General features: G+C 37.8%; 2 protein-coding genes and 1 pseudogene across 3 annotated transcripts; 2 read left to right on the top strand and 1 right to left on the bottom strand.

The window, feature by feature from the left end:
- Positions 1 to 5,554: 5,554 nt before the first annotated feature.
- Positions 5,555 to 16,136, top strand: FCER1A (Fc epsilon receptor Ia). Its single transcript, XM_082663331.1, has 5 exons — positions 5,555 to 5,657; positions 6,073 to 6,093; positions 12,341 to 12,595; positions 14,095 to 14,352; positions 15,830 to 16,136. The coding sequence occupies exons 1-5, from the start codon at positions 5,603 to 5,605 to the stop codon at positions 16,015 to 16,017; spliced, it is 777 nt and encodes a 258-aa protein (XP_082519457.1). The 5' UTR covers positions 5,555 to 5,602; the 3' UTR covers positions 16,018 to 16,136.
- A 4,859-nt stretch (positions 16,137 to 20,995) lies between these two features.
- LOC309824827 (olfactory receptor 10J3-like) lies at positions 20,996 to 31,809 on the bottom strand (the record flags this gene model as incomplete). The annotated part of the gene is given in 3 exon segments (XM_082658004.1): positions 20,996 to 21,556; positions 21,559 to 21,915; positions 31,711 to 31,809. Coding segments are annotated over 3 exon segments (1,017 nt in total).
- An 8,725-nt stretch (positions 31,810 to 40,534) lies between these two features.
- Positions 40,535 to 67,764, top strand: LOC309828157 (olfactory receptor 10J1-like; annotated as a pseudogene). Its single transcript has 2 exons — positions 40,535 to 41,080; positions 67,390 to 67,764. The product of its transcript is annotated as an olfactory receptor 10J1-like (transcript).
- The last annotated feature ends 4,325 nt before the right edge of the window (positions 67,765 to 72,089 follow it).

The raw sequence follows: 72,089 nt of genomic DNA, 5'->3' as shown, positions 1-72,089 counted from the left end.
CACACCTGGGAATGATCTCAGGACCCCCACAGAGCAGCTCCTCCCCTCCAGCCCCCCAGCCTGTGAGTGCAGATAGGGTCTGCTTGAAGCACAATTGCTCCTGTGTGATCTGGGCTGCACCCTCTGAGGAGGGTTTTTGCCTTCTGGACCGGTAACCTTTCCAAATCTTTTTCCTATGAACAGGAGTCTCTTTCTCTGCTGCTCTCAAGTCCAAAGGCTGCTAACAAAATGATCATAATAACAGTAATAACTATCATATACAGCATTTACTATCTACCAGCCTCTCTTCTAAATCTTTCACTATATTAACTCATTTAATACTCTCAACAAGTGCTGTTACTATCTCCATTTTACCAGAGAGGATGCTGAGTCACAGAAAGACTGAGTAACTTGACAAGAGCCACAAAGCCAATACGTGATCCGAGCTGAGAATCAAACTCCAATGCCTGCTCAGAGCCTGGACGCCTAATCAGTCTTACTCTTAATCTCTTTAAAGTATACCTGGATAATAATTTTTTTCTTTTAATTTTTAAAATTTAATATGATAGTCCAGCATTAAAAAAGCAAATTTTTTTTAAATGCCATCATTCTCCCTAGGAATCTTCCTCAGCAGGCTTATAATTCTCTTCTCTCTACTCTGAAGAAAAGATCAGCTCACTTAACGTCTGTTATCTGTTGGAAGGCAGGAAGGCAAGCCGGAGGCCCTCTGGGTCCCTTGGCTGGAACACAGTATTTATAAGGCAAAGGTCCGGGTCAATCTGCCTGAGTGCACCTTATGGTTCAGACTGTTTCCTAACTGCAAGGCCCTGCAGAGATACCTCAATTGGAAGGTGAATAACTGGTTTCACATCTCAAAGACAGGCAGTTTGATACTCCCGCTGCCCACAATATACTCTATAAAAAAGTAGGAATTAGGCTCAGTTAGTGGTCCAGCCTGGAGGAATTTTAGGAGACCTACTCAAGGATTTTCTCTGTATTTTATAGGTTTAGGGGATACCTCAGAATTGTATCACTAGTTAGGAAATCTTTTCCCAGTGTACTGCGTTTTTATGTTCACTCAGTACATGACCATGAACCTGACCCAGACCCTTTGACCTCTAGGCTTCCACTGATGACCTTTAATTGGCTATCTCGTAGACCTGTCTATAACCAATCTGTAGAATATTGTCTATAAGTAGTCTGTAAGATATTAGCTCTATCAATATCAATTTGTAATACCCAAATAGTATGATCACTTTTGAATTTGAGCTATAGCATATTTTGTTATTAAAATCAGGTGTCAGGGGACTTCCCTAGTGGTCCAGTGGTTAAGAATCCACCTTCCAGTGCAGGGGACACAGGTTCGATCCCTGGTTGGGGAACTGAGATCTCACATACCGCAGGGCAACTAAGGCCGCATGCTGCAACTGGAGAGAAGCCCGCGTGCCACATCGAAAGGTCCTGCATGCCACAACTAAGACCCAAAGCAGCCAAAAATAAATAAATTAATACTTTTTTCGAAATAAAAAGATAAAATAAAATCAGGTGTCAGAAGTATATTTTACAACTAGTCTCCATTCAAATCCTTATTTCTGTGAAAAATTCCACCGATTCTCCCTTCCACGATAGACAGAAGTTAGTCTCTAAAAAATGGAAGGGAAATTATCAACCTTGGGATTATTTCCTGAAGTCTCATTTTTCTTTTTCCGGGGGAAGAATCTCTGTCCACACCTGAAGTTTTAGCTTGCATAACCCCTGTCTCCATCTCTTCCTGAGTGCATTTACTTTGGGAGTCCTAGGAGCTTCTATTTATTTCTTGATGATCCACCCAAAGCAGGTAACCATTCAAATCAAGACATTTTAAAAGTATTAAAGCCACTGATGTTATTGTGAAAATTCACCGGGCAGTCAGCACCAGCTATTCAGAGCTCTTTGCTGAGCAGACTCCTATTCAAGGTGGCAGGAGCTGGTGTCCTCCTTGCCCTAAGAATCCAGAGTAAAAAGGCAAGAATCTCTCTCTCTTCTCTCTTCTTTTTTAGGTACATCAATGAAATATACATAACTAGTATGTCCACAGTGCTCATAGCATTGTGGCTGTGGATTGAAATGCCATTTCCAAAAACAAGAAAAAATCGTAGGACTGCATTTTCTACAATTTCTAGAGGTAGGATTAGATCAATGATTCTCCATTTGTGGGTGGGTTATGGATCCTTGGAATCCATGAAATTTTTGAATGGAGACTATGAACCCATGTCGACTTTAAGGACAATGTGTAGATTGGATGAATAAGGATACATATTATATAGAAGTGGTCATGAGTGTAGACTCTTCAGCCAGATTCCCATTGTAACTTTTCGACTTAGCAGTTGCATGTTCTTGGACAAGTCACTTAACCTCTCTGTGCTTTAGTTTCCTCATTCTTTAACCACATAACGTTGGTAGGAGGAGCCAAGTAGATAAGGCATGTTGCATACTTAGCCTTGTTCCCACCAGTCCTCAGAAAGAAATCAGTATTTATCGGGTACATACACACAGAGAGCTGTTTTGCTGTTTCATCATTTCATATCCAATTTTATATCGACCTTGCTTGATACTGGAAAACAGAGAGGAAAAAGCCAGTAGATTAGCTTTTCTTCTGCTTCCCAGTTTTGGAAGGAACAAAGGCTCAGACACACTATGGACTGATCCCTCCCTTGCCATCATGTCCCAAATCATCAAAGTTCCTGGCAAAAGCCTTTTACTCTGGACACGTCACAGTGGATAGGCCCTATAGTTCATGCATGGCCAACTGAGTTTCATTTCCCCACTGCTGCAAAGTGAAGAATAGATTAAGGTTTCTGAGAACCAGTAACAGGTCAAAATTTGGGGATAGAGATGCTGTTTATGAGTGTTGAACACATGAGTACCCGGGTTCAAAGCTTGTAGTAAGAAGTGAGGTTAAGACACAAACTATTGATCCCAGTGAACACATGTTCCTGACATTGACAAGCAGGATACAAGAATCAACAGCACATTCCACCCAGACAGTGGATATAAAATTTGGAGAACTTTTTCTTTTTTTTTTTTAATAAGATAAAGGATGTGTGGAATTCAACTGGCACATCAACCAGTTATGGCAGCGTGGAGTAGTACTATGGTTTAATCTTAAGTGTTGTCCTTTCTGAATACTCATTTTATTCCTTTGGGTACTATGGCATTTAGGGTATAGTTTATTCTTTCTGAGGTTGATATTGTTGATTTTGTTGTTGTTGTAGAGGTTGATGAATGCATGGTTTGTTTTGCTTTTTGAGCTTTAGTGAACTACTTTTTTTTTTTTTTTTTTTTTTTTTTAGTGAACTACTTTTGTTGAATCTGCTGATGTTTGCCATTACTGCTACCAAAATACTACCTTCATTTCACTACTGGACACTGAAGCAAAAAAGTCTTTAGGATGGTGGAGGAAATGAAAGTAGTGTCTCAACTCCAAAGCTTATACTCTCTGAGCTAGGAAATAGTATGTCTTGATGAATTTCAGTCTACCTCCCATTCAAGCAGGGAATAACTGAAAGAGGAAGCTGTAAAATAGATTATTTGAGTCGCAGGAAAGTGATTGTCTCTGAAGGACAATTTTATTGTAGAATCGCTGTCCTAGGGAAAAAGAATATCTGATAACTCCCCTGGACAAACTCAGCAAAGTGGTGAAATAGCTTCTGTCTGTCTCTTCCAGGATCTTGATATATTCAAATACGTACTGCCTTCTGACAGTGCCTCAAAAATTGCATATTCCCCATTTCTTTCTCCTCCCCACCCCACCCACCCCCACCGGCAAACAACTTTTTCCATTCTCTTCTCTCTTATCATGCTCCCTTCTTCGTGACTATGGAGAGGAGTGACATTGCTTACATAAATTATACTGGCGTTAAGATACTGGTTATCAAAGCAAGCATCCTGTGTATTTGCTGATTGCCTTAACCCTGTTGAAATGCATGTTTCTCCTGAGTCTTTAATAAATAATGATAATAAAAGAGGGCAAAGGTCGATTTACTGAGCAGCTTTTACATACCAGATGCTGTGTAATGCACTTTACACATTTATTATCTTATTAAACCTCATAATAAAGACATGACCTGGATACCATTATTGTCCCTACTTTACAGGTAAACCTTAATCACATAAATACTAGGAGTATTTGAATTCAGATCTCTAAATACTTACGCTTTCCAAAATAAATGGCTTCTTTCTTTAAAGATCTGTCACTAAAACGTCGCATGACCTGGGACCAGTCACAATCTTTCTTATATGAAACTTTCTATTTATGAATCCGTAGCCCCATATTCTCTAATTTCATAGAAGCTGGAAGCTTTGGTTAGATCTTTACGTGCAGTGACTTTATGTTTAATTCATTAGACCTAACTCAAGAGTCTGTGAGGAAAAGCATAGCATGATAGAATGGGGCCTTGCTTACTTTGTACTGCCTCTGCCTACTTCAGAGTTCTGCCAAGGACCAAACAATAACACTGCATATGAAAAAGCTTTGTAAAGGGCAAACCATTGTAGCTATTTATGGGGTTATTATCTCCAGTATCACTATCAATACCAAATCCTGGAAGAAGGTGACCAACTCTGACCTAGATTTAAAAAACAGAAGAATTAGGCAAAGGGGTCCTGGAGGGAGGAGAACAGATGCGGATTTAGAGGAGAAAGGGTGATCGTGCTGGAGATTAGAAAGATAAAAAGGGAAAAATGGTGGGAAAGAAAATAAAATAAATTATATGACCGAGATCCCTGTAAGTTAAGGCTTAATGTCTGCCTTCCTGTGTTGTGAGCCCCATCAGGACCCCATGGGAGAGAAGGAGTCTCTGAAAATATCTCTAATTTGGCTGGTTGGATAGTGGATCATCAGGGAAGCAGATGAAAATTTGTGACTTTGTGAACTAATGTATCAGCAGGAAATTAGGTAATAAGAGGATTGGTAGCTCTGCAGAACCACAACAGAATTTCAGCAATTGCTGGCCATACTTGTAGACATGCATAAACAATATATCATCATGATTAAGAGTTTTACTCTGGGATTAGATTTTTTAAATATTTTGAGTCCCAAATTAGCCATTTACTAGGGAATACCCTAAGACAAGCTACTTCACCTCTCTAAGTTCCAATTTTCTTATCTATAAAATGTCAATAACAATGGTACCTCCTTCATAGGTTTATTGTGAGAAATGAATGAAATACCAGATGTATTTATCATAGTGCCTGGCATATATTAGGTGTTGAATAATTAACTGTTGTTGTTTTATTCTGCTCTCCCTGGCACCCCACTTTTCTAAGTTGCAAATGACATAGCTATACATTGACAGTTTAAGAAAGCTCTGTGCCCGTGTGCCTAGCTCTATGCCTCTTTACCACTAGATTCCACATGTGTACACGGAAGTGGGATGGAGAGTGCAGTATGCGGGTAAATACAAAATTGTCCTATTAGGCACCACCCTGAATATTATCTCCAGAGAAGGAAGCAAACCTAGGTGCAGCTGATGAGTTAATGAGATATGAAACAGAGAACATTTCCTTCTCCTTTTTAGTTTCAAGCTTACTCTAAGGCCCTAGGTCTCTCCAGGCCAGTTGGCACCTGGCAGCCACAGAGGAAATGCCTACTGCCATGGGAACCCCTGCCCTGCTGTGGATAGCTCTGCTGCTCTTCTGTAAGTAGAGATCAGTTACTGACCCCTGAAGGGGCCAAAATGGATTGGGAGAGCAGCTGGAGTGGGAAAGTTGATCATTTTACTGGTGACTTTTTCTAGTCTATGTGCAAACCGTGGGGAATTTCCCAGGGATTCTGTAGGGAAGGCAAGCTGGATAGCAGAGGAAGTGGGGCTGAACACCATCTAAGGGGGAAGCTGGACTGAAAGTCTGGTCCTTGCTATCATGCTGGCATCTTCCAGAGGGCAAGGGAGGAAAGACAGAAGCTCCTTCCTTCCCTGAGTCAGATTCCTGGAAAGATGGTTGGCCCTTAAAACTTCATGGATGTAAACCTCATCACCACTTCCAGATCCCAGTCTTTAGGTGTCCAGAAGGCTGGGGATAGACACTAACGTATCCTCTCTGGACTTTTTGCAGCTCCAGATGGCATATCAGCAGGTGAGACCTCTGTCCTTGTTCCCTCAGCATTTCAATGTGTCTGGGACTTGCCCTCCCTTCACTCTTTCCCTTCATCCCATCATCTATTTTCTAATGATTATTAATCTGCTCTTCCCTGTCCAACCCACTTCCACCTTGCATAATCTTCCTTTATCCCCCCATTTAAAAGTTTCCCACATGCCACTTCATTCTCTCAAGTCACCCTTTCCTCTTTAATGCCAACAATCATGTCTGTTGAGCATCTAAGTGTCTCAGCCACTCCTCCAGCCACTATCATGTAAACTTGTTCTTTTTTAAATTTTTTTATACAGCGGTTTCTTATTAGTTATTTATTTTATACATATTAGTGTATATATGTCAATCCCAATCTCTCAATTCATCCTACAACACCCGATCCCTGCTTTCTCCCCTTTGTGTCCATACATTTGTTCTCTACATCTGTGTCTCTATTTCTGCCTTGCAAACCAGTTCATCTGTACCATTTTTCTAGATTCCATATATATGTGTTAATATACGATATTTGTTTTTCTCTTTCTGACTTACTCACTCTGTATGACAGTCTCTAGATCCATCCACATCTCTACAAATGGCCCAACTTCACTCCTTTTTATGGCTGAGTAATATTCCATTGTATATATGTACCACATCTTCTTTATCCATTCGTCGGTTGATGGGCATTTAGGTTGCTTCCATGACCTGGCTATTGTAAATAGTGCTTCAATGAACACTGGGGCGCATGTGTCTTTTTGAATTATGGTTTTCTCTGGGTATATGCCCAGTAGTGGGATTGCTGGGTCATATGGTAATTCTATTTTTAGTTTATTAGGGGACCTCCATACAGTTCCCCATAGTGGCTGTATCAATTTACATTCCCACCAAGAGTGCAAGAGGGTTCCCTTTTCTCCACACCCTCTCCAGCATTTGTTGTTTGTAGATTTTCTGATGATGCCCATTTTAACTGGTGTGAGGTGATACCTCACTGTAGTTTTGATTTGCATTTCTCTAATAATTAGTGATGTTGAGCAGCTTTTCATGTGCTTCTTGGCCATCTGTATGTCTTCTTTGGAGAAATGTCTATTTAGGTCTTCTGCCCATTTTTGGATTGGGTTGTTTATTTAATATTGAGTTGCATGAGCTGTTTATATATTTTGGAGATTAATCCTTTGTCTGTTGATTCATTTGCAAATATTTTCTCCCATTCTGAGGGTTGACTTTTAGTCTTGTTTATAGTTTCCTTTGCTGTGCAAAAGCTTTGAAGTTTCATTAGGTCCCATTTGTTTATTTTTGTTTTTATTTCCATTACTCTAGGATGTGAATCAAAAAAGATCTTGCTATGATTTATGTCGAAGAGTGTCCTTCCTATGTTTTCCTCTAAGAGTTTTATAGTGTCTGGTCTTACATGTAGTTCTTTAATCCATTTTGAATTTATTTTGTGTATGGTGTTAGGGAGTGTTCTAATTTCATTCTTTTACATGTAGCTGTCCAATTCTCCCAGCACAAATTATTGAAGAGACTGTCTTTTCACCATTGTATATCCTTGCCTCCTTTGTCATAGAGTAGTTGACCATAGGTGCGTGGGTTTGTCTCAGGGCTTTCTATCCTGTTCCATTGATCTATATTTCTGTTTTGTGCCTGTACCATATTTTCTCGATTACTGTAGCTTTGTAGTATAGTCTGAAGTCAGAGAGTCTGATTCCTCCAGCTCCGTTTTTATTTCTCAAGATTGCTTTGGCTATTCAGGGTCTTTTGTGTCTCCATACAAATTTTAAGATTTTTTTGTTTTAGTACTGTAAAAAATGCCATTGGTAATTTGATAGGGATTGTATTGGATCTGTAGATTGCTTTGAGTAGTATAGTCATTTTCACAATATTTATTCTTCCAATCCAAGAACATAGTATATCTCTCCATCTGTTTGTATCATCTATGATTTCTTTCATTAGTGTCTTATAGTTTTATGCATACAGGTCGTTCTGACCTGATCTTTCATTGTTAGTGTATAGGACTGCAAGAGACTTCTGCTCATTAATTTTGTATCCTGAAACTTTACCAAATTCATTGATTAGCTCTAGTTATTTTCTAGATCTTTAGGGTTATCTATGTAGGGTATCGTGTTATCCACAAACAATGACAGTTTTACTTCTTTTCCAATTTGGATTCCTTTTACTTCTTCTTCTTCTCTGATTGCCATGGCTAGGACTTCCAAAACTATGTTGAATAAGAGTGGTGAGAGTGGATATCCTTGTCTCGTTCCTGAACTTAGAGGAAATGCTGTCACTTTTTTCAACATTGAGAATGATGTTTGCTGTGGGTTTGTTGTATATGGCCTTTATTATGTTGAGGTTGGTTCCCCCTATGCCCACTTTATGGAGAGTTTTTATCATAAATCGGTGTTGAATTATGTCAAAAGCTTTTTCTGCATCTATTGAGGTGATCATATGTTTTTTATTATTTAATTTGTTAATATGGTGTATCACATTGATTGATTTGCATATACTTTAGAATCCTTGCATCCCTGGGATAAGTCCCACTTGATCATGGTGTATGATCTTTTTTACTGTGTTGTTGGATTCTGTTTGCTAGTATATTGTTGAGGATTTTTGCATCTATATTCATCAGTGATATTCGTCTGTAATTTTCTTTTTTTGTAGTATCTTTGTCTGGTTTTGGCATCAGGGTGATGGTGGCCTTGTTGAATGAGTTTGGGAGTGTTACTTCCTCTGCAATTTTTTGGAAGAGTTTGAGGAGGATGGGTGTTAGCTTTTCTCTAAATATTTGATAGAATTCACCTGTGAATCCATCTGGTCCTGAACTTTTGTTTGTTGGAAGATTTTAAATCACAGTTTCAATTTCATTACTTGTGATTGGTCTGTTCATATTTTCTATTTCTTCCTGGTTCCATCTTGGAAGGTTTTACCTTTCTAATAATTTGTCCATTTCTTTTAGGTTGTCCATTGTTTTGGCATAGAGTTGCTTGTAGTAGTATCTTATGATGCTTTGTATTTCTGCAGTGTCTGTTGTAACTTCTCCTTTTCATTTCTAATTTTATTGATTTGAGTCCTCTCCCTCTTTTACTTGATGAGTCTGGCTAAAGGTTTATCAATTTTGTTTGTCTTCTCAAAGAATCAGCCTTTAGTTTTATTGATCTTTGCAATTGTTTTCTTTCCATTCCATTTATTTCTGCTCTGACGTTATGATTTCTTTCCTTCTGCTAACTTTGGGGTTTTGTTTTTTCTTTCCTTAGATCCTTTAGGTGTAAGGTAGATTGTTCATTTGAGATTTTTCTTGTTTCTTGAGGTAGGATTGTATTGCTATAAACTTCCCTCTTAGAACTGCTTTGCTGCATCCCATAGGTTTTGGATCATCATGTTTTCATTGTCATTTCTCTCTAGGTATTTTTTGATTTCCTCTTTGATTTATTCAGTGATCTCTTGGTTATTTAGTAATGTATTGTTTAGCCTCCATGTGTTTGTGTTTTTTACATTTCTTCCCCTGTAATTCATTTCTAATCTCACAGCATTGTGGTTGGAAAAGATGCTTGATATGATTTCAATTTTCTTAAGTTTACCAAGGCTTGATTGTGACCCAAGAGGTGATCTATCCTGGAGAATGTGCTGTGTGCACTTGAGAAGAAACTGTAATCTGCTCTTTTAGGATGGAGTGTCCTATAAATGTCAGTTAAATCTATCTGGCCTATTGTGTCATTTTAAGCTTGTGTTTCCTTATTAATTTTCTGTTTGGATAATCTGTTCATTGGTGTGAGGTGTTAAAGTCCTCCACTATTTGTGTTACTGTTGATTTCCTCTTTTATAGCTGTTAGCATTTGTCTTATTTATTGAGGTGCTCCTATGTTGTGTGCATATATAATTGTTATATCTTCTTCTTGGGTTGATCCCTTGATCATTATGTAGTGTCCTTCCTTGTCTCTTATAATATTCTTTATTTTAAAGTCTATTTTATCTGATATAAGTATTGCTACTCCAGCTTTCTTATGACTTCCATTTGCTTGGAGTATCTTTTTCCATCTCCTCACTTTCAGTCTGTAAGTGTCCCTAGGTCTGAAGTGGGTCTCCTGTAGACAGCATATATATTGGTCTCATTTTTGTATCCATTTAGCAAGCCTGTGTCTTTTGGTTGGAGCATTTAATCCATTCATGTTTAAAGTAATTATCAATATGTATGTTCCTATGACCACGTTCTTATTTGTTTTGGGTTTGTTTTTGTAGGTCCTTTTCTTCTCTTGTGTTTCCCACTTAGAGAATTTCCTTTAGCATTTGTTTTAGAGCTCGTTTGGTGATTATGAATTCTCTTAGCTTTTGCTTGTCTGTAAAGCTTTTGATTTCTCCATTGGATCTGAATGAGATCCTTGCGGGGTAGAGTAATCTTGGTTATAGATTCTTCTCTTTCATCACTTTAAATATATCATGGCACTCACTTCTGGCTTGTAGAGATTCTGTTGAGAAATCAGCTGTTAACCTTATGGGAGTTCTCTTGTATGTTATTTGTCATTTTTCCCTTGTTGCTTTTAATAATTTTTCTTCTTCTTTAATTTTTGTCAATTTGATTATTATGTCTTGGTGTGTTTCTTCTTGGATTCATCCTGCCTGGGACTCTCTGTGCTTCCTGGACTTGGGTGGCTATTTCCTTTCCCATGTTAGCAAAGTCTTCAACTATAATCTTTTCAAATATTTTCTTGGGTCCTTTTTCTCCCTGTTCTCCTTTTATAGGGACCTCCCTGTTCTCCATTATAGGGACCCCTATAATGAGGATGTTGGTGCATTTAATGTTGTCCCAGAAGTCTCTTAGGCTGTCTTCACTTATTTTCATTCTTTTTTCTTTATTCTGTTCCACAGCAGTGAATTCCACCATTCTGTCTTCAGGTCACTTATCCGTTCTTCTGCCTCAGTTATTCTGCTATTGATTCCTTCTAGTGTACTTTTCATTTCAGTTATTATATTGTTGATCTCTGTTTGGTTGTTCTTTAATTCTTCTAGGTCTTTGTTAAACATTTCTTGTATGTTCTCGATCTTTGCCTCCATTCTTTTTCTGAGGTCCTGGATCATCTTCATCATCATTATTCTGAATTCTTTTTCTGGAAGGTTGCCTATTTCCACTTCATTTAGTTGTTTTTCTGGGGTTTTATATTGTTCCTTCATCTGGTAAATAGTCTTCTGCCTTTTCATTTTGTCTATCTTTCTGTAAATGTGGTTTTTGTTCCACAGGCTGCAGGATTGTTGTTTTTCTTGTTTCTGCTCTGCTTGTGTTGGAGGGTCTCCTGCAGGGGGCTCAAGGTGGGGTAGATAGTGGCTGTGGCTCACCACAGGGACAAGGCACTGGCAGCAGAAGTTCTCGGATGCATTCCTTGGCATGAGCCCTCCCAGCGTCCACCATTAACCCCACCAAAGAGCCTGTAGTTCTCATTTCAATTCTTACACCATCATCACTGTTATTATTATTGCCATTTTATAATTGAGGATGCTGAAACTCAGATTAAGTCATTTTCTGGAGGTTACACAGCTAACAAAGGACCGGATTGTAACATAAGTCCCTTGAATCCAAGTCTTTCAGCAGCTTCATCTCTTCCTCATCACCACCTGGCTGCTTCCAAAGTTTCCATTCAAATTTGTGCCATATCTCTTTGTCCCTGAAAGACTTTTAAGACTGATCCTCTTGGCACTTCTCACTACCATCCAGAATTGACATATATTTTTAATTCCATATTCACTCACAGTTAAATAGTCATAAAAATTTAGAGCTGGGAGAGATCATGTATTTCATCTAGTCCAATGCCTTAATTCATCCATTATTCACTCATTCATCAACTCAATAAATATTTAATGAACACTTACTGTGTAATAGTCACTGTGCTGAGTTATGGTTGAACATCACAGACATAATCTCTGCCTGAAGAGACTGCAGTCCTCATTTACAGACATTGGAACTGAAATTTAGAGAATTAGAGGGAGTTATCCTACATCACATAGTAAATTTGCTTGTTTGTTTTTGAATATGCTGCATTTGTGTCTTATGTTTCTCCCTAGGTTGGGAGCTCTGTGGAGCCACAACACCCTTGTCTCCTTCCTTTAATCCTAGGAATCAGGACAGCTTCTTATCACCAATGGTATAAGTAAGGGTAGACTGACCATTGATTGTCTGACTATTTGTATGTCTGTACTTTGGAGTCTGTACAGTTTTCAATGATATTTTTCCCCCTTCTATGTCTCTTTCCACAATCTGCTCTTCTGAAAGCCATCTGGAGATCTAAGGTATCCTTGAATCCCCCATGGAACAGAATATTTAGAGGAGAGAATGTGACTCTTACATGTAGAGGGAACAATTCTCATGAAGATGACTCCACTTTGTGGACCCACAACAAAAACTCTTTGGAAGCAAAAACTTCACGTTGGGACATCATAAATGCAAGCATCCAGGACAGTGGGGACTATAGATGCCAAAGCAAAGGATTTATCATGAGTGAACCTGTGTACCTAGATGTCATCAGTGGTAAGTTCCAGGGTTATGGAAATATCAGTTCTCTCATGTGAGGAATGGCCCATCTGAAGATGGGGAGAAAGCAAGTTATTCCAAGGTTTAGGGCACCAAGGTGGGACTCAGCGTCTCTCACCAGACCTGTCCATCTCGCTTCTTCTACCTCTACTCCTTCTGTCAGCCATTCTGCCTTCTTTCAAGATTCTGGCAATCTCCCAGTGTTACTCCTCTACTCTATTTCACTTCTGACTATCTTTTCTACATAGGTGCAGATGCATGTTTTATGGTCAAATGGCATGTTGGATATGTGAACATTGCAAATAGTTGTATATGTTAAATAGGATCAAAAGATTGATTTAAAGATTTGCTCTGCAATTTCCATGTATCACAACCTGAATATTAAGTTGCACTCTTCATTTTGAAACACCTCTCTGTACATTCCTCATGTCCTCTGCTTTTACTTAAGAACAAATCTTATGTTTGCTTCATCTTTATTACTGTCAACAATTAGTGCAGCATGCTCAGGCACATGTGGGTTAGTCCGTAAATGTTTAATGAACAAAGCAATGATTTCATTTGCATGGCTAGCTCATTGTTATATTTTGCTTTATATTTTTAAATAAAAAAATATTTTAGAGCATAAACATACTTTGTATTTTTCTCGAGTAAAAAGAGATGTTTCAACAGCTGTGTACAAATTCCAAATAGAAACTAAAGCAGTGTAAAACATCTTCTTTATTTCTTTGGAGTAGATTCTAGAAAAGTCCTCAAGGATCGTTCCTAAATAAAATATGTTTGTGCAACCTAGCCACATTTCCATTGAAAAGTCTCCTTTGGTGAATGCTTTTCAATTCTTAAAATGACATTAGCCATGAAACCTGACTCTTATATTTTACTGACTCATTATTGACAAACGTTTGTTGAGAACCTACCAACTCCTAGGTATTGTGTTAGGCATTGGAGATATGATGTAAGGAACAGGCATGCCCCAGACCTCTGAAGTATAGAGCCCAATGAGGAAAAGGACATCCAATCAGTACTTACACAAATAACTAATTAAAAGTGTGATACATGTTCTGAAGAAGTCAGGGGCTAACTGTGACTAATAGAACTGGGAAGCACCTATAAGGTTAGAGAGGACAAAACAGACACTCTCCTAGGCTAAGACTCCCCAGGCATAGTGGGTTTATTTCCCCCTTAGTGACTAAATGCAACAATGGAGCTGAGTGTGATAATGGGTTTCAGGCCTTCTATGGGTGGGCTCATTAGAAAGGTCAGCAATGTTGTGGTCCCAGAATTACTTTTCTGGAGAGAGGATTTATCAATAGAGGAGACAGGCTATAAGCATTATTTTTTGTTTCTTTTTATTGACCTTATGAGCCAAGAAATGGGTTAATGATAAAGGTTTCTGACACACACTCTCTGCATGACCTCTTTTATCTACTTTTATTTTATTTTTATTTATTATTAATTTTATCTATCGTTGAATAAATGACATAAAAAATGCTCTTCAGACTGGCTGCTCCTTCAGGCCTCTGCTGAGATAGTGTTGGAGGGCGAGCCCCTCTTCCTCAGGTGCCACGGCTGGAGGAATCTGAATGTCTACAAGGTGACTTACTTCAAGAATGACAAAGCCCTTAAGTACTGGTATGAGAACCACAACATCTCCATTACCAACGTCACAGCAGGGGACAGTGGCACCTATTACTGCATGGGCATAATTCAGCAGATACTCCATACTTCTAATCGCCTCAGCATTAAAATAAAAAAAGGTAAGTTGGTAAAGTAAAAGGAAGGAGTTCATAGCAGGGGAAAGGAGAAAGAGCATTTGAGCCTAAAGTGATAGCAGCTATAGAATGGGGGCAGCTGTGATCCCTTGTAAAGTCTATTAGACTTGCAATGAGGGGACCAGGGGTAGAGTGTATCCCTCAGTCTGTCTTAGATTCCTTACTTGTTCAATGGCAACAGTGATACCTGCTCACATGGAATTTTTATAAATATTAAATGTAATATTTGTGAAATGGATTGTTAAATACTAGCCAAGCAAAGTCATCTGTTGTTCCTGGGGAGAAATTTATATTTAACAAATTGAAAGAGAGTTTCAAAGTTGAAGGAACAAAAGCTATAAAGAGCTTGAAGAGTCTATTCTAGCCTAGGAGGGATGGGAAAGGAAACCAACAAGTCAATAGGCTGTGTGCCTGTGAATTAGGAGATGAGAGAGAGGGCTTGATGAGGAAAGAATAGGCAGGTGGGCTACCTCTCTAGCCAATGAAAAAGGCTGCTCTTTCCAAACTTCATATAAAAAAGTAAGACTTTGAAATATTTGCCTTGCAATGAAGAAATCAGACTTTTGCTTGGTGGACTTTGCTCATGCTAATATCTTAAAAAGCATGAGACCAGAAGCCAGAATTAAGCTCTAATGGTTGCTCTCTGTTCACTAATTTGAGACCTGTTATTTTATTGTTGCTGGGCTTCTAGTACCCTTATCTGTAAAATAAAGGATTTGGACTAGACTCCACTAGAATCACTTGGGAAATTTAAAAAAAAAAAATTGATATCTGTATATCATCCCTTGAGATTCTGATTTAATTGGTTTGGAATGAGGCCTGGGCATCAGTATTTAAAATCTCTTTCAGGTAATGGTAATATGCAGCCAGGGTTGAGAGCCATCAGTCTAAGTGATCTGTAAGTAATTTCTGGCTGTAATATTCTAGGGTTCTATAATTCTAGAGCAATCACAAAAAAATCAGTACTTTGCAAATAGAGTAACGGAATCACAAAACAGTGGAATTGGAAGGCAACTTAAATATGGTCTAGTCTAATATCTTCAATTCACCCAACAGACATGCAATAAATGATGACTGATTGATTGATTGATTGACAAATAAGGCACTGGTGACCCCCTGCCCTCATTCTGTCTCCTTTCCACCTCTGAATCATATGTGGATGTTGGTCTTGTCAGCTCCAAAGACGTGGCCATCTTTCCTATGACCTTTCCCCTTGGGCATAATGGCTAGACAAACCATTAGACAGGGGCTGTGGGGGAAATACTCAGGATTCCCTAGGGCTCCAGGGAGCACAGACTGAGGAACTCAAACTCATGAGTGTTTTCTCTCTGCTTCTGGATGGCATATCATGCTAGAAAATGAAAGACCATGTTGGGTCCTTCTCTGAGGGAGGATGACACCCTTAAACTCATTTTTCAGTTTCTAATATGAGTTATGTTTCTTGTTGTTGATTCCACTCCAGCTTCCCGAAGCAAATATTTCTGGCTACAATTTCTTATCCCATTGTTGGTGAAGATTCTGTTTGTTGTGGACACAGCGTTGTTTATCTCGACCCAGCAGCAGTTCACATTTCTCTTGAAGATTAAGAGAACCAGGAAAGGCAACAAATTTATGGACCCACAGCCCAGACCAGAACCCCCAAAGAACTGATGTTACTGCTCAAGAAACATCTGCAATAGCAATTTCTTTCTGGCATTAGCAATTGCTTCTTAATTGTTAAACACATCTCACAAGGTACCAAGTGCGCAAGGCTTTATAGAACTGCTTCATTAAACCAATCAAAACTGGTCAAGTTGCATGTAATAGTAAGTGCTCAATAAACATCATTTAAATAAGTAAAAGAATGAATAGATTCATTTATTAGTATTAAAAGAGACGTACAACTTGAATAAAAGAAGTATGAAACCACATAACATGACGTTCCTAAGTATTTGAGCCTTGCTAATTTCTTTTCTGCTTCTAGAGGCAAGAACCATGAAGGTCTAGATTAGAAATGTTCTCTCTTCTAATGTTATCTCCATTGTAAGTCTGAGCTAGGAATGAGAAGACATGGTAGAATGCTGATGAAGTTGATCATTTTTATGCTCTCTCTTCAACTTACTATCATATGAACTTCTAGTTCTTGGCAGAACCTGGGGCAGCCTTAAGCCATAGGTCTCTGGGGATGAGGCTCAGTCTAAGATTTCCCTGTGATTGTTTCACTCCTCTAATATCTCCCCAATTTAAATCTTGTATACCCTCTTACAGCACCTGAATTAAGCATCTTAGTGAAATTCTAGCAAATAATAATCATGACTCTCACTCTGAAAACAATCCAGGACTGAATAAGATCTCAGACAAAGACACAGTCTTTGCTCCCCCACCCACACCCCACCTCTGCTTATGGAGACAGTTATAGTGGGGGCCTGGGGAAAGCATTAGGGAGGAGAGGCAACATACTATCAGTGCTGACCAAGAGTTCACAACAGGCAATGGAGGATCAGAGCACCTTTAGTTTACCTGTGTTTTCGAACAATTAATAACGTAACATAAGGATGAAGTGAACTAGGGGAAAATTTGTAAATATCCATGAGACTGACAAGGCCCATTTTCTCCGAAGGATGTTTGGGGCCATAAAGCAGAGAATAATTATTAAAGCTTTTAAAAATATATATAGGTATTTGTTGTTGAGGTGGGGAAAAATTTCCCCTTGACCTCTCTTGAGCTTTTGTGGCTGAACTAATAATAAAATTTACACAAGACAAATTAGCAAGAGAAAAAGAAATACTTTTTAATTCATGTGCACAGAGGTCTCATAGAAATGGGACCTAAAATGTGGTCAAAGCAGGCAGCTTTTATACTTTTTAGACAAAAAAATGATACATTTGAGAGGAATTGACAGGACAAAGAAGCTTAGGATTGGTGTGCTCAATTCGTGAAGAATCTAAACAGAGTTTGGGCTTGAGGTGGTAAATAAAATAAGTAACAAGTTTGTTTATATAGGCTTCTAAGCCCCGAATTCCCTCTCTCTGGCAGTAAGGGTGTCCTTCTACCTCCAGATGCAAGGAGTACACCTCTCATGTGCGAGATTTATTTCCTACTTTCAGGAAGACAGAAATATATATGGAGGGCTTCCCTGGTGGCACAGTGGTTGAGAGTCCATCTGCCGATACAGGGGATGAGGGTTCGTGCCCTGGTCCAGGAGGATCCCACATGCCACGGAGCGGCTGGGCCCGTGAGCCATGGCCGCTGGGCCTGCGCGTCCGGAGCCTGTGCTCCACAACGGGAAAGGCCACAAAAGTGAGAGGCCTGCGTACCGCAAAAAAAAAAAAAAAAAAAAAAAAAAAAAAGAAATATATATGGAAAAGAATATGAAAAAATATGAGGATATATCCTTTTTCATATTCTTTTCCATTACGGTTTATCACAGGATATTGAATATAGTTCCCTGTGCTATACGGCAGGACCTTGTTGTTTATCCATTCTATATATAATAGTTTGTAACTGCTAATCCCAAACTCCCAATCCATCCATCCCTGATTCTTAAGTAACTTTAATTCAAAATAATCAATATGTCATTGTGGCACATTTAGGGGCAGCCCACCCTGGTCCCCAACGCTGGTATGAACCTCCTTAACACTGTCTCTTTTTTTAAAATCACTTCAGAGAGATAGGAAATGACCAGATTCTCAGGGAATGGCCTTGGCACTTGGCTTTGTGTAAAGAAGCCTGGTGAGTGGAGAAGAGATTTTTCCTGCAGCCATAGGCCAGGAAAAGTCCCTACAGCAAGCTCCTTGGTGTTGTTCCTGGACACTTCCCTACCTTTAAGGAAAGACAGGAGGTCTGTTAGAAGTTATAACCTTGAGACCACAGTCTTACAGAACATTCATTAACAACATCTTGTCTCACAGTGTTTAACACACAGCTATGCATCAGGCTAAAGAGCAAGTTACTTCCTCCTTTATTTGGTCTGAGGCCAAGTGACCCGGAGTTAAGAATTGAGAGAGACTGAACATGAATAGAAAGTCGAGGCTTTATAAGCTTCAGATACATCTTCTGAGGGATTTTCTGAGTCTCTGAGTGACTTTTACTTCTATTTTCACTTTACCTCCAATTCACTTTTACCTCCATTTTCATCCTCACTCCCAGCTGGCAAGGGCTATGGACAGAGCATAAACCTGGAAGTTTGAGCTGTTGTTAACCAGCTGTGTGACTGGGGCAAGTTCTTGCCAGTCTCTGAGATTTCATTTCTTCTTTGTAACAAGCGGCATTTGGACTAGGTGGTCTCTAAGCTCCCTTTGAGCCCATTTTGTCCTTCATTACGTGGGAACCCAGTTCTATGAGGTGACTCTCCAGCACAAAGGCTAAGAACACATTCCCAAAAGAGCTCTGGTGTGAATTTCTCCTTCATCCTCTACACACTGGTCTCTCCCTTCATTGTGCTCTCCCATGTATCTAAATTTCAGGTTCATACCAGACTTATGTCTACCATTTATTTCCACCTTTTTTCTTCCTGATATTCATACATCTGTTCCATAGGGAATGTGGAACACACAGTGAGTTCTTGAGTATTTTGTGGACCCCCAAAATATGGCATTTATAAAGGTGCTTTTTTATTTCAGTATACATAAAGTCTATCTGTGCCAGGGAAGAAGTATGGAGGTTATACAAATGATTAGAATAGAAATAATTCACCCCAGCTCCACCCTTGGGGCTTCCTTTGTTACCTCCAATATCTTACCAGATTGGTCTAGGCCAGTCCATAGAGCAAATATCTTTCCCATGATGGCTGTTCCAAATTGTCTGCTACAAAATGTCACAAACTCCCAATAATTAGGATTGGTTTTTGAATATCAAGTTGGTAGCTCCCTACTAATGGTCAATGGAAGACAAATTTCCTTGGTTACCTCAAGAGTGGAAACTCGGACAAAAGATACACCTTGTATTTTGGGAAATTGAGTACTTGAAGAAAAGCTCTGCTATTTCTCTCTTCTCATTAAATGGGAAATGGGACAACAAGAGAATCTCCTTGAAGTCAGAGATGGGAGCTTTATGCTGAGAATGGCAGAGGTACTCGCCAGCCTGGGTGCCCAGAGAAACTCAGAGAGTATTATTGTCTCCCTGCCTTAAGTTGTCTACCAGCCCTGGACAGTTAGTTACCAAGCCCAAGTCCCTATAGGGTGCCTTATCAGAAACTGACACTGGTCATCAGACCTTTACCTAACAGCTTTATCTAGACTAAGCAGAACACAATGCAAAAAAAGTTTTTCTTAACTGTTTTTGGCAATTCTTGGCTATCCTAACAGAAATAAACTGACTCTATCATTTCTAGAAATCTGGTCACAAAGGCAAAGATATCTTTTATCTCTGGTCAGATAGCACATGCCAGTGTTTCTTGGCAAAGCAAGACATGTTAGCTTGACTTAGAAGATTTGTTAATTTCCACTGCCTTGTCCTATCTTCAGCACCCAGCTAACTTCATGACACTCTTACAAGTGATATCTTGCCTCTGCAGCGTCACCTCATGGGATCAGCTGGATTCTAGAGACGGCAAGAACTGGGTTTGAAACTCAGGTTATACCTGTTCTTCAGTATAGAAGGCCAGAGTGAAGTGGAAGGATGAGGGAGAGAGGACCAGGGTATACACCTTCACCTTCTGTGATGCTCAAACATGAAATGCTGTTTTTTACCTCAGGTTTTAAGTTGGGAGTATCTAAGAAGAAATTTCTGAAGATTAACCTCTGACAGCTTAGGAACTTACTGGAAATTTTTTTCATTAAGTCAAGCTTCAGACTTCTGCTCATTAATAAATAATTTCAGAAGTTGTAGTTAAAGTGCTTACATTTATAACACTATTTCAAAGATTTAAGTCTACCCTGCAAAAGGAACTATGATTTTGCTTGGCTTCTTCCAGCCTCCATCCTCTTTCACTCCTGCACTGGAGATGTGAAAAGCATTGAATTGTTCAGCATGCTCTCCTTTCCAAATTGGAGTTTTCTCACCTAAGCATCTTGGGACTATGGACAACCCACCTCTGTGTTCTAGTAACTGGTGATTTTTTGCCTTCCCACATTTGTACTCCTCATTTCCAGGAATGGTCAGTTAGGGCAGTTCTATCCACTTGGAGAGTGTTTTGTTTTTTTTTTTTTTTTTGGCCTTCTGAAGAGTCCTCAGGCTGTGATGAGATATTAGTAAGCAGCAAAAACAGATTACAAGAAAGCCTTCAACGTCCACAGAAAAGGACATGCATGTGTCTCCACACTTATCTGTTAAAATTTTGCATAAATTACTCATACACCCTTAACAACAACAACAGAGGTTTTTCTGAGGTGGTTTACAAACACTTTGTTCATTAGCTTTCTAGAAACTTGCTGGATTTTGTGCTTTACCGGAGTTGTATAACCCAATATATTCTCAGGGCATATGTAGATGTGTGCATGGGTGTATAACATAGGTATGAGTGATCCAGGCAGGTAAATCTTTCCCCTATATTCTTAAGTGTATGCCAAGTCATTTTCTATCTTCTCTAAAGGAGGTCACAGAGAACCATGACTAGCTCAAATGGAAGTCTCCAATTTTAGCACCCAATTCAATTTAGTCTATTCTTCTTGATCCCGTACTTAAAGGTATTATTGATGCAGCATTAAAATTAATACATATTTACAAAATGAAAGAAAAGGCCTTCAACGACCTCCTCACTAAGAGGAGAGGGGCTTTTGCCCCTGACTCTGCACAGAGCATCTTTGACCTCCTTGTTCCTCAGGCTGTACACGATGGGGTTCAGCAGAGGAGTGATGACAGTGTAGGTCATTGAGATGAGTCTGTCCTGACCCAGGAAACTCTGGGACTTAGGCTTCAGGTAAATGACGGAGGCACAGCCATAGTGGATGATGACCACTGTGAGGTGGGAGGCACAGGTGTCAAAGGCCTTCTTCTGACCCTCAGCTGAAGCAATCTTGAGGATGGTGGAGATGATGAGGACATAGGAGATGAAGACCAGGCCCATGGGTAGAACAAGGACAAAAACACTGACAACAAAGTTGATGATCTTGTTGACAGTGGTGTATGTGCAGGCCAGCTTCAGCAGGGGTCTCATGTCACAGAAGAAGTGAGAGATGACAAAGGCATCACAGAAGGGCAGGCCAAAAACAGATGTTACCCGTACAATGGCCATACCCAGGCCAATTCCCAGGGACCCAGATGCCACTGGATACAGACCTCTTTACTCATGATGACTGAATACTGTAGTGGGTTGCAGATGGCCACATAGCAATCATACCCCCTGGCTGTGAGCAGGAAGCAGTTATTGATACTAAAGGTGAGACAGAAGAAGAGCTGAGTGGCACAGCCTTGGATAGAAATGGGATGATGAGGACTCAGGAGGCTAGAAAGCATACAGGGAATGATGGCCACAGTGTAGCAGGTCTCAGAGATGGACAGCATGCTCAGGAAAAAGTACATGGGAGTATAGAGGTGATGGTCCAGGTGAGTAACAATCACAATAATGACATTGCCAAAGAGAGTCAGCACGTACAAAGTTAGAAAGACAACAAAGAAACCAAGCCTGTGCTACCACCCAAAGCTGGGGAAACCTTCAAAAAGGAACTCAGTCACAACAGTGGAGTTTGGCTTTAGCACTGAGGGAGGTCTAGGTCTAAAAGAGCTGGGCAAAGGAAAGAAATGTGTGATGATAATCATGAAAGACAGTAGGCTGGACCAAGGCCTTCAGTAAAAGGTATGTCCATCCTCTGAACAATGCCCAAGACCTCAAGGGTCATCAGTGTTCAGCTATTGGTCACTTGCTCAGAGCCATCACCTTCCCCCCACCCTCTTCTTTATTGCTATGGAAGTGTTACCCCAGGACCCTGGGGTTGATGGCAGAGATAGATCTGAGAAGGAAAATACAGACACATCAAAAGATAGATTTGTAGAAATAATTACCTAGCCATTGAAGAGGTGAGTCCAGGTCCAGGAAGAAGCCCAGCTCTATAGTTCCTCCTCCAACACTCTTGATTTAGCCCTCTAAGCATCCAGTGAGGAACAGTGACCTAAGTGAAAGACAAAAGATACCTGAGGCTGATAACCTTTCAACACTGTCAAAATGTACTGTCAATATCAAATGTCCCATGAAGGTCCTAGAGTGGCTTCTCCTCCCCAGAACCCTAGGTCCCAGGCTTCACTTCCCTAAACCCTGTGCTAAAGTCTACTGTGATCATGAAAGACTCAAAAAGGGAGCACTTCTAGATATTCTAAGGCCATGCAGGTATTTAGCTTATTTCCTTGAATTCTAGCCAAAGGCAGGAGAGAGGCTGGAATAAGTATGAGGATATCCCTCCAAGTCGCTTCAAGTAGGGAATGGTTTTCCTAGTGTGAGAGCAAAGATAAAGCTCATTTAATCAGTGAAGGGCCAGATGTTCTATTTTTCACTTTAATTTTACATATTCCAAGTTGTGATGAGGATAGAATTGAGCTTATTCCACATGAGCTCAGAATTGGAGACTATACTGGAACAGAGTTAACCTTGCCCTTAAACCCATATCTACTCCTGATTACCCACCATGTTTAACCATTACCTCCATTCAGGAAGCTGAGAACCATCCTAACTATCTCCCTTCCCTTTTCCATCCTGAAGACAGTGCCTCCTGAAATTCTCTCCACTCTGTCCCTTCTTCTCCATGCTTTCTACCAACACTCAACTTTCGACCACCATCATCATTCTCTATGATGACTGCAATGGTCTCCTAACTAATCCCCCTCATTTCAGTTGACCTTAGTCCAAGTCTTTCTTCCGAATGTTGTCATAACATTCTTTTTCTTTTCTCTTTTTTCCTTTAACATCTTTATTGGACTATAATTGCTTTACAATGTTGTATTAGTTTCTGCTGTATAACAAAGTGAATCAGCTATGTGCATACGTATATCCCCATATCCCCTCCCTCTTGTGTCTCCCTCCCACCCTCCTTGGTGGTTGCAAAGCATTGAGTTGATCTCCCTGTGCTATGCAGCTTCTTCCCACTAGCTATCTATTTTACATTTGGTAGTGTATATAAGTCAATGTTACTCTCTCACTTCATCCCAGCTTCCCCTTCCCCTTCCCTGTGTCCTCAAGTCCATTCTCTACATCTGTGTCTTTATTCCTGTCTTGCCCCTAGGTTCATCAGTCAGAAAGAGAAAAACAAATACCTTATGCTAACATAACATTCTTTAAAAAAAAAAGTCTGCTAATGGATAAATTCCTTCAGTAGCCCCTCTACATTTTAAGCATAATATTTAAACTCATTTATAAATTGAATATAGTAATACTCCACAGAGTTGCCATAAGTGTTACATGGGTTAATGTCTTTGAAGAGTTTGACATGCACTTGATACATAGGAAGCCCTTAATAAATAGTAGTTTTATTTGTACTTCTTCTTCTTTTTTCTTTTGGTCACGATGCACAGATCTTAGTTCCCCAACCAGGAATTGAACCTGGGCCCCTGGCAGTGAAAGTGCTGAGTCCTAACCACTGGACCACCAGGGAATTCCCTAGTACTTCTTTTTGTTTTCCACATATGAACCAGTTTAAATATTTAAGAGACGCAGTAGGAGATAGACAGGCTTCAGCCTAGCATTCTAGGATGTGTAAAGAAGCCTGTGATTATCCTAGCCTTGATTTTATAAATTTTATCATTTCCCTTCCAATTGTTCATATGGACTTTTTCATACACTTTAAAAATCTTTCTTGAGGTACACTGATCAGAACAATGCACTGCTACATGTACTATATCAACACAGGTATGAATCAGGTAGAATAAGACTTTCATTTTTGCTTCTAATCCCCTTCTTGAAGATGCCCAACATTTTACTTCTCCCTTAGATCACAGTAGCCCACCCAGATAATATATCTAAGACTGACATTCAGTGACTTCTAGATTGCATTTCTGGATTATAAGTAATAGTTTGGAATCTACCACTATAAAATCACGGTTTTCATTATACTTGCACACTTGATTTGAAAGTCATCCAGGTTATTCTTTTTTTTTTTTTTTTAAATGGAGTTAGCATAGTATCCTCAGTCCCTTCTAGTCCTGTGACTGATTTTTTTAAAAATTAATTAATTTATTTTTGGCTGTGTTGGGCCTTTGTCGCTTCATGCAGGCTCTCTCTAGTGTTAAGTGGGGGCCACTCTTCGTTGTGGTGCACGGACTTGTCATTGCAGTGGCTTCTCTTGTTGTGGAGCATGGGCACTAGGCACATGGGTTTCAGCAGTTGTGGCACACGGGCTGTGGCACACGGGCCCTAGAGTGCAGTCTCAGTAGTTGTGGTGCACGTGCTTAGTTGCTCCGCAGCATGTGGGATCTTCCCGGACCAGGGCTCAAACCTGTGTCCCCTGCAATGGTAGGCGGATCCTCAACCACTGTGCCACCAGGGAAGCCCCCATCCATGTTATTCTTATAACTTAATTCCACTTTCTTGGCCAGAAGATCTTACTCATGCTGGTAGCCTACAATATTTCTGTTTCTCTTCTCCTCCAGACCATTAATCAGCACTAACTGTTGACACCCTAAAAAACTGTACCCCAGCACCATAATGTGGGAGACTCTAACAGATAGGACAATCAGTAAAGGGGTGCAGAGTGGAATGGGGAAATGAAAAACATTGGCAGGGGTAGGATTACTCATCTAGGGTGTAGGAAGGAAACATGAGAGACCAAAAAATAGGGAGAGTACAGATGGACAGAAACCTCAAAATTCAGATAATGTCTTTGACTTTGGAATTTTTACTACCTTTTATTTCTTTCAAATAAATGACACCCCCCCCCCCAAAAAAAGTGAAACAAAGCCTTCCCCTGACTTAATCATGGATGAATATACTATTTATATTTTTCCTCCAGTGAAGAGAGCTTATTTATCTCATCATTCTCTGGTTTTCTTGTTTGTTTGTTTCCTGTGAATAGTAAAATTTTCCTTCAAATCCAAACAAAACCATTTTTTTCAATAGTTCAATGTGTTGAATAGTCACAAAGTGTAAGTACTGTGCTAATACTAGGACAACAAAGATGACCGAGGAATGGTCCTTGTCCTCATGGAGCTTAGATTTTTGAACAGCCTTTTGTAAAGGACCCAATTACAGGCCTTTGAAGTCTTATGTCCCTCTTTCTTATGTTAGTTTACAGATCCGCATTTCCAAAATCATAGAATTCACAATATTCTCTAGGAGAGATCATGTTCCTCCTTGTATAGACTTATCACTGGCTGTGTGATAACTGAATATATACTATAATAAACATTCTGGCATATCAGGAAGTGAAACTCACCAAGTGGCCTATTTCTCGGGTATTCTAGAGAGCTGTATTCATTCCTGAGGGTCATACCCCCCACTCTGGGAATTTGACTGCCTGCAAATTAGATATGGATTTTTACGAATAGTTATAGAATGTTTCCCAGATCATTATCAGTGCCTTTCCTGATAATTATTTAAAACCTATCAGTTATTTAAATTTAGACCACATTGTAAAAATTTGCTATTTTAGCAAATAGTCTACTTTTTTTTTTTTTTAATCTGAAGGTCACTAATGTCTTACTGAGCAGAGCTATGGTTTAATAGGAATTTCCCCTTCACTGGCAAATCTTTAGATACCTCTTGGGTGCAATATATAAAAGAACTGGACAGGAAGGAAACAATGCCTATCCCAGTCTTCCAGTGTCTGAGATTAGAAGTGAAAGACAAAGTCACATTAATTTCCTCTAGATTCTCACAGCCCCTCCTCCTGGAAGAAGCTCCTCATTGAGTCACAAAGCAGTAACTCCGGCTTGAGGTTTCTTTATAAGGTGCAAATTGTCTGTTCCAGACTCCTGGGTCTCCTTCCCAAAACAGCACTGACTGCTCCCAAGTGATCAATATCAGAAGACACAATCCAAACAGCAGAATACTTGGAGACCTTATTACTCAGTCAGCTCACTTCCTAATCCTGAGATTAATGTTTTGGAGGGAAGAGTTGCCCTGACCATTACCAGGGCTCCTTCCACCCTGCTACCCTTCCTATTCCTATAAAGTTGAAGGAAAGAACTAGTTCTCCTCCATCCCTAGAATGATGTTATAAAGACTGTAAGATGTAGATACAGCTTCTAAGTAAGAGAAGAGTTGAGGGGCAAAGATTCCAGAAAGAAAGAAAGAAAAGATATGTGGAAATGTTAGCCTGACACCCAATTCTTTGTAGTTTCCTTGAGGAACTGTAACTTGTTGTCTGTATTCTTTGGTCAAAAGACTGAAAAAATGGCAGTCTCCATATGCTTAAGGGCTATACCCTAGGCAAAAGGGTAAAGTGGAAATAAGTTAACCCTCACAAAGACTGAATCCAGCTCAATTTTACTTAATACCTATTTGTGTTAATTTGCTCTTGCTTCTCTAGAGGAAGGTAATATAATGTACAGCCTCAATTTATTTTTACAATTTACAATTTTTTTTTCATTTATAACAGAGGTAGGCAAACTACAGCCTACTGGCCCCTGAGCCTACCAGTGGTTTTTGCACAGCCTGCAAGCTGTATAATGGTTTTTACATCTATAAATGATATAGAGTGTCCAGGATATGATAAAAATACAATAAACATACTGGGAGAAAAGACCAAAAGGGTAAAGATCAAGAACAAAAAAAAAAAAAAAAAAGCACTCAACAGAAACAGACCCATAAAAAAAAATCACTGTATTAAAATTATCTGATACAACTTTAAGATAAATAGATTGTAGCAAATGCACCTAAGGTGACCCTCAATGAGTCACACCCATGTATAATACAATCCTCTCCTCTGGACTGTGGGCAGAACTGTGACTTGCCTCTACTCAAGAGAATAAAGCAAAGGTGATGGATGTCACACCCATGTTTATAATACATCTATAAAAATTCACCTCAGTAAACAGGAACAAGAGATAGTTCCTTGCTGGCTCTGAAGAAATAAGCTACCAAGTTTTGAGAGGGCTTACAAGAAGGCCATTTGGCAAGGAATGTGGACAGCCTCTAGGAACAGAGCAATCTCGGTTGGCAGCTGGTAAGAAAACACAACCTCTGTCCTATAACCACAAGGAACTAATTCTGCCAACAACCGTGTAAGCTTGGAAGAGTACCTGAGGCATATGAAACCCAGTTAAAAGGTCTAGCATATGTGTAATTGGAGTTGCCCATGGATAGGAGAGGTAGAATATATCAGACACAATATATGAAGAAATCATAGCCATACGTTTTCCAAACCTGAGGAAAACATCAGATACAGATTCGAGAATCACTCTGAAATACACACAGGATATATACACATGCACCTACACACAAAAGGCATGTAGGCATATCATGTAAAATAACTAAAAAAAAAAAAGATAAAAAGTCTTTACAGTAGCTAGAGGAAAACAGATACATTATTTTCAAGGAATAACAGTAAGACTATTAAATGACTTCTTGGTAGCAATAATGGAAAACACAAATCAGTGGAATGGCATCTTCAGGGTTCTGAAAGAAAATAACTGCCAAACTAGAATTCTATATTCAGGGAAAATCTCCCTCACTAAAAAAGAAAAACAAAGACATTTTTAGAAATGGAAAAAAAAATGACAGAATTCACCATCAGACCTGCATTAAGGAAATATCAAAAGGAGTTCTTCAGGTAGAAGGAAAATCTATCCTAGATGGAAACAAAAATGAAAAAAACAAAAAAAACCAAAATGAATTTTAAAATAACAGAACAGAAAAGATAAATGCATGGGCAAGTATAAATTAGTATTATACTTAATATTATACAATAATAAATTAATGTATTATAAATTTTTAAATATTTATAGAGTTAAAATATACAACAATAACATGAAAATGGTAATAAATTAAATTAAGGCTTCATATAGTCTTTGCATTGTCCTTGAAATGTAATTCTAAAATAACCATTAAAATGATGTAAAGGGGGGCTTCCCTGGTGGCACAGTGGTTGAGAGTCCGCCTGCCGATGCAGGGGACACGGGTTCGTGCCCCGGTCCAGGAAGATCCCACATGCCGCGGAGCAGCTAGGCCCGTGAGCCACGGCCCCTGAGCCTGCGCGTCCGGAGCCTGTGCTCCACAACGGGAGAGGCCACAACAGTGAGAGGCCTGCATACTGCAAAAAAAAAAAAAAAAAAAAAAAAAAAAAAAAAAAAAAATGTTATAAAGGTAACAAACGAAAAAGGCAAGAAATAATAAAAAGGCTTGATTACTCCAAAATAAACAAAAAGATGAGAGGAAAGGTAGTCACAAAAAAAACTAGGAAAAAAGAATATGAATCCTAACATGGTATATTTAAACCCAAATATATCAGTAATTTCATTAAATTTAAAATGTAAATTTCATTAAATGTAAAGTAATAATCCAATTAGTAGACATAGATTGTCAGATGGAGAGGAAAACAAAGTTTTGTTAAGATGAGGCGTACCTTAATTATCAGGATACAGAACGATTGAAAACAAAAGAATAAAAAAAATACGATATAAACAATAACTAAAAGAAAGTAATTGTTTTATGTTAATATCAGCCAAAGAAGATTTCAATTTTTAAAAAATTTTTGAGGTCTTTTGTGGCCTGATATACAGTCTAGTCTGGAGAGTGTTCTACATACTCTTGAAAAGAAGATGTACTCTGATATTTTTGTAGGGAGTTTTACATAAATGTCAGTTAGGTCAAGCTGGTTAATAATGACTGTTGTTCAAGTATTCTATATCTTTACAGGTCCTCTGTCTAGTTGTTCTATAAAGTACTGAAATTGAATTATTGAGTTCTCCAGCTATAATTGTTGAATTACCTATCTCTTTTCATTCTGTCATTTTTGTTTCATGGATTTTGGGGCTCTGTTGTCAGGTATACATTTATAATTTCATATCTTCCTAACATATTGACCTTTTATCATAAGTAAATATATTTCTCTGTCTCTTGCAATATTCCTTATCTGAAAGTCTATGTTGTTTGAAATTAACATAGCCACTTTAGCTCTCTTATGGCTACTGTTTGCATGATAGGTCCAGTTACAAGCTTTTACTTTCAAGTATTTGTGTCTTTGATTCTAAAGTGTATCTCCTATAGACAGCACATAGTTGGATCCTGCTTTTTTAAATACAATATGACAATTTTCCCCTTTAATCAGAGGATTTAATGCATTCACTTTTAATGTAATTAATAATATGACTGAATTAATGTCTTCCATTTTGCTATTTGTTTTCTATGTTTCATGTCTTTTTCATTCTTGTTTCCTTTTACTGCTTTTTCTGTTAAAATATTTTTATTGTACCATATTAATTCCTCTGTTGATGTTATAGTTACATTTTTTAGTGACTGCTCTATGAATATTTAAATTATCACAATCTAGTTCAGGTTAATACTGATTTGATTTCAAAGACATATAGCAATTTAACTTCAGTATGACTCCATTTCCTCCTCTCTCTCCTTTGTGCTATTATCGTCATATGCATTACGTTTTTATTTTTTATAAATCCAAAAATACAGTATTATAATTATATAACTGTTTTAAACAATGTTATGTTTTTTAAAAAGAAACTAAAAGAAGAAAATAGAAATGCATATATATAAACAGACACACACATACATACAGTCCTTTATAATTACCTACATATGTTACATAGGTAGCATTTCCGGTTTTCTTCATTCTTCCCTGTGGATATGAGTTATTGTCAATTGTTATTTCCTTTCAGCTTGAAGAACTTCCTCTTGTATTTCTTGTATAGTAAGTCTGTTAGCAACAAATAATGTCAATCTTTGTTTACCTGAGTTCACCTTTATTTTGCCTTCATTTTTGAAGGATATTGTTGCTAGATAGAATTTTTTGTTAAAAATGTATATGATGAGTCACTTTTCTCTGGTTGTTTTCAAGATTTTATCCTTGTATTTGGCTTTCAGCAGTTTGAAGTGTCTATATATAATTCTCTTTGCATTTACCTTAAGATTTCTTGAGCTTACTGAGTCTGTTAACGTTTTTAATAAAATTTGAGTTTTTAGTCATTATACATTCAAATTTGTTCTGCCTTTTTATTCCTCTTTTTATGAGAATCCTACTACACCTGTGTTGAAAAGTTTACTTTTTTTTTTTTTTAACAGGTCTCTGAGGTTCTTCACCTTTCTTCATTCTTCTGTTTTTCTCTTCTTCATATTGGATAATTTCTATTGATTGATTTTCAAGTCCACTGATCCTGCTTCTGCCATCTCAAATCTGCTGTTTATATCATCATTTCAGTTATTATAGTCTTCATCTCTAGAATTTGCAGTTGCTTCTTTTTTATGGCTTCTACTTCCTTTTTGAGATTTACTACTTGTGGACTCACTACCATATTTTTCTTTTAATTCTTTGAACATAGTTTCCTTTAATTCTTTGAAAGTATTGTAAAATAAGTTTTCATCACTCTGTAGACTTCCTTAAAGGAACCTGAATCTATTTACCAGGATGACTGAATATAAGGGATATATTTTGGGGCGAATACTGGCCACTATCTCTGAACTGACATTATCCTCTCGATAGCAAACACAGTTTAGCATGGAAAGTCATGAAGGTCAAGTAAAAAATGGAATTCAGGCCTGAATTCATTTCACAGTAGGGCCATTGATTCCCAAACGCAATCTGGTTTATTTCCCCATTTTCAAATATATTATTAAATAGACATGCTTGGCAACATATTGCACATCTGCTACTTCAACCCATTTTCTGAGTAAGCCATGATGCTGTCAATTTTGAGCGGGCCTAGAACAAGAGAAGTTTCCTAAGTTGGTCCAAGATATAGTGCAAGCAACTCTATCACTAAAGCCTTATGACCCCAAGGATACAATGTACTCAAAGAGAGTCAATTTTTTATAGAGATTGAGATGTATGTGTTTACAATATTTATTTGTGGCAGTACCACAGGGTCTGTCCTCAAGGGGACATGGCTACCCATTCATTCAAAGGTTCTAGTTAGAGAACTAGGTGAGAGGCTGTGATGATTCTCCATGATGGTGAACTAAGTCAAGATTCTGTCAGACTCCAACAGGAGGATCACAGTTCAGGTTCCTCAGACTTCTATAAAAAGCCATACTTTGTTTCTCTAGATGAGCATTCTTCTGAGAAATAACTCCCGCATAATTTCTGAGTCCTGGTAAAGGAAGGTCACTGGACCATGGGACCTAGGATGCCTATCATGAATTTGTCTTGTGTGTCTCAGCAAGCTAAAGCATCTCCACATCTGCCTCCCAAGTTCTAGCTCCTATGTTTCCACTAGAAAACCTCAGCAGCCTCCTAATTGATCTTTCCACTTCCAAACTTACTCTTCTTTAATTTATTTTCCACATTGCAACCAGACATTTGGAAATGCACATCTGATGGTGCCATTCACCTCCTTAAAAGCGTTGCCTGGCTCCACATCAGCCTCACAATAAGCTTGAAGTGGTACAAAACCCTGCACAATCTCCTCCCCATTACCTTCTAACTTCATCTCTCCCTCAGATTCTCTGTGCACAATTTGTCTTTCTTTCAGTTCTTGGAATGAGTTATTATCATGAATCTATCAAGTCCTTCACTCATGTTTTTCTCTCTGCCTTAAATTCTCTTCCCTAACTTCACCTAGTTGACCCATACTCATCTTAAAGATTCTAGCTCAAACATCAATCCTCTGAAAAATACTGCAAGACTCCCCAGACTAGCAAAACTCACCCTCCTTTATTATATGCTCTCATAAGACCGTGCATTTTTCCTTATAGCATTTATTTTTGTTTATAATAGTGTTTTTATTTCTGAGACTGTTTGAAACCTGCCTAGTGTGCAGGCTAAGCACTGCACAGGGATACCTAATCAAGAGGGAGAGTGAAGGATAAAATGCAGCCCACAGTCCACTTGACAAGTCATATATCCTGGTATGGAGCTCCATCCATCCATTGAAGAGATGCTCTTTTACAAATTACAAAAATATACTGTCTACTCACCAAGTGGTGTGCACATGGGCTGCATCTACCCAAAAGAGGCTTTTTTTTCTAATTTGCACAAAGATACCCAATGGATTAGCTACAGCTCTATATGCCTCCCTCCTTGATAAGCTCCATGAGAGCAAACACCATGACTGTTTTTGTTCTGCTTGTACCTCCAAAATTCAGCATACTACATGGCACACAAGTAGATGTTCATTAATATTTGCTGCTTCATTAAAAGAAGGAATAATCCTCAGGCACAGAATAATTGACATGTATTTTATTTTGCATGTTCCTTCTGGGTTCAATGTTTTTTTTAACAAAACATATTTCAGTTTCTACAATGCAAGCTTCTCTTGTGAGTCAGTAACCAAAGGCAGAATTTTGTTCTACTAATTGCCCAAGTTCCCAATCAGCCCCCTGGGATAGAGCCTCAAACTCTTTTTCTGCTGTCCCTTGTGCCCTGGAATGATTCTCAAGGGGGAAGTCCCTAGAGTCCTAGATCAGATGGATCTGGTCCTCTTTCAGGAATAAACAGAGTTCCTGGATTTGGGGTTTCAAGAGGCTTCAACTCTGCAGGAAGATCCTCTCAGGCCAGAGGATGCAATGCTCTGGACCTTAAGTTGGTCCCCACACCCTGAGCTTCCTTCTGACACTCAGGAAATGGTGGACTTCTAAGGCTTGGGATTTTCAATTTCTCCCTCATAGGCCTCTTGGAGAGAGTCCTACCTTTGTTCTTTTGTTTTGTTTTGTTTCGTTTTGTTTTAAGTTCAGATGCACAGCAATTAAGAGAACATCTCTCATCTCCTTTGCCAACTTTGCAAGAAGTGGTTGATGGTAGAAAAAAAAGGAGAGAAGAACTGTTTTCAATTTTTCTAAGTTTCTTCCATTTCTTATCCCGGTTTTCTGATGATTTTCTTGAACATTAGAGTTTCATACTTTTCCTGTGTTTTGCATGATGACTTTTTGAGACCAGGTGCCTATAAAGTGAACAAGAATATCCTCATAGTTTCATCTTAATTAATGGAAGAATCTGTTTAAAATCATGAAGGAGAGATAGTAAATTAAAAAACCTTTACAATCCCAGAGTTTTCATCTACCAGTGATGTCCCTGTTATCTTTTCAGTGAATAAGGCTGAGGGTCAGGCATTTTTCATACAGCTGTTGTCTTCTTCCCCTCTAAGCAGAACCTCATTCCTGAACATTCAGTAGAGTTTTGACTCAACGAAAGCATGTAGAATTTGGAGTCACACATACTGTGTTTCACAGCTGGTCTTGTCAATTACTAGATATGTGAGTCTGACAAGTAGTTTATCCTTCCCAGCTTCAAATTATCCATCTATAAAATGGGAGTATGTATTTTATTTCCTTGTAGGGTAATTCTAAATTGTAAGTTATGCAGAGTGTCTTAATAGGCCAGCATATAGTATATTTTAATCAAATGTTCATTAGTAAATGTAAATGCAAAACCTAACTCAGACATTCAGAGTGTAAGGGCCAACTTTATTGTTCCATCAGCTTTTGAGGTCTGTATGTTGCTTTGACTCCCCTTACTTATTATGCTCAATCCTGGGTCAGGTTCTTTGCCCAGGTCTCATCCAGCAGTGTTACATGGGGGCATCCAGATCATTACTTCCAGAGAAATATGCTTAACATAATCTCTATGTGTGTGTATGTGTGTGTTTGTGGGATGTGAGATGTGGATATGAATGGGGCTGACGCTGGAGTTTCTAGACAGATAGATGCTAGCCTTGCAGCAGAAGAAAACAAATAAAGGAAGTACTGTGTTTTTCTGACCCTTGCCCTTCCACCAGACAGTAGTAACTATGTGAACAACTAAAAGGAAATTAGGTAATACGTATCAAACCCATGCCCCTGTCTCTTCACAGAGACATCAAAACAACCCAGAACAAGATAAAGTGATTTCCTCTTTTTTTTTTTTTTTTTGCGGTACGCGGGCCTCTCACTGTTGTGGCCTCTCCCGTTGCAGAGCACAGTCTCCGGACGCGCAGGCCCAGCTGCCATGGCTCATGGGCCCAGGCGCTCTGCGGCATGTGGGATCCTCCCAGACCGGGGCACGAACCTGTGTCCTCTGCATCGGCAGGCGGACTCTCAACCACTGCACCACCAGGGAAGCCCCGATTTCCTCTTTTTTTAAATGTCTTCCTAGAGAAAGCTCATCAAATTCTGTGTATCAATGTTACATGTATCAGTATCTCAGCTGAGATAAAAAGGACATCTTCCCTCCAGGATTGAGATCTTTCAAGAGCAGAGGACTCAGAGTACAAGGTAAAGAGAGCTGGGTTCCCAAATTCTCTCTGCCATGAACTAAATATGTGATATTAGGCAACACCTTCATCCTTTTTGGAATTAAGCAACCTCATATTTCTACCACATAGTTACTTTTGGGTAGTAGATGTATTATTACTTTGAAGAATAAAGGAAACTGCAAAATGCTAAAATTTTGTATAATTTTCTACCATCTTTTTGGAGAAAAGAGCTGTTCACCAAAAGTCAGATTAAGGATTGGAAAACTACTCCAGATGCATTATCTATGTCCCTTCTTAATGATAATGGTTTTTCATGTTTTCCTATATTGTTCTTTCATATCTTTTTTCTCTGGTAGTCTCTCAATTTCTGCAACTTAATGGGGTTAAGTGAAGATTCTGACTTCAATACTTTGTCCTGGTTTCCATGTGCCCAAGGCAGCACTGCTTTATATACCTGGCAGAGGTATGGGTCTCCTCCTCCAGACTAGAAGTACGTCGAGAGTATTACTTCGTTTATTGGTTTACATAGTTATCAAAAGCTTAAGAAATGGCAAATACTGGGTTCTGGGTATGTGGAAATGACTAAGTATGATCTCTGTCATCAAAAAGCTTACAATGTAGTTGAAAAGTTAGATAATAAATAATTTCAACTGAATGTGATGTGCCATCATATGAGAATGAAAAATGCCAACAGAACCAAGACTGGAGGGATACTTAGATAGAAAGAAGGTGATAAGAATGACCTCAAGGGAGGCTTAAAAAAATTAAACCTATCCTCCACCCCACTGCCTAAGTAGTACATATTCATCATGGACACTTTGAAAATTTCAGGAGATAGTAGAAATTCACCCAGAGTTACACCATGCAGAATCACGCACTACTAACATTTCGATGATCTCTATTTAGCTTTCTCTGTATTCATACTTTGATAATTCTGCATCTATCATACCATATCCTGCTTTTTAATCTATTATTTTCCACTGAACTTAATTTTTTTCATATGCATCATTTAAAAGCTGAACAATATATTTTTAAAGAATAATACATTAGTACTAGTCTCTGTTTACAACTGACACATATATTCATTTCTATATTCTTAGGCTTTTTCCTGTACATACATATCCACATTTATGTGGGTATATACCTTTGCTTTTCATTACAATATTCGGATCATATGACCTTTATTATTTTGCAACATTTCTTCCATTTAACAATATCATGAACACTTTTCTTGATTATAACACTAAAATTTTTATTGTAAAATACGGTGTGCATTTAAATGTGCGTTAAAACAAATGCACATTTTAAGAAAAATAACAAAACAAATACCTAGGTACCCTCTGCCGAAGCTAAGAAACAGAACATCACCATAAAGCCAGAAGCCTCACATATGCTCCTTTCAAATACTTCAAATACTTTCAAGTACTTCAAATATATGCCAAATAGTCACTATCATGAATTTTAGGTTACAGAATTTCCATGTTTTAAATTTCCCATGTTTTTAAAGAATATACTGCTTTACAGAACATATTTATTTCTAAACTACATATTACTTAATCTTGCCTTCTTTTGAACATTAAATAAATGGAATACACACACAAACATATGTATACAATCTTTGATTTGCTTCTATTATTCAACATTATGATTTTGAGATTCATCTGTGTTGATTCGTGAAAATGTAATTAGTACCTTTAATGATCTTTAACAGAAGTCAGCAAACTTTTTCTGTAAAGGATCAGTTAGTAAATATTTTAGTCTCCGCAGGCCATACAGTCTTTGTTGCCACTATTTAACTCTACTATTTTAGTGCAAAAGCAATCACACATAATACATAAAACATGGGTGTGACTGTGTTTTAATAAGGTCTTATTTATAAGCACAGCTGGCCTATGGGCTGTAATTTGCCCACCCCAGCTTTATAATTAATTCATTCAATGCTCTATAATACTTCATTGTAATAATTTACTTCAATTTAAATATCCTTTCTGCTTTTGAAAAACATGGTTTGTTTCAGTTTTATTTTTCTATAATAAACAAACTTGCTTTAATCTTCTTGCCTGTGATTCTTTAGTTTTTCTGGGTTAAATATCGAATGGTAGAATTGCATAGGATATGTTCATTTTCAGCTTTGACAGGTAATTTCTACCTGTTTTCCAAAAATAATTTTATCAGTTCACATTCCCTTCAACAGGGAACTGGAGCTTCCATTACTCTATATTTGTGATAGTTTTGATTTTTTGCAATCTGATAAGTGTGAAATGGTCTGTGGTCTTAGCTTGTAGTCTGTGGTCTTATCTTTCCCTGGCTATTAATGACGTTAAAAATCTGTTCACATGCCAGTTGTATTTCCTCTCATATAAAACTCCTGTTTTCTTTTTAAACTATCATTATATTAAGCTGATCTTTTTGGTTTTTAGATGTTCCAGATATTATTATTTATTCTGTTATTTCATTGTAAATGTTTTTCTGGTTTCTACCTTTTTCTTTTCTTGTGACTTATTTTGAAAAATAGAAGTTAATTTTCATGGAATAAAATTTATCATTATTTTCTTTTATGTTTTGTATCTTCTACTATCCCAAATTTAAAAAATATTCTCATATATTATCTTCTAGACATTTCATAGGATGTTTTGTTCATTTCCTTTTAATACATTTGAAACTGATTTTTTTTTAAATGGTGTAAGCTAATCTAATTTCATTTTTTCCCATATGGATAAACCAACTATTCTAGGACCATTAATTGATGACTCTGTGCTTTCCACCAATCTGCAATGCCAGCTCTGGTGCAAAGAGTTTCCATATACCAGAACTCCATTTTTTGCCCATTGGTGTGACCACTTATCCCTGTGACAATACCATACCTTCTTAATTCCTATAGCCTTATAATAAGTAATGGTATTTGAAAGGCAACCCTCTCTACTTCTTCTTCTCCTTTAAGAGTGTTTTGGCTTCTCTTGGATCTTTGTACTCCCATATAAATTTTAGGATCTGTTATCAATCTAACAACCAACCAACCAAAAACAATCCATTTGGAATTCTGATTGAATTGTACAGAATTCAGAGTATGAATTCATGCATTTTTAATTGGAATCTTCATAATATTAGATCTTCCAATTCATAAGCATTGTGTATCGCACCATTCATTTCAGTCTTCTTTAGTGTTCATTATTAAGGTTTTATAATTTTCTTAATAAAGGTCTTCATTCCTAGGTATTTTCTATTTTTAAGCTATTATAAATGATAGCCCTTTTAAATTTAATTTGATATCGATTTATTTATGTACAGAAATGTGATGAATTTTTATATATAAATTTTATACCAGAAAGCTTGTTAAATTCTCTTAATAATTCTAATAATTTATCAGTAGCTTCTCTTAGATTTTCTATGTTCACAACCACATAATCTATAAAGAATTTCTTCCTTCTCAATCCTTGTATTTTTAATTCCTTTTTTCTTGCCTTACTGGGCAAGAAATTAGAATATTCTAGAATATTCAATATTCAATGTTGAAGAGAAGTGGATAAAGCAGTCACCCTTATCTTGTTCTTAATCTTAAAGAGAATCCTTCAGTATCTCACCTCTAGGTATATGTTGGCTGAAGAATTGCTGTACACATGTTTTATCAGCCTAAAAAAAATCTTTTATTGTTTGTTTACTAAGGGCTCTTATAAGTAGACACTGAATTTTAAAAATGCTTTTTGGCAACTATTGAAATAATCATGTCTCTTTTCCTTTAAACAATTCATGTGAGGAAATATATAACTGGACTGCTTTAATGTTAAACAAACTTTGCATCCTAAAATAAAACCAACTTTGTCACATACCCATCTTATACACTGTTGGATGTGGTCTGGTGACATTTTGCTTAAGAATTTTGCATCTATTTCTGTGCATGAGATTGGCCTGATAAATTTGGTGTCAAGATAATTCCAGCTGCAATAAATGAGGTAAGGAGTATTCCCCAGTCAGGAAGGAAGAAAGTTTCCTCTACTCTTCAAGGTTCTTCTGGCTGGTCTAAGAATTAAATTGACCCGAGACATATTAGTGAGAGAAAACCAAACAAAAGTTTAATAACATGTATATATGGGAGAGATTAAGGAAAACTGAGTAACTCACCAAAATGGTTAAAACCCTCATGTTAAATACCATCTGCAGCCAAAGAAAAAAGAGAATGTTGGGAGTAGTGGTTTGGGACTTCAAAGGAGAGAAAGACAATTCACAAGGAGACGGAAAAGCAAATGTTTGGTAAACAAATGCTTGCTGGGCCAGGCAGAAACAATGGGACACAGAAATTTTAACAAGCAGACTTTGCTAGGTTCCTCCCTGTCTACCATACCTGGTTCATACCATAGTTATCTATTGTGCTAGCTCCCTTCCTGGAACAAGTCCTCCATCTACATTCTTTTAGTCAGTTAGAGGAAAGGTCAAAGATTCTTCCTGAGTCTTTGGACCTTAAAAATAAGCAACCTAGGGCTTCCCTAGTGGCACAGTGGTTAAGAATCCACCTGCCAATGCAGGGGACACGGGTTTGATCCCTGGTCCAGGAAGATCCCACATGCCACGGAGCAGCTAAGCCCATGCGCCACAACTAGCGAGCCTGCACTCTAGAGCCCATGAACCACAGCTATTGAGCCCACGTGCCACAACTCCTGAACCCGCACGCCTAGAGCCAGTGTTCTGTAACAAGAGAAGGCACTGCAATGAGAAACCCATGCACTGCAATGGAGAGTAGCCCCTGCTTGCAGCAACTAGAGAAAGCCCACGCACAGCAACGAAGACCCAACGCACCCAAAAATAAATAAATAAAATAAATTTATTTAAAAAAATATCAGCCTAACTTAACCCTCATGCTAAAGAGACACATTTTGGTCTCTTTTGCTCCCCTATACCCACTTTTTCTATTACCAAACATAGTTTGTGTAGGACTGAAATTAATTTATCCTTGAATGTTTTATAGCACGTATTGGTAAATTGTTCTTGGCCTGGAGGTTTATTTGTAGATTTTTCATTACTGTCTTTATTTCCAGTAGTTTTCAAGTATCTTCTTCATTCAATATTGGTAAGTAATTATTTTTCTAGAAATGCATCAATTTCATTGAAGTTTAAAAATGTATTGATATTAAGTTGTTCATAATGTTGCTCTTCATCTTTTTGTGTCTGAAACTTCTGTTATTGTGTCCCTTTATTAATTCATACTAGAGTTTATGTCCTCTTTTTTTTTTTTCTTGGTCAGTTTCACTAGCAGTTTACCTAAAGTTTATAAACTTTTACCCTTGTGGACCTTGTCTGTTTTATCTTTCTTTTATATATCATTAACATTTTGCCATTATTTTTTTCCTTCTACTGTCTTTTTTTATCTTATTTTTATAACTTCTTAGGATGGATGCTCTACTCATTAATTTTCAGCCTTTAAAAAAAATTGTAACACACAAGCATTTTAAACTACGAACTTTCCTCTAATTATGTTCCAAATGCATTGTACATGTTTTGGTACATGATTCTTTTATTATTCTCTAATTCTAAATATTTTCTAACTTCCCTTATTAGCTCCTCTTTGAACTACTGGTTAGATTATCAACTATTTGTAAGTTTTCAAGTTCCTTTTTGTGACAATTTCTAGCTTAATTACACTGTGGCCTGAGACTGTGGTCTACATTTTAAGAAAATCCAGTTTTAAGAAAAATTTGAGACCAATTCCATGGGCCATACATAGGTTGTCATTTTTTACATGACCCAGGAGTACTTGAAAAGAATGCTTTACCTCAAACTTTTAAATAGTGTTGCTCAAAATCTCTGTATCTTTAATTCCAGTTCTAGGACCTAGTCTGCCGTGCCCCTGGAAAAGGCAGGTGATTCATGAAGTTTTGAACTGGGTCTTTGTGGTGTTCAATCTTTGCTCTGGACAGTGTGCTCACCAGAGGGCAGGGCAGTCTCTGGTCCAAAGAGATGGTGCTGACTTTGTCTTTCAGACCTGAGATCTTCAATGTGGACAGCCAACCACACAGAGGTAAGAGTTTGTTTCCAAGGTTTCTCCAACTTCCAAGAACATCAGCTCACACTCTTTGTGGCATTTCTTACCCTGTATATTCTAACTCTGGCTGGCAATGTCATCATTGTGACTGTAATCCGCATTGACCATCACCTCCACACCCCCATGTACTTCTTTCTAAGTGTCCTCTCCTATCAGACACTTTCTACTCCCTGGTCATCATCCCTCGCATGCTTTCCAGCCTTGTAGGTCTGAGCCAATCCACTTCCCTGGAGGGTTATGGGACTCAGCTTTTTCCTTCCTTGGCTTTGCCATCACCAACTGCCTCCTATTGGCAATAAGGGGGTATGCTTGCTATGCGGCCATCTGCCACTTTATTACTCGATCATCATGAACTGGAGGGTCTGTGCCAGGCTGGCATCCTCAGTCTGTGCCATGGGGTTCTCACTCTCTCTGGTTCAGGCTGTGGCCATTTTCAGACTGCCCTTTTGCAAGGCACTGATTGAGCATTTTTTCTGCAATGTTCAACCTGTGTTGGACTGGCCTGTGCTACCGCAATCATCAATGATATCCTGACCTTAATTATCAGTCTCTTGGTCATTACAGGCCCTGCAACCTCCTCTTCATCTCCTACATCCTCATTATTTCCATCATTCTCAAGATCACCTCAGCTGAGGGCCGGAAGAAGACCTTTGCCATCTGTGCCTCCTACCTCACTGTGGTCATTGTCCACTACGACTGTGCCTTCACTCCCTACCCCAAGCCCAAGTCAGAGAACACCAAGGATGATCTCAGTGACCTACACTGTCATCATACCTTTAGAAAACCCTGTTGTGTGTAGTCTAAGAAACAAAGAAGTCCAGGATGCTCTGTGGAGAGTGGTGGGTAGGAAATCCCTTTCCTAAGATGAAATCCCTACCCAGATAGGTGTGCATGCCTTCCAGGAGGAAGCCTATATAGGTAAAGTTACAGAACCAAGATTTCAAATGATTAGTGAAGTCTCATACATCACGGCCAGGGCAAAAGTGGAGCCGGGGTCTAGCCTCTAATAATTGATTTTCACTTCCTCAACCTTTTGTTAGCATAAATAAAAGCAAAAGTCACTCAAAGACACCCATTGGCTGTATTCCAGTAGATAATTACAAGGTCAGAATGTGATCTAGTGTTTATCTCAAGCTTAAATTTAAAGTGACCAGTCCACTTTTTAATGTGGTATAAACTACATTAAAATCGCCACGCCATTGAATCCTCTTTTAACATAAATTGGATGCTTGAACAAGTGGTCACTAGGGAGGATATTGTGTAGAAATCTAAGTGCCTTGTGCTTTAATAAGATAGGCAAAGCAAAAATATAGATATCTTTTAGGAAATGGGTTTGCAGTGAGCTAAAATCCTTCTAGAGAGAATAGTTTCAAACATGTGGGACTTCAAAGGAAAGGGAACCATGGGGTGGGAAGTGAAGGAGTTAATTGGAGAGAACTCCTAACTGCATATGATGGGCATGCAGCACACATGACTTGGTCTGATGCTTCGCTTCTTCTGGCTAGAGATGAGCCACATAAAGAAGTCCTTGCAGGGCTGAAAGAAGGGTCTCCCTCATGGACAGGATGCACAGCAGGCTCAGAGGAAGAGAAGACTAAGAGAAGACTCAGGGAGCAAACTGCTGAAAGAATGCTGTGAAATTGGCTGAAAAGAAAGAAAAGTTAGAAGCAGATCCAAATTGGAGCTTCCTGTGGTAGGAGAGCAAGAGAAGCCAGAAGTACAAGGGGAGGGTCAGGAGGAGCCAAAGAGAGTTTAGAAAAGGTCCTTCAGGTTGGGTCCTCTCCTGCCCTTTATAAGCTAAGTCACAAAGGCAAAGAAAGAGAATTAAACGGAAATATGAAAAAAGTCAGCATAACACCTTTCTGATAAATTAGGTAATTTCATTAGTCCTGAAAATCTGAAAAGAGTCGACAGTAAAGGATTTTGACATGAAAACTTCCATAAAATTAAAGCAACTGAGTTAGAAATGGAATAATAAAAGGCAATTTACTGCTCCTCACCTTAAAAATATAAAAAAGAATCAGGGTGAACTTTAGACTCAAGTTGTGACACAAGATAGGTGTTGAATCAAACTATAATGATGAAAATTCATAATTACTGAGCAAATAAAAATTATTATACTGATCTATTTATTAAAAGCTACATAAGATACACATGAGTACACAGTATTCTCATTATAAAATATTTTTGAAATATAAAAATATCAAAATCTCTAAAATGATCATGCATTTTATAGGCTATGCATGCAAGCACATAAAAATCTAACTTTAAAACGGTTCTGCAGTTCAGTCTACTTTGTAATTCTGAGCTCCCAATCTGCCTGACAGAAAAAAGTCATCTAGTCTTTTTCATGTAAACTGGGGCAATTTAGTAATTAAGTCATTTTATGAGTAAACAATGAAATTCAAGGTCCTGCTCCTGCCCTTTCTTTCCCATTATCCTCTGGGTGAATCAAGTTCTGGTGCAGGTGAGACAGGCTGGACCTGGGACCTGGGACCCTTTGTTGCAGTGCTTGCACCTGGACAAAACTCTCCTCCAGCAACAGAATACAAAGAAACTATAAGGACCTAAAAATAACTGCACACATGGCAGTCAGGCAATTATGAGCAATAAGATACAAAATGACTGGGACTCCCCTGGTGGTGCAGTGGTTAAGAATCCACCTGCCAACGCAGGGGACATGTGTTCGAGCCCTGGTCTGGGAAGATACCACATGCCGCGGAGCAAATAAGGCCATGCACTACGACTACTGAGCCTGTGCTCTAGAGCCCACGAGTCACAACTACTGAGCCCATGTGCCACAACTACTGAAGCCCACACACCTAGAGCCCGTGCTCTGCAACAAGAGAAGCCACCAAAATGAGAAGCCAGTGCACCGCAATGAAGAGTTGCCCCTTGCTGCAACTAGAGAAAGTCCGTGCGCAGCAACGAAGACCCAACGTAGCCAAAAATAAATAATATAAATAAAAATAAATTCATAAAAAAAAGATACAAAACAACCAAAAACCCAACTTCCACTTCTGAGGTGTCAAGCAAAATCAGGGTCCTGCACATGATTCCTGCACAAAGCACCACCAAGGGGTGCGCAGACCACCTAAGCCACCCCTCTGGCTTGACCCAAGGGTCCACCCCTACCCTCACCCCATTTAAGGGACCAGCTCACCCCCACTCAGGAGCAAGCAAGGGAACCTGCTACTTGCTTTCAGTCCCTTGTGCCACAACACAAGTCCCAATAAAGCCTTGCGTGAATTTCTAGTTTGACCTCTTATCAATTTCTATTGATTAAGGAGTCCAAGAACCCTGGGTTGGTAATAAAGCCTTCTAGTTTTCTTAGCATGGAGGAAGAGGAACCTGATCCATGGTCACTTCCACCTGTCCATGTTGGATTTCTATGTAAATACATGACTCCCGTGGTCATCCTTGTTATCTATTGTGATGACTCTGGTTTTATCATGCTCTTTAATTTCCTGCACTTCATCTTCCTTGTGACTACTCTAGGTCCACTGGCCCTTTCTCAACCACTGCTTGAGGGCAATTGGACATTCAGTTGCACCCTTGACCCTATAATGGAGTAAATAAGACAAAGTGGGGTGTCACCAAGGCATCCACTTGGATGTATCACTCAACTGTTTCTGCTCCACCAGGATTCACGTGTTTTCTGAGGCTGGGAAGTGAGGGACATATCCCTTCTGCTTTATCCGTTGCCACCAGTCCTTCCTTACAGCAGGGTAAACCTGGTCTCTGCTGGTAGATCTAAGAGTGGGCCTTCCCCAATATCCAACTAACTCCAGTGTTATCTTCTCCACAAAGCTGGATACCTTTATTTTATTTTGGCAGAAAAACCTAAATTATTCCTAACTCTGTAGTAGTTTACATTATACATTTCACATACAAAGTACTTTTGGTGCTTAGACTTTTGATATTCAAAATGATTCTTTGTAAACTAAATGTAGCTTTCCTCTCTAGAAAAGTTTGCTAAAGTTAAAAACTATTTCATCTTTTAAGACAAATGTTTTAGTTATGAGTTTAAAAAACTCTTTTTGAAATTCAATTGACCTTTTTTTTCTGGATTCTTTTGGGCTTACCCTTCCCTGGAGCAAATGAAAGTCCTCTGAAACAATGTGAAATATGGAAATAATGTAGAATTTTTATTCTGTTGCATTTATATATTTATTTAATGTGTCAACAACATTAATTATCACAGATTTTTAAAAATGTTTTATTATCTAATAGAGATAGTTACCTGCCATTATTCTTCTTCAGAATATTTTTAGGTGTTTTGCCTGTTTAAATTTTTCATATAAATTTTAGAAGCAGCTTATTTAACTTACACCCCTCCCGAACACACACACATACTCAGCACAGTTACATACATACAAGCGAACCAAACTCTGGTATTATTTTATTGAAATCCTATTGCATTTATTAACTAATTTATGAAAAACTAACATTTTAATGATCTTGAGCCTCCATATTAAAAACATAGTATTATTTTCCATTGGTTTAAGTCTCCTTCTGTTTTTTACTTTTTACATTTCAAAGTGATCAACCATGATAACCCTAGTTACGATGTCACCATACAAAGATGTACATAGTTATGTTCATAACCATGACTCATTTATTTTGCAAATGGAAGTTTGTATCTCAACATCCCTCACCTCTTTCTTTCCTCCTCCCATCCCTTTCCCCTCTGGCAACCACCTGTTTGTTCTCTATGACTCTGTTTCTGTTTTGTTATATCTATTCATTTGTTTTGCTTTCTAGATTCCACATATAAGTGAAATCATACAGTATGTGTTTAACTTCTTTCACTTAGCATAATACCCTCTAGGTCCATCAATGTTGTCACAAATGGCAAGATTTCATTCTTTTTTATGGCTGAATAATATTCCATTGTAAATATTTACCACATCTTCTTTAACCATTCGTCTATTGATGGACACTTAGGTTGCTTCCATATCTTGGCTATTGTAAATAATGCTGTAATGAACACTGGGGGCATGTAACTTTTCTAATTAGTGTTTTTGTTTTCTTCTGGTAAATACTCAGGAGTGGAATTTCTGGGTCAAATGGTAATTCTATTTTTAATTTTTTCAGGAATCTCCATACTGTTTTCCATAGTGGCTCTACCGATTTACATTTCCATTAATAGTGTATGAGGGTTCCCTTTCCTCCACATTCTCACCACCACTTGTTATTTGTTATCTTTTTGATAATAGCCATTCTGACAGGTGTGAGGTAATGTCTCACTGTGGTTTTGATTTGCATTTCCCTGAGGATTAGTGATGCTGAACATCTTTTCATGTGCCTGTTGGCCATTTGTATGTCTTCTTTGGAAAAAATGTCTATTCAGGCCTTCTGTCCATTTTCAGTTGGGTTGTTTGGTTTTTTTTGATGTTGAATTGTATGAACTTTTTAAAAAATCCCTTATTGGATCTATCATTTGTGAATATTTTCTCTTATTCACTAGGTGGCTTTTTCATTTTGCTGATAGTTTCCTTCACTGTGAAAAAGCTTTTAAGCTTGATGTGGTCCCATTTACTTATTTTTGCTTTTGTTGCCCTTGCCTGAGGAGACATATCCAAAAAAAATATCACTAAGATAAATGTCAAAGAGTTTACTACCTATGTTTTCCTCTAAAAGTTTTATGGTTTCAGGTCTTACATTTAAGTCTTTAATCCATTTTGAATTTATTTTTGTGCATGGTATGAGAGCGTAGTCTAGTTTGATTCATTTGCATGTAGCTGTCCTGTTTTCACAAAACCATTTATTGAAGAGGTTGCCCTCTCCCCATTATATATTGCTTTGTTTGTCATAGATTAATTGCCCATATAAGAGTGGGTTGATTTCTGGGCTTTCTATTCTGTTCCACTGATCTATGTGTCTGTCTTGATGACAGCACCATACTGTTTTGATTATTGTAGTTTTGTAATATAATTCAAAATCAGGGAGTATGATACCTCAGCTTTACTCTTCTTTCTCAAGATTGTCTTGGCTATTTGGGGTCTTTTTTGTTTCCATATTTTACACATTTTTCTATAATTTTTTTCTAGAAGTTTTACAGTTTTATTTTTTACATTTAAGTCAATGATCCACTGTGAGGTTTTTGGTAATAAGCTGTGAGATTTAGATCATGATTAAATTTTTGCCTACAGATATCCAATTGCTTCAGTTCAATTTTTTTTAAGGGCTACCATCTTCCATTTTGCACATTTGTCAAAAATCAGTTGAGCGTATTTATGTGCATCAAATTCTGAGTTTTCCACCCTGTTCTAGTGATCTATGTGTCTACTGCTCCACCAATACCACAGTATCTTGGTTAATGTAGATGTATAGTAAATCTTAATTTTGGGTAGAGTGATTCCTCTCACATTATTCTTCTTTATCAGGATTATTTTAGTTTAGGTCTTTAGTCTAAGGCCTGTGCATCTCCATATCAATTTTAGAATAAGCTTGTCTATGTCTACAAAAATGCTTGCCAGGATTTTTATAGGAATTGCATTAAATCTATAGATCAATTTAAGGAAAATTGACAACTTTATAGTGTTGAGTCTTCCAGTTCGTGACCAAAGTATGTCTCTCCATTTAAGTCTTCTTTGATTTTTTTCACCGTCATTTAGTAATTTTTCAGCATACAAATCTTATACATGTTTTGTTAAGCATATACTTAAATGTTTCATTTTCTTTGGAGAAACTGTAAATCAGTGGTCCCCAAACTTTTTGGCACCAGGAACTGGTTTCGTGGAAGACAATCTTTCCACAGACCGGTGTTGGGGGGGGATGGTTTGGGGATGATTCAAGCACATTACATTTATTGTGTATTTTATTTCTATTATTATTACATTGTAATATATAATGAAATAATTATACAACTCACCATAATGCAGAATCAGTGGGAGGCCTGAGCTTGTTTTCACTTGCCACTCACTGATCAGGCTTTGATATGAGCCTGCAAGCAGTTGATTTATTATGGTCTCCACGCAGTCAAACTTCTCTGCTGATGATAATCCGTATTTTCAGCTGCTCCCCAGCACTAGCATCACTGCCTCAGCTCCACCTCAGATCATCAGGCATTAGATTCTCATAAGGAGCACTCAACTTAGATCCCTTGCATGCACGGTTCATAGTAGGGTTCGTGCTCCTATGAGATTCTAATGCCACCGCTGATCTGACAGGAGGTGGAGCTCAGGCAGTAATGCGAGCCATGGGGAGCAGCTGTAAATACAGATGAAGCTTTGCTCACTCTCCCGCTGCTCACCTCCTGCTGAGCAGCCTGGTTCCTAAAAGGCCATGGAGCAGTAGTGGTCCATGGCCCAGGGGTTGGGGACCCCTGCTGTAAATGACATTGTGCTTTTAATCTTGGTTCCCTCATTTTCACTGTTAGTATATAGAAATGTGATTAACTTCCATATGTTGATACTGTATGCTGTAACCTTACCTAACTCACTACTTCTAGGAAGTGTTTTTGTTTTATTTTGCTTTTTCAAATGACTTGGGTCTTTCTACATAGATAATTATGTCACCCACATAAATAGGGGCAGGTTTACGTCTTCCTTTCTGATCTATATGCCTTTTTTTTCCTCTTTGTGTCTTATTACAGTAGGCCGAACTTCCATTACCATGTTAAATAAGAGTGGTGAGAGCAGATATCCTTGCCTTGTCCCTGATTTTAGGAAGGAAGCATCCAGTCTTATGATCCTATTGAACCTTATGATCCTATTGATTTTTTTTGATATGCTCTTTATCAAATTGAGATAATTCCCTTTGATTCTTACTAAGAGTTTTTGTCATATATGGGTGCTGGATTTTGTCAAATGTTTGTCTCTGTCAAGTTCATATAATTATATGATCTTTCACAGGAGTGGCACATTTATTAAAAAAAAAAAGAGGAACAGGAAACATCTAAGTGATTACATAACAAAAGGAGCTTCTTAGTTGAAAGATCCTTGTTAGAAGAGGGAGCATCAAGAACTCAGCAGCTAGTATCAACCTATTCTTCCACTGTCAGCTCTTTGCCAAATTACTGAAAGGGGAGAGAAAATTAGCCTTTGAGGCCATGTCGAGTAGTATTTCCTGACAAGTTTTGTCAGTTCTACCTACAAAACAAATTTATCCATTTCCTTCCATCTCCACTGAAACTGCTCCTATACAGAAACAATCTTCTTTCAGTATCTACCCTCCTTGTTTATTCTTATTCTTTTCCAATCAATTCTCTCCATAACAGCCAAAGTTATCTTTTAAAGATGAAAATCAGATCATGCTCTTCCCCTAATTAAAAATACCCAATGGATTCCCATTGTATTTGGAATATAATTTACTCTCCTCATGATGACCTATAGGCCCTACCTGTCCTTGTCACTCCATGCCATTAAGAATGACCTCATCTCTTATGTCTAACCTCTTACCTACTAGTCCGGTAACTAACAACATAGGTTTATTCCCACTTAGGAACTTTATACTTGCTATTCCTTCAGTCTAGAGTGCTCTTTTTCTCCAGATTCCCATTCATTCATTTATGCATGTTCATTCTCTATCATTCAAGCCTCAACTAAAATGAGAAGTAATCTTTAGGGATTCCTTCCTTGATCACTTCATCTACTGTAATCCCATCAATGTGGGCACTCTATTAGGTGTTTTATGGGTTTTTTTGTTTTGTTTTGGTTTTTTAGCACTTATCAGTACCTAAAACAAAACAGGAAGGTTGAAAATAAGGGATAGAAAACTGTATTCCAGGCAAATACCAAACAGAGGAGAGCAAAAATCACTAACAAAAACAAACAAGCAGTCAACGAAGCAAAGTTCCTACTGTCACAGAACTTATTTTCCAAGAGGAACATAGATGATTTTAAAAGTATATAAGTTATATGTACTGTTATTTTGGGAAATGATAGTGTTTGGAGAAAAAGCAAAAGGAAGAAAGGACAAAAGGATAGTCATCCCTGGCAGCAGGAAACAGTAGCCCATTTAGATCAGGTGGTCGGGAAAGGTGATGTTTGAGCAGAAGAATGAATGAAGGAGTGAGTGAGCCACATAGAATAAAGAGTGCTCCAAGCTAAGATAAGATCTGGGGAGAGGTTAACCTTGGCATGTGTGAGGAACAAAAAATAGGCCAGTGTGGCTGGAGGGTAATGACCAAGGCAATTAAGGGGAAGATTGAAACTGTGGTCTTATAAGCTATGGTAAGGACTTTGAATTTTATTCTAAGAGGGTTAAAAATTCATTGTAGAGTCATCTGAGCAAAGGGGCTACCTGATTTGATTTAGACATTAAAATCTTTACTCTGACTGCTACTGTAATCAACCCCCAGACCCAAAGGAGAAGCAGGGAGAGGCCAGTCAGGACCTTGCTGCTGTGGTCCAAGTTAGAGGTGATGGCAGCTTGGAACAAAATGTCCCTTTGAGTGAAGAGTTTGTCGGCTCAGCTGGGGACATGTTCTATTTGAGATGCTGAGGAGATATTCAAGAAGAGAAAATGAGATGACTGTTGAACATACAACTTTGGAGTTTGAAAAGAAGTATGGAGTGGAGATTTAAGTTTGGAAATTGTTTAAAGCCAGAAGAGGAAGTGATCACTAGGTTGCAACTGTAAATACAGAAGTGGTTTGTGGCTGAAACTTGAGGTAGTCCAACATCACGAGATCGAGGAGAAAAGAAAAATGACATTGGAAGGGGAAAATATGAAAACTAAAAAAGTGTGTGTCCTGGAAACCACATGAAAGAGATTTCCAAGGAAGAGAAATTAGTCAATTGGGTCCAATGCTGCCAATATGCCAAGTACATTGTGTTAGAATTGATTGTTAGATTTGGCAATATGAGGTGTTTGGTCTCATCAAAAAAATCTGTATGAGAGATGGTGATAAAATCCTGTTTAGTGTGAATTCAAGAGAACAAAGGAGAGAAACTGAAGACAATGCAATTCCTTCAAAGAGTTTTGATGTAAAAGGGAGCAAATAAATGAACCCATAGCTGGAGAAGGATACGGGATCACAGGAAGGTTGTTTTTATTGGCCTTTATGTTTGTTCTTTTAGGATGAGGAAAATTACAAGCAAATAAGTTTGTAAATGAAAGTGATCTAATGCAAATTTGATGATTCAAAAGACACAGAGGAAAACTGCTAAAGCAAAGTCCTCAGTAAGGGAAAGGCGATTGGAGTACAGTGCACAAGTGCATAGATGGTCTTGTTCGATGTATACAGAGTGCTCCCCACAGTGAGAGTATACGAGGATTGGTACTGAGCACAGATGCACATGGTTGGGTTGATGTGTTGGTGGGACTACATGGAAGATCTCTCCTAACTGCTTTAATTGTTCTTAATGAAACAGAAAATAAAGTCATGTGCTTAAAAAAGGATAAGGAAGAATCTTTGGAAGTTAGAGAATAGAAAAGAATGTGTGAAAAGTGCAAAGAGGGTGAGAGAAAAAATGGTAGGCAGGAATACAGAGGGGTTCCCCAGTAACATCAAGACCCCACTTAGTGTTAAATGTTATGAATTCTAAGTAAGACCAGTTATCATAAGAATATATTTTCCACCAGTGAAGTTCAGCTGCATGGGTGCTCTGCACAAGAGGAAAATTTGATTTAACCAAGATTGGTATTATGCCAGGTAAGACAGGTGCACGTGAATTAAACGTGAATGCAATGAAATGATAGTCTGTGTAATTTTAACAGGGTAGAGAGGACAAAAGGGGGCAGTAACATGGAACTTTGAAAATGACAGAAATAAACATAGATATAAAATGTAGGGCTTTATAAATTGAGGAATTATTTAGATTAAGATACCAGTGAGAATGAACTGGAAAAATAAGTGATGGAAATAATAGTTCTTTAGAAAATATAATGGAAAAAGATATCTCATTCCTAAATGAAACAAAACAGATCAAATACATGGAAATAGAAAATACTCATTTTCTTTTTTTTTTGTTTTTTGTTTTTTGTTTTTGTGGTACACAGGCCTCTCACTGTTGTGGCCTCTCCCATCGTGGAGCACAGGCTCTGGACGCACAGGCCCAGCAGCCACGGCTCACAGGCCCAGCTGCTCCGCGGCACGTGGGATCCTCCTGGACCGGGGCACAAACCCGTGTCCCCTGCATCGGCAGGCGGACTCCCACTGCACCACCAGGGAAGCACAAAAATACTCATTTTCTACATGAAGAATATTTTAAAACCCTACTGAAACACATAAAAGAAGACAAACATTACCATTTAAATCTTGCTTTGGGTAGAAAGCCTCAGTATTATAGACTAAAGATGTTTATTCTTAAATTTCTGTGAATACAATGAAAAATCAATAAAAATACCATTAATTGTTAAATGTGAGAATAACTGGGGAAATTCCAAACAAGAATAATTGGGGGGAGGCAGATTTAGCATACGGTAGCATAATGTAGTAAAAATATGAGATGTTTGTATTATTTGATATATGGTGTTGAGACAATGGCCTAGTTATAGGTAATAATAAAAGGTGCATCTGATTTCATTTTAAGAAGTACATCTTTGTTTCTTACAACCAATTTGATTCCAGATGAATCAAATACTGAAACATAAAAAGTATAGAAGACATGGGTACTTAAAAAAATAATGTTGGAGTTAGGAAGGCCTTGATAAACACATAAATAAAATGCTAATAAAATTTCAAACTCACAAACTCAGTAATAATGATAAACAGAAGAAAAATACTGCAACATGTATAATAAAAGGCATATTTCCTTATTAGAGAACTCTTACAAGAAAATGATGACAGAATATGAAAAATGAGCAAGGTATGTAAATGGACATTCACAGCAAATGAAGTACAAATGATTAATAAGTATATGAAAAGTGTGTAAATTAATACATCTTATTTTGGTTTCAGTTTGGTAATAGTTATTAAGTTTTTGAATGCACATATCACTAAGAAGTCTTACTTTCAGGAATGTATCCTACAGATGTGCTCCCAGAAGTGTACAATTATATGTGAACTTTATATATAAAGTGATTTTCTTTATAATACCCTTTAAAAATGCCCAAAACTGCAAACAGTCTATATATCCATGGATATTTAGAATAGGGTAAATAAATTATGTTATACTCTTACCTTACTATATGCAATTGTTCAAATGAATGATAAAAACCTTCATGTATTGTTTTGTAAAGACATCTCGAATGTATTGTTATGTGAAAAAGCAAGTCATATAACAGTACACAGAATACAGTCCATTTGGATTACAAAAAAGGAAACACACACACACACACACATACACAGGTATACGCAGAGAACATTCCTAAATTCTATTTAGTAGGTTTGGTTTTATCTTATTTTCTTATTTTCTACATTACACTAAAGCCTGTTTGACTGTTTTGCATACAACTCCATCTGCTTTATTTGTTCAAGAGAGGATGTCACTCAGCTGTTTGATAGCTTTGTCCAAAAGGAAGAGTGCACCTCTCTTACATGGTCAGAGAAACAAAGCAGCTAGAGATGTATGTGTATGTCGTTGTGTATTTGTGTACTTGTGTGTGTGTGTGTGTGTGTATGTGTGTGTTTAAAATTGGAGAAACTCAACCAAAATCAGTGTTTCCAAAAAGTGATAGAATGTAATGAAAAGTTCATCCCCTTTGCAATATTTTCAATATTAATTTCAACACCTAATTAAAATTTTCAGAGCTTTTCTAAAGTGAATTACTCTTTTTTTTTGAATTTTTGAATTTTATTTATTTTTTTATACAACAGGTTCTTATTAGTCATCCATTTTATACACATCAGTGTATACAAGTCAATCCCAATCTCCCAATTCATCCCACCACCACCCCCAACCTCTGCCACTTTCCCCCCTTGGTGTCCATATATTTGTTCTCTACATCTGTGTCTCAGTTTCTCCCCTGCAAACTGGTTCATCTGTACCATTTTTCTAGGTTCCACATATATGTGTTAATATATATTTGTTTTACTCTTTCTGACTTACTTCACTCTGTATGACAGTCTCTAGATGCATCCACATCTCAAACAAATGAACAAATTTCATTCCTTTTTATGGCTGAGTAATATTCCATTGTATATATGTACCACATCTTCTTTTTTATTTTTTTATTACTATTTTTTTACATCTTTATTGGAGTATAATTACTTTACAATGGTGTGTTAGTTTCTGCTTTACAACAAAATGAATCAGTTATACATATACATATGTTCCCATATCTCTTCCCTCTTGCGTCTCCCTCCCTCCCACCCTCCCTATCCCACCCCTCTAGGTGGTCACAAAGCACCGAGCTGATCTCCCTGTGCTATGCGGTTGCTTCCCACTAGCTATCTATTTTACGTTTGGTAGTGTATATATGTCCATGCCACTCTCTCACTTTGTCACAGCTTACCCTTCCCCCTCCTCATATCCTCAAGTCCATTCTGTAGTAGGTTTGTGCCTTTATTCCCATCTTACCCCTAGGTTCTTCATGACATTTTTTTTTCTCAGATTCCATATATATGTGTTAGCATATGGTATTTGTCTTTCTCTTTCTGACTTACTTCACTCTGTATGACAGACTCTAGGTCCATCTACCTCACTACAAATAACTCAATTTCGTTTCTTTTTATGGCTGAGTAATATTCCATTGTATATATGTACCACATCTTCTTTATCCATTCGTCGGTTGATGGGCATTTAGGTTGCTTCCGTGACCTGGCTATTGTAAATAGTGCTGCAATGAATATTGGGGTGCATGTGTCTTTTTGAATTATGGTTTTCTCTGGGAATATGCCCAGTAGTGGGATTGCTGGGTCATATGGTAATTCTATTTTTAGTTTTTTAAGGAAACTCTATATTGTTCTCCGTAGTGGCTGTATCAATTTACATTCCCACCAACGGTGCGAGAGGGTTCCCTTTTCTCCACACCCTCTGCAGCATTTGTTGTTTGTAGATTTTCTGATGATGCCCATTCTAACTGGTGTGAGGTGATACCTCACTGTAGTTTTGATTTACATTTCTCTAATAATTAGTGATGTTGAGCAACTCTTCATGTGCTTCTTGGCCATCTGTATGTCTTCTTTGGAGAAATGTCTATTTAGGTCTTCTGCCCATTTTTGGATTGGGTTGTTTTTTTAATATTGAGTTGCATGAGCTGTTTATATATTTTGGAGATTAATCCTTTGTCTGTTGATTCATTTGCAAATATTTTCTCCCATTCTGAGGGCTGTCTTTTTGTCTTGTTTATGGTTTCCTTTGCTGTGCAAAAGCTTTGAAGTTTCATTAGGTCCCATTTGTTTATTTTTTTTTTTATTTCCATTGCTCTAGGAGGTGGATCAAAAAAGATCTTGCTGTGATTTATGTCAAAGAGTGTTCTTCCTATGTTTTCCTCTAAGAGTTTTATAGTGTCCGGTCTTACATTTAGGTCTCTAATCAATTTTGAGTTTATTTTTGTGTGTGGTGTTAGGGAATGTTCTAATTTCATTCTTTCACATGTAGCTGTCCAGTTTCCCCAGCACCACTTATTGAAGAGACTGTCTTTACTCCATTGTATATCCTTTCCTCCTTTGTCAGAGATTAGTTGACCATAGGTGTGTGGATTTATCTTTGGGCTTTCTATCTTGTTCCATTGGTCTATATTTCTGTTTTTGTGTCAGTACGTTATTGTCTTGATTCCTGTAGCTTTGTAGTATAGTCTGAAGTCAGGGAGTCTGACTCCTCTAGCTCCATTTTTTTTCCTCAAGACTGCTTTGGCTATTCGAGGTCTTTTGTGTCTTCATACAAATTTTAAGATTTGTTCTAGTTCCGTAAATGGCCATTGGTAATCTGATATGGATTGCATTGAATCTGTAGATTGCTTTGGGTAGTATAGTCATTTTCACAATATCGATTCTTCCAATCCAAGAACATGGTATATCTCTCCATTTGTTGGTATCATCTTTAATTTCTTTCATCAGTGTCTTATAGTTTTCTGTATACAGGTCTTTTGTCTTCCTAGGTAGGTTTATTCCTAGGTTTGTTATTCTTTTTGTTGCAATGGTAAATGGGAGTGTTTCCTTAATTTCTCTTTCAGATTTTTCACCATTAGTGTATAGGAATGCAAGAGATTTCTGTGCATTAATCTTGTATCCTGCAGCTTTACCAAATTCATTGATTAGATCTAGTAGTTTTCTGGTGGCATCTGTAGGACTTTCTATGTATAGTATCATGTCATCAGCAAACAGTGACAGCTTTACTTCTTTTCCTTCTCTGATTGTTGTGGCTAGGACTTCCAAAACTATGTTGAGTAATAGTGGTAGAGTGTGCAACCTTGTCTTGTTCCTGATCTTAGAGGAAATGCTTTCAGTTTTTCACCATTGAGAATGATGTTTGCTGTGGGTTTGTCTTATATGGCCTTTATTATGTTGAGGTAGGTTCTCTCTATGCCTACTTTCTGGAGAGTTTTTATCATAAATGGGTGTTGAATTTTGTCAAAAGCTTTTTCTGCATCTACTGAGATGATAATATGGTTTTTATCCTTCAATTTGTTAATATGGTGTATCACATTGATTGGTTTGCGTGTATTGAAGAATCCTTGCATCCCTGGGATAAATCCCACTTGATCATGGTGTATGATCCTTTTAATGTGTTGTTGGATTTGTTTGCTATTATTTGGTTGAGGATTTTTGCATCTATATTCATCAGTGATATTGGTCTATAATTTTCTTTTTTTGTAGTATCTTTGTCTGGTTTTGGCATCAGGGTGATGATGGCCTCATAGAATGAGTTTGGGAGTGTTCCTTCCTCTGCAATTTTTTGGAAGAGTTCGAGAAGGATGGGTATTAGCTCTTCTCTAAATGTTTGATAGAATTCACCTGTGAAGCCATCTGGTCCTGTACTTTTGTTTGTTGGAAGATTTTTAATCACAGTTTCAGTTTCATTACTTGTGATAGGTCTGTTCATATTTTCTATTTCTTCCTGGTTCAGTCTTGGAAGTTTATACCTTTCTAAGAATTTGTCCATTTCTTCCAGGTTGTCCATTTTATTGGCATAGAGTTGCTTGTAGTAGTCAGGTTTGGTTTTAGATATGGCAAGAATTAGTAATTTATAAAAAAATTCTGTGTATTTTAGACTTGAACTAATATGCAAATATACTGAAAATAATAGGTTTCTTATCATTGGGAAAAGAAGTGAGAAAGGGGGAACACTAGAACACAGTCTGAGATATTAGTTTAGAATTGGAGGTATCATTATAAATCATGGTTGTTAAGATATAAATATTAATACACCCCCCCATTTTCTAGCTTTAGAGTCTAAAATTAAATATACAGCAGTGGCAATAAGTACACCTAGCACCCAGATCTTGGTTTCTAAATACAATTCTCCACTGAAAGACACCATAGCTTCTCAGAGAAATGGCTGATTCTGGGAACAGTGCAGGGAAAGTACAAGATGAGCCTGGAACGTCTCTATCTTGAGGTTAAAGAAGTGCTCAAAGAAGAGACTGGTGGTTGCCAGTGAATGGGGTCAAAATGGGTGAATGGGGTCAAAAGGTATAAACTTCCAGTTATAAAATAAGTCAGCCATGGGGATGTAATGTACAGCATGGTGACTATAATTAATAATACTGTATTGCATATTTGAAAGTTATGAAGAGATTAAATCTTAAAAGTTCTCATCACAAGAAAAAAAGAATTTATAACTAGGTATGGTGATGGATTTTAACTAGACTTATCGTGGTGAACATTTCATAACATACACAAATACCAAATTATTATACTGTACACCTGAAACTAATATAGTTATATATCGATTATACCTCAATTAAAAATAAAACTGCTCAAAGAATAATGGAGACATGTCAAAAGAACAAAGGAGCCAGACTAATGCAGTTCCCACTTGCCAATTCTGTGATGATTTGAACATCAACATAAATAATGTTAATAGTAACTAACATTATCTCATAGTACCTATATTATCTAAGTCTACTAGTATCTAAATAGTACCTCTTTCTTACAGAATATCAGTCTATAAGAGAAATGATGGAGTTAGGAAATCATCAATGGATCCTAAAACCAGAGCGTGAAAGTTTGATGAGGAACAGGATATTAATCTCAATATATCACTCTACAAATTATGTATATAAAAAGGGAAAATAATAAGTTTACAGTGGAGAAACCTAGTGGACACCACCTTAAACAAGTTAACATCACTAATATTAGGACAAATTGACATCACGTGGTTCCTGGTATGATGCACTGAGAATGATACATCACTTTCACGATATTCTTACTAAAAATTCAAAATTTAAATCTAGTCATGAAGGATATTAAATCAGAGTAAGTACAAAGAAGGGAAAGAAGTGAAACAGAATCAAAGTTAAGTGCAAGGGGAAAATGATGAACTCTTCAGATAAATTCAAACTGAGAGACGTTCCATAAAATATCTGGCCTGTACTTTTCAGAAGTATCAAGGTAGAGAATGACAAAAGAAAAGTAAGGTACTGTTTCAGATAAAAAGGCACTAGAGAAACAGGAAAACAAATATGTAAAGGGTAATCTTGGATTGGATACTAAACTACAAAAAAAAATTTTGCTATAAAGGACATTATGAGATAATAGGGTAATTTAAATATGATTTGTGGATTAGGTAATAGTATTGTTGTATTTGATATTAATGTGTATGTGGCTCTCTCTGTATATATATATACATGTATATGTATACACTGATTTTTAATAATTATACTGTGATTACATAAGAGAATGAGCTTCTTCCTAGGGAATACACACTAAAATTTAGGAGTAAAGTGACACAATGGCTTCAACTTACTCTCAAGTGATTCGGAAAAAAGTTAGATAGATAGATAGATACAGATAGATTATAGATGAAAGAAGAGAATGATAAAGTAAGTGGGACAAAATGTGAATAATTGGGCTACCTGGACAAAGACATTTAGGAGTTTTTGTAGTACTCCTGCAACTTTTCTATAAGTCTGCAATTGTATATTTAAAAAGTTTCAAAAAAGTGAAAAAAATATTACAATTTCTTTATAGATATTTGTGCAGGAAAGGGTTAAGTCAGAAGTCCTGGGCTGCTCAAATCCTGCACATTCCCAAGAAAGGCTTGTGTTTAGGACTGGACCTCGGCCAGCTCATGGGAGATGAGCTCTGAGCTCTTGAATTAATTCTGCTTGATAAATGTTTTGATATGTCAGAGGCCTTGAACCACAGATATTTGCTTGATCAGATCATTTATGCTAAAAGTGTGATTTATGGTGAACACCTGTTTTTGTTCCGAAGGGCTGGAGTCTGAGTACCTGAGGTCAGTAATGCAGGTTATTACATGCCTAACGTTACTGACTCCCAATAAAAAGCCTGACAGCAAGGCTCAGGTGAGCTTCCCTGGTCAACAACACTTTGTACCTATGGTCACTTTGCATTGTTGCTGAGAAAATTACTCATGTCCATGTGACTCCCCTGGGGGAGAACATTTGGAAGTTTATGCTTTGTTTCTCCTAGACTTTGCCCCCATGGACCTTTTTCCCCTTTGTTAATTTTAATTTGTGCCCTTTTGCTGTAATAAACTATAACCATGACTGTAACAGTTTTTCTGTACCCTGTGAATCCTTCTAAGAGTACCACCTAGCTGGATAGTGATCTTGAGGACTGACAACAAAAATTAAAGCATTTAAATAAATAGAGAGAGAGCCTATATCAGTTCATCCCTAATGATTTTTTAGTTTAATGCAATTCCAAAAACCTGATCTAAAATTTGTATGGAAAGGTAAAGATCCAGCTACATAAAAATAAAAGAAGATAAGAGGGGTTGATCTCCCTGATAACTAAGATTCATTATAAAGTTATAGTTGTTAAGACAGTGTAATCTGGGTACATGGAATAAAACTGACCAATGGAGCAGAATGGAGTGGCTAAACTGACCAATGCTTATAAAGATTTATAATGTATAACAGAGATAAAATTGTAGACCAGTGGGGAAAGGAAGGACTCTTCAAACAGCTGATAGAACTGGATATCCAGTTGAAAAAAGAGAAATGAATTTGGACATCTATCTTACCACATACACAAAAATCAAATCCAGATGGATTTAAATATGAAAAGTATATTAATAGGCTTAGAAGAAAATAAAAGCGACTATTCTGACACTGAGGTAGAAATTTCTTTTTCCAAGGAAGATGCAAAATTGCTAACAAAAAAGACCAGAATGATAAATTTGGCTCCATTAAAATAATTTTTGTTCCATAAAAAGAACCATAAAGAAGTGAAAAGACAAGCCACAAAGTGGTAGAAAATATTTGCATAACATATTAAGGACAAGAGTTTGGTGTCCAGGGTACATATAAAGCTGCTACAGTTGAATAAAAAAAACACAAACAACCCAATGGAAACGTGGATAAAGACATGAAAAGTACTTTGCAGAAGACAGAACAGTCATAGCCAATAAACTTTGAAAAGATGTTCAACCTCTTGTTATTCAGGAAAATGTAAATTAAAACCACAACCATGTCACACCTACTAGCTTGACAGAAATTAGCAAGTCTAATAACAAGGAGGAAAGGATGTAGATCAACTGGAACTTCTCTTATTCTTCACCTGTCACAGTGTAAATTGGTACAACCAATACAAAATTCGATTTAGTATTATCTTGTAAAGTTGAAACTTTTTATATTCCATGAGCTAATAATTTATTGAAAGGATATAAACCTTAGAGGAACTTGTGCACATTTAATCAAGAAAGTATGCAGTAAAATATTTGAAACATTACAATTTATAATAACAAAAATCTGGAAACAACCCCATTATCCCACACCAGGACAATGGACAAAAAACACTGCGGTATATTCACATGATGGAATAGCGTAAGGCAGTTAAATTAATAAACTATAGCTCCATTCTGGATCTTAGAAAAGGAACACTGAATTTTTTAAAAAACAAGTCTCAAAAAACTGTATACAGTATATCATTTTTATAAAGCTCAAGAACAGAACTAAAAAATGTATTGTTTAAACACACATACACATATAATAAAGGTATAAAATAAGTAAAATGAAAATAAACATAAAAATCAGGATAGTAGTAACTGTTGGGGCTGAGGGTGAGAGTAGGGGGGTGCAGTGCAAAGAAATAAGGAAGTGGGAAAAATGAGAATTACCTAAGTGATTCTTGAGTCGAGTAGTTCCTGAGTCGAGTGATGGGATTCCAAATGTTTATTTTATTGTTATGCATCTCGACATATTTTAAACATAGTGTTTTATAAGTATGATATGCTATATTAAATATGATAAATACTTTTTAAATAAAGAAAGATCATAACATACACCAAATGTAACATATACAAAAGCCCATAGGCAAATCGCAACCAGTAGCTTCAAAATCTTCTTGTCAGCCAAGGCAGAGTTTTGTTAATTTTGAAATTGTTTAGAACTTTGGTTTGCCTTTCCAGTTATCATGTAATGCACTAAATATATACCTATTTTACTTTATAACTCATTAATGTCATCTCAAGTGTCTAACGTTAGATTAGCAGAAGATCTAGATTCTTCTTTTTTTTTGGTGGTGGTGGTGGGGGAGGAGTTGTTCACATTTCCCCTTCATTTTTCCAAGAATCCCTGGAACTTAAGCATTTCAAAAAGAGTGGTCAGGAAGGAACAAAATTGGGTCATCTGTAGGACATGGATGGACCTAGAGACTGTCATAAAGAGTGAAGTAAGTCAGAAAGAGAAAAACAAATATCGTATATTAACGCATATACGTGGAAGCTAGAAAAATGGTACAGATGAACTGGTTTGCAAGGCAGAAATAGAGATACAGATGTAGAGAACAAACATGTGGACACCAAGGGGGCAAAGAGGGCGAGTAGGATGAATTGGGAGATTGGGATTGACATATATACACTAATATGTATAAAATAGATAACTAATGAGAACCTGCTGTATAGCACAAGGAACTCCACTTTAGGGTACAGTAGAAACTAACAACATTGTAAAACAACCATACCCCAATTAAAAAAAAAAAAACTGATCAGTGAGTGGCAAATGAAAACAAGCTCAGAGCTCCCACTGATTATGGTGAGTTGTATAATTATTTCATTATATATTACAATGTAATAATAATAGAAATAAAGTGCACAATAAATGTAAAAAAATACTTAATATTCCTCAGAACTAAAAAAAAAAAAAAAAAAAAAAAAAAAAAAAAAGAGTTGTCAGGTTTACAGAAACACCTAAGTAGGGAAAGCCTGGAGTTTGCTTAGTCTAATTTTTATTTTGTTTCCTGTTTCCCTTTGAGGACAACGAGCCTAACCTGTTCAAGAGAAGATTCTGGACATTTGCTAATTCACTATAGCAAATAGACTGTATTTTCAAAAACTGGACGCAGTTATCTCCCATTCTGTATGCTCTCCTATTAGTGTGCTGCACCCCCATTACAAAGCAAAGTCTGTACGCCTCCCCTTGAGACTGGGCATGTCTCTGTGACTGACTGGACAATTATGGTGGTGTGAAAGTCATGCTTTTGACATCCTGACTTTTGAGACCAGGACATAAAGGATCATACAGTTTCTGTCGGGCTCTTTGTCTTGGGGTGCTTGCTCTTGGAATCCACAGCACAGGCTGTGAGGAAGCCCAGGCTACTTGGAGAGGCTAGGTGTAGGTATTTCAGTCAACAGCCAGCATTGACTGACGACGTGAGTGAGCAAACTCCCGCTAACTCCTGACCACAGCTACATGGGAGACCCGATGTGAGAAGAGCCTCACTGAGACCAGTCTCCCAGAGATGGATGATGAAGGACTGCTGTTGCTTTATGACTCTAAGTTCAAGTAGTTTGTTATGCCGCTAACTGGAACATCCAAGTTTCAGTACAAGCAAGAACGGATGTGGACAACTACAGCCATGCATGTGGACAAGCCTACCCACAAAATGCTAGGCTGAGGTTAAGGCACCCAGGGACACAGTGCCCAGGAATACAGCACTTCCCTTAGCTCAGCCCTTCAGTTGTTCTCACAGCCATACCCAGAGAGACCTGCTAGCCAGGAGTCAGGTTGTTTGGCCATCAACCTCCTAACAGAACCCTAACCACTGTCCTTCCTCTCCTGATTATCCATAAACCTAGGATTCTGCTAGATTTCCTTTTCAGCTCTTAAAACAAAAAGATACCTCCTCAGGAAAAATAAGGTCACTAGTGTATCCTCTAACAGCATGGTCTCCTAATTTTTCACAGAGAGCTCAGATTGTAACAGTATAAAGTTCTTCCTACCCTGATTGTGTGTTGCTAGAGCTGTCTTGATTGTCTTCTATGAAAGAGGCTTTCTACCTTCTTCCTACTGGGGGCAGGGAGCCTCTTCATGCCTCAATGCTGATTTGTGTTTGCAATGATATCTAGAGTGACAAATTGGCTCTTCTCTCACTAGAGCAGAGAAAAAAAAAAGTTTAATCACAGGGGTGGTCCCAAAATGGAAGACTATCCAATCATACTTTGACCACAAAACACTGAAGGCTATAATGGCTATGAAGATACTACTCAGCTGCAAATAGCCAGGAAAAGAAGTTGAGACGTTAACTTCATTAATGAAAAGTTTTGAGTTTTCTAAGAAACCCTGATTTGGCTAGCATTTCCTCTTATGTCTCTGAAACTGATATGGATAAGAGCAAATATTATAAACTTCTTCATGTTTGCTATAAACCTTTATTTCTATAGTTTTCTAAATTTAAAAGCTACCACAAATTCAGTAGAGAAGGAGAAGCAGGAATACCAAAAAAAACCCCAAAAAACAAAAAAACCAACCCCCCCCCCGCCACTTAACCAAAAAACAAACCAAGTACAAGGGGTATTTTTTAAGTTTATCAAGGTATGAATGCAGGCACTTCATTTTTTCGCCATGTGTGGAAAAATTAACTTAGAGAATTGTCAGGATCTGGCCATGAGATAGATAAGGTACATGTTGTTAAATTAACTAAACAAGGAGGCCATCAAACTGAGGGGCCTCCAATGCCATGGCAGCCTATGTAAACAAACTAAAATCTAAGGCTGGAAATGCCTCCAGGTTATAAAATCAAAGCCTCAGGACAACCAATCACAAAAAGCCAACCAGGCTTTAAGCTACAGCCAGTCATTACTCTCCTTACTTTGCCTCTCCTTTTTCTTTATAGAAGTCTCTACCTGAGTTCCTGGCCCTGGGACACCCCTAACAACTTCTGGTTTGGCACTGCCCAATTTGCATTGATTTTTGTTAAAAAAAAAAAAAAAGCTTAAAATTTTTAATATGCCTCAGTTTGTCTTTTACCAATATAAAAGAGGAAAATAGTGAGAATAAGATGCTCCTAGGGGGAGAAAAAATGCCTGGACTTGGGGCTGGTAAACCAGTGTGGAGGTAACCCCAGACTGGGCTTGTGAAGCTCTGTGCATTTAACTATTTTCTTGGACAGGCCTGTGGTATGAAATCCTGGCTCAGGTTTCTTTAGACACAGACAGTGGTCTCCTGGCCTTCTGCAGAGGTCTCTACTGTCTATTGAGCTTTTGGTCTACCATTTCTGAATCCCACAATAGGACAGAAACAATAGCCAGATTGACTGTTTTAGTTCTAGAAAAGAAGACGAAGAAGAAAGAAAAAAAGATATTGAGCAGGGTTCTTGACTACAGGGAGAGCTGCATAGTTTCCTGGAATCCAAGACAGAGGCTCTTAGCTAGAGCTCACTTGGGCTTTGTAACCATGGTTTTCCAAGGCCCAACTATATAAAAATAGAATATTTATTTAAAAAACAAAACCTGACAAATAAGCCACTGCTGTTTCTACTTGCAGTGCAAAGTGCCATGAGAGTCCCAAAGCACAAACCCATATAATCTGGTAAATGTGCCCTCTATGTAACAAGGTCCCTGGGCACCGGCCGTCTGCTTGCTTCTAGCCCCAGGGTGACTCTCGAGGGTGCTCAGGGAATGTCACCCAGAAACCTTGAGAGATGATCCCCAGAGAGCCTTTCTTGGGTGTCAAAAGCTCCTCCCCCAGCTGGAGAGAATATCTAGTATCTGAGGAGCCCCCTGTAACTTTCCTTTTACCTCCAGCCCTAGACTGGCCCTAAAGCAGGCAGAAGGATCACGTTCAGGTGCCTTTGTTTCATGACCTTGATTTGTGAATACTTGTGACCAATGGGCCACGTTTCTGATCTCTACCTCCATTTTTCTGTTGAGCCACAGATTTGCAGGAAGAAAAGTAAGTGAGATTTGGGAAAAGACTTCAGTCATTTACAGAGGTAGCCACATACGGAATAAAATACACGTATGGGTTTTATTGTTGTTAAAGGGTCAAATTATATTAAGCTGGAAAGGGTCCAGGTGTATATGAATTTTTGTTCTTCTTTAGCCTTAATTTACCACTTTCAAAGATCCTCTGCTAATCCTAAGGAATAATGACTTCCAGAATTAAAGACTATCTTGACTAATACGGTAATAAAGAATGTGGCTCTGCTACTTAGCAGCTATGTTTCCTTGTCTATATTCTTGTCTTCACACAAATCATAATCCACAGAGACACTATTTATAAAGCCTCATAGGATACATTTACAGTTACTTACCATGGTACACACATCAAGCCAAACAACTTTCCCTGTTAAGAAATGGTCCCTGACGTCTAACATAAAAGTTTTCTTTCAACCTCATACCATTTCTTTTCATATCATGCTCGGAGGGGTTGAAGTGTAACTGTGCAGTAATCCCTTATAAATACCGTTTTGTAGATTTCCTTTATTTAAAATGTTATATTTCTGAAAAATAGATTAATCTTAAAAGCACTAAAGAAGTTTGCCTTTGAAATTTACCCAATAGTGAGTCATTTTTCAATGTGGCTAATTTGTTTTACTTCCAGCAAAATGCACTTTTTAGGCAACTCCATGTATTCTATTATTAAATTTATTTTTATAGCTAACCTGTTACATAATTATATGTTTGTTTAGGAATAGGGTAAAAGCTACTAGAAAAGTTACACTACCAGTATATTTTCCAATTAGATGTTCATAGTGTTAGCTTTCTTCTAGAGTTATAATTCCAATGTTAAAATTCAGCCCAGTTCTTTAATTGTTTGTTGCTGTCACAGGCATAGACAGAGGGAAAGGAGACAGAGGTTAAAAAACATTGAAAACTCCTCTTCTTTGAAGAAGAGCTCGCTGTGGTGCCCCAGCACTCTGCTTTCTAACAGGCAATTTGTTTGATGGACCAGTTACCTGCAACAAGTCCATCAGCAGACATTGTGCCCTACATTGCAGTTGTCATAGGGTTATAAAGAGTTGAAATACTTGGTCCTTACTCTCAAAGACTATATAATATAGCCATGATGGGGACAGTTCTATGATGCAGTTTTGTGTAATGGGAGGAACAATGGACACAGGATCAGAAGACATGAGTTCAAGTCTTGATTTTCATCCTTTGACACCTGTGTGTCCACGGGCAGTTACCTAAACGGAGCTGATCCTCAGTCTCTGCTTCTGAAGAGAAACAATAATCCTCGCCCTCCCTGTTCCATTGGATGGTGATGAAGTTTAATAATGTATGTGAACATATTTTGTAATCACAAATGCACTATGGTGCTTTCAACACAAAAGAGCTAGTATACAGTTGTATGCTACCTCCATGCAAGGACACGTGTTTGGGGCTGGGGGGAGGCAGGGAGCAGGGTGAGAGAGAGAGAATAGGAAAGGATTTTACAGAGGTTATGGGCTTTGTGTAGCTTTGAAAAATGAGTAGTGTCTAGGGAAGAGGACTGTAGCACAGAAGTTGAGAGGAGTAGTACTATCAGAGTTGAAAGACTGAAATGAGAATGCAGTGTGTAAACCATAGTGACAAGAGCTCTACCTTAAACCCTAGAAGCTTGGGAATTAGTAGGTAGCTACAGAGCCTGGAGCTTTGCACGACATTACACCACTGAACTTGAATGGATTCAATAATTGTTTGAATTCTAATATAAGTTGATACTTAACAGTTTAAAAATGTTTCTACCAACAAATCTATGATGTTATCACAATTGCATCCATATAAACGTGAGGAAACTGCTCTTAGAGATGTAAATTCCTTGCCCAAGGTAACTTAGCCCATGATAGAACTAAAATATGAGCTTATACCGCCTGACTCTAAAAACCATGTATTTTTTCCTTAGTGAGCAAAGAACATTGCTCCACTGTTTATTCCCAAAAGAAATGAGCATGGGTATGAATATAAATAAGCAGAGACCTGAAGTAGATGAACCAAAAGAATCTGCCCAGCCTGCTGTTGACAGAAATCAACCATCTAGGTTCCTTATATAATTTTTTACTTTCTTAGCTGCCATATATTATTTAATGAAGAAAGAGAATCACACTTTGGTGAGTGAGTTTACTTTCCAGGGTTTCTCCAGCTTCCATGAGCACCAGCTCACTCTCTTTATTATGTTCTTTGCACTGTACATGTTAACCTTGGCAGGCAGTATCATCATTATGACCATCATTAGCCTTGCTCATCACCTCCACACCCCCCATGTACTTCTTCCTCAGCATGCTGTCAGCTTCAGAGACCATGTACACACTCATCATTATACCCAAGATGCTCTGTAACCTCACAGGCCTGAGTCAGCCCATTTCTTTGGCAGGTTGTGCCACTCAGATGTTCTTCATCATTTTGGCCATCAACAACTGCTTCCTGCTCACAGCAATGGGGCACGACTGCTATGTGGCCATTTGCAACCCCTTGAGGTACTCTGTCATCGTGAACAAGAGGGTGTGCATCCAGCTGGTGTGGGAGGCCTGCAGCATTGGGCTGGTTGTAGCCATGACACAGGTTACATCTGCATTCAGGTTATCTTTCTGTGCTACAAAGTTGGCCCACTTCATCTGTGACATCTGACCTGTGATGAAGCTCTCCTGCACTGACATGACTGTCAATGAGATCCTGACTTTAATCATCAGTATCCTGGTGATCCTGGTTCCCATGGGATTGGTTTTCATTTCCTACATCCTCCTTATCTCCACCACCCTTAAAATTGCCTCTGCTAAGGGACAGAAGAAGGCCTTTGCCACATGTGTTTCCCACCTCACTGTGGTCATGGTCCACTATGGCTGTGCCTCCATTGTCTACCCCAAGCCCAAGTCAGAGAACACCAAGGATCAGGGTCAGCTGATCTCAGTGACCTACACCATCATCACCCCTCTACTGAACCCTGTGGTGTACGCTCTGAGGAACAAAGAGGTCAAGGATGCTCTGCTCCGGGCCACTGGCAGGAAGCTTTCCTGAGAAGATGGGCCTGTTTCACAGAAGGTCTTAGAAGATTCTACAGAGAAGAAAAAGTAAAGCAGTGCCCACAGCACCTACAGTGAAAATTCTGCAGCCTACTAATCAGTGGTTGGGTAGAAGAGAAAAAAGGACTACAAACCCAGCCCCTGAAGATAGGGAGAAGGTTCTCCAAAGCACAAGCAAGCCTGCATCTGACAAGAGAGCATAGATGGTATGGAGCAATAAATATAGGAGAAAGAACTTGATTTGGGGAAGTAGATGGGTTGTCTGCACAGCTAGGACAGAATAAGATCAAGATAGTAGAACGAATTAATGAGGGGAGGCTATTCCAATGCAGGACTAAACTTTTAAATATATTCTATAACATTCTTTTAGGACATGGGATTCCCTTTTATCCATTTAAAGTTACAAAGGCTTAACACCCAATTGAAGTCATTCTTTTATGGACAATTCAAGTTCCTTGCATCTTAGACCTCATAAATAAATAGCTATCGGGGCTTCCCTGGTGGCGCAGTGGTTAAGAATCCACCTGCCAATGCAGGGGACATGAGTTCGAGTTCTGGTCTGGGAAGATCCCAAATGCTGCGGAGCAACTAAGCCCGTGTGCCACAACTACTGAAGCCCATGCGCCTAGAGCCCATGCTCCGCAGCAAGAGAAGCCACCGCGATGAGAAGCCTGCACACCTCAACAAAGAGTAACCCCTGCTCGCCGCGACCAGAGAAAAGCCTGCGTGCAGCAACGAAGACCCAGTGCAGCCAAAAATAAAGTAAATAAATAAGTTTATTAAAAATAAATAAATAAATAAATGGCTATCAGAGATAATAAGCATCTACACAATTCATCAGTCCTTGAAGTCTGGATCTTTTCCACATAAGTCTGCATTCTCCCATATGGCCAACCTGGAACTTAAGTTTTCAGGACCATGTAATAGAAACATTTTTGGAAAGTGATTAAAATTCCTTGGCAATTTAATTAAAGAAAGAGGTAGCACCAAGTAATCATATTGGCATTTATATTATGAGAATGTACAAAGGTTATTGGTGATAATATATGTGAATGGTTCACCCAGTTAAAAAAAAAATTAGTATTGCCTTTGGAGATGCTTGGAGAATGAAAAGAAGTGTCTAGTGATGGGAATACAAGAGAGAATCTATAACAAGGATTAGCCAGGTGAGAGGATTGGGAAGATTTGGATGGGTAAGGAAATAGCCATATGGTAACTTAGTGACTCAACAAAAGAAAAAGACTCAAACCATCAACACTATCATTTCAAACCCCCTAGGACCTGAATTAATATGCCATCTTTCACTAGTCACCTCCACTTCCAGCACCCCTCCCCCAGCCTGTTATCCAGTCCCACACAGAACACCTGGTGACTTGTGGCTTCCCATTTCCCATTTCATATTCTCATGCTTTTCTACAGCTTATTGTTACTTAATGGAAATCCCTTACTGCCACCCTCACTGCCCACTCAACCAGGGTGTTCTCCTTTTAAAACACCAAACTAAAGCATCTCTCTTTTATGAACTTTCTAATGAAGAAGAAATCACTCCCTCACTCTCCTACCTCTAAACTCATACATGCATTATATTACTATAGTGAGCATTTCCCATGATGTCTTTATGGCTCAAAGTCTGAAATGGGCAGTGAGTGATGTTGTAACCAGATGAAGACTTCACTAAGTGGACAGTTTAATGTCTTACTTGTACCAAGTGACCTGTTTTTCACAGGCTGTGTTCTCCTTCATGTTAATTTCAAAAGTTAGGGTTATGTCCAAATATTGTAATTTCATAAATAGCCCATTATGGTTCAGTCTTTCATAAATTTGAGTATTTTTTAAAATTTGTGGTGGAATCCAACAGAACCCCAAAATAAAGGTACCCCAGGTTTGCCAATGGTCACTTTTACTCAGTAAATAAAAAGACTTTTTAAATTTTAGACTATAGCCTCAAAAATGCTGCCCTGTTCATTCAACTTTATTAATAATAATCTATATTGGCAAAGTTAGCTACTGAAAATGTTAGGTAGCAGTTTTTGGAAGCCAGCAGAGTAAAGTGGATATAACATAAGCACTGTAAGAAAAAGACTGCATTTTGAGTCCTGGCTCTGCTTCTTATTCACCACATATACTTGAATGATTAGCTAACTTCTCTAAGCCGCTGTTTCCTCATTTATAAAACGTCAGTTTCTCACGACAAACACGAGATAAGAGGTGTGAAAATCCTTTGCAAATGACAAAACAGGGGCAAATATTCTTTATTTTTATTAGAGTAAGAAAAGCGCTATAATCTCTGTAAACTTCTAATTATATCAACGAAACCCAGAGGGTTCAACCTCATCCATCTGAGGAGGGTACTGCCACAGAGATTTCTGATTCTCCGTTTTTGTCTGCCTGCTATCACTTTTATTTCTGTTCCTGGTGCAAGGTCGAGTCTCTTTCTTTAGACACCCTGGAGAATGATGAGGGGAATTCCGCTTCTGGATGATTAATCCTCCAGACACATCCCAGTCATTTAGCCTGATACAGAGCTTCAGTGATCTCATGAGCACAGAAAGTGATTGTTTTACTTAGTTTCCCCAGACATATTGGTTCCACCCTTCATTTCTCAACTGGCCTCTTTTGTTGGGAAGAACACAAAATCATAAGAAGACTTGAATTTAAGACACACCTTTATTCCTTCCCAACTGTGTATTCCTAAGGAAGTAATGGAATCTTTCCTTATCTACGATATGGGGTTACCAATGCTGGCTCTGCCTTTCTCATTAGGCTATTGTAAGAATCAAATATAGTAGAATTAACAGAGCATAAATTGTTGTGATAACCACAGGAGGTGTTAAGAAATATAATGTATCATTATCCCTATTATTATTAGCTAACATGATCCCTGTATTCTTACCTCTCTAATTTTTCCTGGCTATTTTATATTATTTCACTAATTTTTGACTCCTTCCTCCCTCCCACTTGTACTTAAGTTCTAATTGCTGTTGTATCCATCCTTAAATCTGGTCATGTATTTATAGTTGCTTATAAAAAACAACAACAACAAAAAAACAACACTTCCAAACTTTGCATTACTATCTTTTGTTAGCAACTTCAGCAGTTAATGCTTGTCCTGCTCTACATCAAACACTTTCCCTCCTTCTAGTTTAGTCGATTTCAAACTCTTTACCATGGTCCATGGCCCTCAATAAGCAATGCATACTGTAACATAACCCAGTATGCATGCATACATTTTCTGTATGTCTGTGTATATATACACATACACATACATATACAAACAAGCAAAACATTGACAAAACAGTACTTACCCTTACTATATGCAATGCATTTAGATGTTTTTCATTCTAGTCAATTCTGTTCTATTTCATTTTATTTAAGTAATATTAGTGAAGAGAGGTGCATCTAAGACATATTTTGACCAAATACTCAATAACTGAGAGTTAAAATATTCAATGGAAGTCAATGCCTCAGCCCAATATCATCAGATTGTCTCTGGGATACTGAAATAAAATTAAAATCTTATTTCAAAATTTAATAACATTGGAATTTTATTATTAAACATTTGGTAATCATATTTAAACATTTGACATTTCAGAGGAAGGACATTTAGTCTTCACTGTAGCTGCTAGATTGTTCTAGCAGTCACTAAAACACATTTGGTATACCAGATAGATGCTCATTTTTCAAGTAAGGAACTGAGATTGGTAGAAAATCAGAATAACTTGAAGGTAATATCTCATTTTTTTCTAACACTTTCTTTTCTTCATATTCTTTATTAGATACAGATTAAAAATAATTTATACTGGATACTGTCATACATGATTTGGGTGGCAAAACTGAAATTGTGCTGTAACTCATGTATAAAATATGATAAGATTCATGGCTTAAATGGAATTAAGAAGCTAAAAACACAGTGCTGAAAAGTTGTTTTATTTAATATTATAAATACAAAACATTATAAATTATAAAACATTATAAATACAAAACAGACGATTTTACAAAGATTAGAATTCTGATATCTAATTTCCATTATTCTGCTTTGTACAATTTAAATTTTATAAATATCTATTGGCTTTATAAGGATATAGTGTTCTTTCTAAAACTAATAAGCAACAAACTATTTCAATATTTATATGAAATATTATTTTCCTATTTAAAACTCTTAAATTTGTCCAGAAAATTAACAACTTTCACAATATCATCAATTATTCTTGCATTTTACTCTTGTAATAATAAATGAAATGTATACTTCAATTGCTTGATAGAATTTTATCATGAAAAGCATATAAAGCTATTTCAGTCTAAGTCACAGTCTAAGTCACA

Source organism: Grampus griseus (genome assembly GCF_964374135.1).
Source record: "Grampus griseus genome assembly, chromosome: 1".
Lineage (NCBI taxonomy): Eukaryota > Metazoa > Chordata > Mammalia > Artiodactyla > Delphinidae > Grampus > Grampus griseus.
This window is presented reverse-complemented; position numbering and strand designations above follow the sequence as displayed.

Bases quoted from the DNA above. Each gene is read 5' to 3' on its own strand.
- FCER1A (XM_082663331.1), top strand. From the start codon at position 5,603: ATGCCTACTGCCATGGGAACCCCTGCCCTGCTGTGGATAGCTCTGCTG. The intron at 5,658-6,072 runs GTAAGTAGAGAT...GACTTTTTGCAG, and splicing joins GATAGCTCTGCTGCTCTTCT to CTCCAGATGGCATATCAGCA. The intron at 6,094-12,340 runs GTGAGACCTCTG...CTCTTCTGAAAG, and splicing joins TCCAGATGGCATATCAGCAG to CCATCTGGAGATCTAAGGTA.